This window comes from Bos indicus, chromosome 4, assembly GCF_029378745.1.
Source record: "Bos indicus isolate NIAB-ARS_2022 breed Sahiwal x Tharparkar chromosome 4, NIAB-ARS_B.indTharparkar_mat_pri_1.0, whole genome shotgun sequence".
In the NCBI taxonomy this organism is placed as follows: Eukaryota; Metazoa; Chordata; class Mammalia; order Artiodactyla; family Bovidae; genus Bos; species Bos indicus.
This window is the reverse complement of record NC_091763.1, coordinates 98,660,172-98,721,119: the sequence shown is the minus strand read 5'-3', so window position 1 is coordinate 98,721,119 and position 60,948 is coordinate 98,660,172. Positions and strand designations below refer to the sequence as shown.

At 42.0% G+C, this 60,948-nt stretch overlaps 1 protein-coding gene across 2 annotated transcripts; it reads right to left on the bottom strand.

Annotated features, from left to right (window-relative positions):
* Positions 1-759: 759 nt before the first annotated feature.
* BPGM (bisphosphoglycerate mutase) lies at positions 760-34,042 on the bottom strand. Of its 2 annotated transcripts, none has more exons than XM_019959111.2 (3): positions 33,904-34,042; positions 20,445-21,094; positions 760-3,240 (listed from the first exon to the last, which is right to left on the bottom strand). In XM_019959111.2, the coding sequence occupies exons 2-3, from the start codon at positions 21,043-21,045 to the stop codon at positions 3,062-3,064; spliced, it is 780 nt and encodes a 259-aa protein (XP_019814670.1). In that variant the 5' UTR covers positions 21,046-21,094; positions 33,904-34,042; the 3' UTR covers positions 760-3,061. The 2 variants fall into 2 exon arrangements, with proteins under 2 accessions (XP_019814670.1, XP_070644286.1); XM_070788185.1 differs by lacking the exon at positions 33,904-34,042 and adding an exon at positions 33,582-33,599.
* Between the last annotated feature and the right edge of the window lie 26,906 nt (positions 34,043-60,948).

Genomic DNA, 60,948 nt, shown 5'->3' with positions numbered 1-60,948 from the left:
TTTTGGCAACAAAGCTACAGAGCCTCTGGGGAGGCTTCCCAGGCTAGAAGACAAATAACCACTGCCATTAATGTGCACACAAAGGGCTGCATTTTAATAAAAGTGGTCATGACCCAAGATGAGAAATAGTCTGCAAATTTGGGGCAAAAGAATCTGGTTAAGCATGGAAATAGCCAGATTATGTTAAGAAATTTTCCTTGCACATCTTTATCAAGGAAATATACATGATGTAACATATCCTAACTGAGGATGCTTTGTTAATTCAGTGCTCAAATTTGTACTGGATGATTTTAAGAACCTTTTTTCCTGAGGCAGAATTTTTGTTTTTGTTTTTGTTTTTTTTTTTTAAGAAAAACAAAGTCTCAATGTACTGGGATACAGGATTCATTTGAGATATTTAAAAATGAAAATTCATAGCATCTTGCTATGGCTATTATCTTACCACACTGGACCTGCATATAACAAGCATTACAGCCTGGGTAGAAAAAACTTGTCTAGGTGGTTCCAAGGCAAGCCAAACCTGGCCTGCCAAGGACCAAATTTCTAGATAAGCTATCATTTTTTAGATTTAAAAAACTCCCCCTTTTTATGGTCCCAGCTTGACATAGTACAGAGGATACCAAGGATCCAGGTTAGGCATACTTCGAGGTACCTACATCAAAAATCCTGAATACTTTGTAAACCGTGCAAAGAAAACAGGTTCATTAGGTGGTCTCGAGGTTGACGTGCTAAAGTTGTTAAAGATAATTGTACATCAAGTTTTCATAAATATCTCTTTTATTTCAGCCAAGATCTCAAAAACAATAAAACCAAAATTGTACCAGAATGTGTCAGCAACAATTATCCCTCTCTGAGGAAGTCTGTGAGATTCCAAAGTGACTAAGTGTGAGCACAGCTTTGTGCAAGGGAGCAATCATGCTGCTGGGGGTCCTCTGGAGGTGGACGTCTAGAGGTGGGGTGAGGGAAGAATCCAAATCTGGGATCTTGAGCTGCTTTAAGACATGGTCACCACTTGGGCTGGAAAATTCAGATGCCAGTTCCAGAGATAAAGCTGTTCAAAAATGGTCTGAGTTGAAGTTTAGCCATAGGTTTGGAATTCTAGGAAGACGGTAGTTGTGTCTGTGACCCTGATCTCTGAATTATCATAAAGAGTGCTATTTGGTTGGGCAACAGGACTGAAAAGAAGGACGGCAGCAGAAAAGACAGTAGTCGGTCAGGAATGTCAAGCAGCCACACTCCACGTCCTTACGCATTGCAGATGTGGCCAGCTGTGAGCAAACCACGTTCTTTTCAGCCATCTTTATCAGCTGATGCTCTAAGTCTTCTTTATTTTTTATCTTTTGGCTGCGCTACACAGCACGTGGGGTCTTAGTTCCCTGACCAGGGATGGAACCCGTGTCCCCTACATTGGAAGTTCAGAGTCATAACCACTGGACTGCCAGGAAAGTCCCTCTAAATCTTGATTTAAGGATCAGTGGAGACCAAGCAGAGGCAAGGGTTTTATAGTTAGTTTCCTTCTAATGCCAATTTTACCACAAAATGGATACAAATAAACTAACCCACCAATGGAAAACCATGAAAAACTCGTGATACCTGTAATAGCTATTATAGTTGTAAACTGTTAAGATGACTCTATCATTGAAACGTATGTCACTTGCTTCGATATAAGGCAGTAGCTTAACGGAGAAGGCAATGGCAACCCACTCCAGTACTCTTGCCTGGAAAATCCCATGGATGGAGGAGCCTGGTAGGCTTCAGTCCATGGGGTCGCTGAGTCGGACATGACTGAGTGACTTCACTTTCACATTTCACTTTCATGCATTGGAGAAGGAAATGGCAACCCACTCCAGTGTTCTTGCCTGGAAAATCCCAGGGACAGAGGAGCCTGGTAGGCTGCTGTCTATGGGGTCGCACAGAGTCAGACACGACTGAAGTGGCTTAGCAGCAGCAGTAGCTTAAAGAAATGATGACATACCTGTCTACAGCATCTAAAGACATCCTGTATCATTAAGATTGATGAGCAATCAATCAATCAGTCTGTGGTCTACCCTGAGTACTGTAGACTATGTACCATAATGTTTTGCCCTCAGCAGATAAAGAACAAATGTCCACTGACAAGTGCCAGTATACCATTTCCCCTGTTCAAGTGAATGAAATTACACCCACTATATTCTAACTGCACCCTGACCCAAACTTCAATTTATAGAGAATTAAGCATGTCTGTGTGTTGAAACAAGTACAACTCTTTGTGTTACAGGAAGATGAAAGCAGAGACTAATTCAGTAGCCTGTACTTAATACTTAGGAATCATATGGAAATACTTTGGAGGTACCATTTTCAGACACAGAACTTATTTTTAAATCAATTTTAAGGAGCCCAAGATTAATGTTTAAAAACAAAAGAGAACATGAACAGCTATGGCTGTCTATATGCTGCTAATTCCAGCACTAGAGAGGAATTCCACCAGATGTCAAACAGGATGTCTCTGGACTTGAGACGAGCAAAAGGCCTTGCTGTTTGTAGCTGGCTGCTTTGGAAGAATCCATCTGTGACTCTCCCATTTAATGGGCCTCTGGTCTTACCTATCAGAGTACAAAAGACTAGTAATAAATACTTAAGTAGAGCATATTATCTAATATCCTTTATTATCATCCCAGAAATTTTCTATAAATACAAACGTCTTATTGAAGTGAAGGTCTGTCAATAGTGACTCAATACTGATTTACTGAATGAGGACGACCTTGAACTTAAGCTTCACTTGTTGCTTTTCCATCTCAGAAACTTAGGACATTGATTAAGCCCCACTGGTGATTAACTTAGTGACTAATTAAAAGGAGGCTGGCAGGGGTTAGCACATAAGGCTATGGGCATCCTAAAGCCTTTAACTGGGCCAACGTTAAGACCTAATTACCTCTACAAACTCTACCCCACAGCCTAGATCTGGAAAAATCAGGTGGGAAGACAGAAAAAAAAAGGGGGGGGGGTGTGGGAGATGAGCACTCATAACACACCGCATGCCATTCCTTCTGCAGCTATTCCTAGCCAGCACGTGGGAAAAACTTTATTTGTCAGCTCGTTTCACTTTTCCTTGATCGTCAACTTTCTTAATGGCTGCTTGGATAGCCTCTTGGTCGCCCAGGAACTGGTGAGGCCCAACAGTACGCAGGTTCTCGTCCAGTTCCAGGAGAATGGGGACCCCAGTAGGAAGAGTAATGTTGATAATTTCTTCATCCGAGATACCTGGAGATCAAGAGGGGAAGAAACAAGGTGTTAAAGACAACCCAGGAGGAAGCTCTGGTTACGTATTTATGTGCACACTTACTTAGTCCCACATTAACTGTGTGTTTGGAACCATGCCAGATACTCAAGGATTCCAGCTATGGTCACTGGAAGCCAAGGACATTCCAGAAGATTTAAAAAAAAAAAAAGAAAGAAAGAAAGATGAGACAGAAATTTACATTACATCAAATCTTAGGAAAACATGTTTTGGGGCAACCTGTTGCTGGTTGTTTCCTAACTAAATGATTGACAGGTCTCGTCCTCTTGCCCTTTAACATTCCAACTGCTGGGAGAGCAAGATGTGTGTGGGATCTGAGTTTGCAGACCAGGGATTAAACCCACAGCCTTGGCAATGAAAGCATGGAGTCCTTAGCCACTGGACTACCAGGGAATTCCATCAGATCTTTTTTAAGTAACCTGAATCATAGGTTGTTCAACTTTGACCAGAAGAGCAGGAGTTGTAGCAAGGGTAGTAGCAGCCGTGGTGGTTATAGGTTTTTTGGTTTTTTTTTAATGAGTGCTTTAAACGATAAATAGCTAATGTACATTTCACATGCCACATACTTTTCGAAGTACTTTATGTGTGTTAACTTGTTTAATCAGATATGCACTATTATTTTTCCATGTAACAATTTTGACACAGAGAGCTTAAGCAAACAATTCAAGATCACACAGGCTGTAAACAAAGCCTGGATTTAAACCTAGCTGAGGAGAGCGAAAAAGTTGGCTTAAAGGTCAACATTCAGAAAACTTAGCTCATGGTGTCCGGTCCCATCACTTCATGGCAAATAGATGGGGAAACAGTGGAAACAGTGGCTGACTTTATTTTTCTGGGCTCCAAAATCACTGCAGATGGTGATTGCAGCCATGAAATTAAAAGACACTTACTCCTTGAAAGGAAAGTTACAACCAACCTAGACAGCATATTGAAAAGCAGAGACATTATTTTGTCAACAAAGGTCCGTCTAGTCAAGGCTATGGTTTTTCCAGTGGTCATGTACGGATATGAGAGTTGGACTCTGAAGAAAGCTGAGCACCGAAGAATTGATGTTTTTGAACTGTGGTGTTGGAGAAGACTCTTGAGAGTCCCTTGGCCTGGGAGGAGATCCAACCAGTCCATCCTAAAGGAGATCGGTCCTGGGTGTTCATTGGAAGGACTAATGTTGAAGCTGAAACTCCAATACTTTAGCCACCTGATGCGAAGAGCAGACTCATTTGAAAAGACCCTGATGCTGGGAGGGATTGAGGGCAGGAGGAGAAAGGGACAACAGAGGATGAGATGGTTGGATGGCATCACTGACTCAATGGACATGGGTGTGGGTGAACTCCGGGAGCTGGTGATGGACAGGGAGGCCTGGTGTGCTGCGGTTCATGGGGTCGCAAAGAATCAGACACAACTGAGCGACTAAACTGAACTGAAACCTGCTACTGCTGCTGCTGCTAAGTTGCTTCAGTCGTGTCCGACTCTGTGCGACCCCGTAGACGGCAGCCCATCAGGCTCCCCCGTCCCTGGGATTTTCCAGGCAAGAACACTGGAGTGGGTGAACTGAAACCTAAGTGTCTGTAATTAGTATACAATGTTTTTCAAGTTTTTCTGATTCAAAATGGACAAAGAGAGGAGACCTGAAGAAATGGAGTTAAGCTAATTAAAAGGTAACCGAAAGTGTTCAAATTATCTGCTTTAAAAACAGACATTTATTATATAGACTTCTAAACTCTAACCATATGCTTCTGTGCTATATTAACAGAAAGGACCTAGGGAGAGCAAGTTCTGAGGCAAGTTCAAGGGTCCTCCTTTACTTGGAAGGTGAGAATGGTAGAATAAGTTAGTGGCAGTTAGTTATCAATGCACTCTGTTGTTTTTATTAACTAATGGTCATAATTCGGAGGCCCTCTCTGGGCCTCCACTGCCTCTGTCTAATTAAAAAAAGAAACACACTCTTCTCTACCACCATTACACAAGGTGTGAGGTAGAAGGAACGGACTTAAAAAGAGAAACATGACAAAGGACAGCATGAAAAGTATTTCTTCTTTCTCCACTAGGAATTCTCTTCTAGGTTGAAGATTTAAAGAGTAGGCTACTAACACATTACTTTGTCCTGCGAAGCTCCCACCCTCACACTGCAACCCTACCTATGATTACCACTCCTAACTAAAGCTGGCAAGAACAAATAAATTCAGACCAGACAGCCAGCTGTTTAGCTGGGAGATGACTGCCTTGGATTTTAAGAGCCCTCGGGCTCTGTCAGGTCAGATCTGTCAGCTGGACGCACAGCAGCTGCCGCATGTAACCCCTGGAGACAGTCAGAGCAGAATGCAACAGCACGTGGTTTAGAGCCAGCTGACCGCTAAGGATATAGAGAAACTGAAATCCTAATACATTGTAAATTAAGAGTATAAGATCCTGTGGAATCTTTGGGAAACAGTCTGGCAATTCTTCAAACAGGTAAACACAGAATTACCAGGGGACCCAGCAATTTTACTCCTAGGTACACACCCAAGAGAAATGCAAACATATGTCCACACAAAAACCCATACCCAAACCCTCAGAGCAGCATCATTCATAACAGATAAAAGATGGAAACAGCCTAAAAGTCCACCAACTGATGAATGGATGAATTAAATGTGGTAGATCCAGACAATGGATTATTATTTGGCAATAAAAAGGAATGAAGTGCTGCTGCTGCTGCTAAGTCACTCCAGTCATGTCCGACTCTGTGCGACCCCACAGACGGCAGCCCACCAGGCTCCCCTGTCCCTGGGATTCTCCAGGCAAGAACACTGGAGTGGGTTGCCATTTCCTTCTCCAGTGCGTGAAAGTGAAAAGTGAAAGTGAAGTCGCTCAGTCATGTCCAACTTGTAGAGACCCCATGGACTGCAGCCTGCCAGGCTCCTCCGTCCATGGGATTTTCCAGGCAAGAGTACTGGAGTGGGGTGCCATTGTCTTCTCCGGAATGAAGTGCTGATACATGCTAAACATTGATGACCCCTGGAAACAGTAGGGTAAGTGAAAGAAGCCCGTCACAAAGGAGTATATACTGCATGGTTCCATTTATACCAAATGGTGCCTTCCCAAGATGGTTCAGCAGGCAAAGAATCCGCCTTCCAATGCAGGAGACACAGGAGACGTGGGTTTGATCCCTGGGTCAAAAAGATCCTCTGGAAGAGGCCATGGCAACCCACTCCAGTATCCTTGCCTGGAGAATCCCATAGGCAGAGCAGCCAGGTAGGCTACAATCCAAATGATCACAGAGAGTCGGACACGGCTGAACAACTAAGCACGCATGAGGGCCAGAACTGGCAAATCTAACAGTGACGTAAATAGGTGTGTGGTTGCTTAGGGCCAGAGGGGATGGGAGGACTGCGCAGTGACAGCCAGGTACGGGGTGTTGTTTTTTTTTTTGAGGGTAATGAAAATGTTCTGAAATTGACTGTGCTAATAGATGGACAACTCTGTGAATAAACAACTCTGTGAAAAGCCACTGAATTATATACTTTAAATGGATGAACTGTATGGCATGTGAATTATATCTCTAGAAAGATGTTTGAAAAACTACTGAACAGATCCAGAGAAGTTTATGGTTCAAATCACAAGACAGTTAAGGTAGTAAAATTGGACTTTAAAAAAAAATTCCAACTTCCAGGACTTCAGCTCTGGTCATCTGACTCGTCGATGGCTATTTCCACCTCAGTACTAGGAGAGAGGAGAATGTTTATGTCCGTGTTCTGCCCTTGTGAAGGGCTGGGTGCTAACTGGACTCCTGAACCTAGAGGTCTCATGTTTTCAAGACTAGTACAGGGATGAATGGGCTTCGCCTGCGGCTCAGCAGTAAAGCATCCACCTGCAGTGCAGTAGACCAGGGCTCGATCCCTGGGTTGGGAAGATCCCCTGGAGAAGGAAATGGTAATCACTCTAGTATTCTTGCCTGGGAAATCCCATGGACAGAGGAGCCTGGCACGCTACAGTCCATGGGGTCGCAAAAGAGTAGGACATAACTTGGTGACTAAACAACAACAAGAGGGATGAACTGACTTGTCCGATCCCCTTGAAATAGCTAACACACGGGGATTATCATGGGCCAGGGTTAGGGGTTATGATGTGACCTCAGAGAAAAGTGCTAGGTCTTTGGCAAGGGTCAAGGGGCACACGTGGAACTCATCTGACCATGGCCTCAGATCTAACCAGGTGTAACAAGTGTTATTTTTAAGAGCGTTACTCTCAAGCTCATGCTTATGGCTTAGATAACAACCCGGCTTTGTGTGGGACCAAATGAAAGAGCAAACTAAACAAAGGCCACGAGAACTATAATATTTCACCTATAAAGAAAGGAGAGTTCAACAAAAATAGAAATATTTCCAATAAATAAAGTTGACATTCCACTTTAATGACTACTCAAGCCATTCACAGAGCAGACTAATTACTTACAAATATTTAAAATACTTAGACCACTTAATAATCAGTCAACAGACTTAGTGACTGACATTTTAAAAAAGCAAATTAGGAAAAACCACAATGAAGCCATTACTTACTCCTCAATTTTGGCATAAGTCACATTCTTTGTCCTAAGAGAGTTAAGCAAGCAGAACTCCTAAGGCTAAAAAATGCATCTGCATTGGATTAAATCAAACCAAATCAATACTATATTATGCAATATCATATTACAAATGCATTAACGGGAACATCATATGAAAGTTATAATGAGTGGCCAGATATCACATCCTCCATCTGATAATGGGTTTAGATTGTTTTAAACGACATCTAAGAATGTTCTGAAGGGAAATATCTAATCCCGAATCAACCCCTTCTCCAACTCCCAACTGTTGTCTTTCATTCTTGAATCTTCCACGTAGGAGCATCTGAAAGTTAACTGCAATCCATTTTAATGACTGGGATATTTCAACTAAGAAATAATGAAAGTTTGATGGTAAGTCAAAGGAGTAACTCAAAGCCAATATGGGAAGAAATCTTAACAGCTTAATTCTCTGCACACAGGACCGACTTCAAAAAATCAAGACTGTATCTACAGTGATTCCCCTGACCACTGAGCAGGAACAGGAACCATGGACAGTCATGAAGATCCCCACACAGATATACAGCACTACCCCTCTGCATTCTATCAGCGGTGGCTGAGCAAATACTCACTTCTCCCACCAGGATTGTAAGGCAATGTTTTAGCCACTCTTGTGATGCTCATGCTTTTGAATGGGGCCTTATGCAAGGATTTAGTAATGTTTGTTCAACTGTAAGGAATTTTATCATGTGTTGGCTGCTGGAATCCAGAAATTTTTTTAGCTTAATGATCCGATATTACAACTATATGAATTAAGTAAAGGCTGTTAGGAATAGAATGTTAACAAAAACTCTAAGACATATAGTCTGTACATATAGTCCTCAGAGGACTATGTCGGAGGTACAGTACCGGCCAAATTTCAGGAGATCGAAACAGAGACTCACAGTGTGCCTCAGAAGTACAGACTTTGCATGTCCAGGTCCAGGTGCTGCATCCTTGCACCAAGAATATATGGCACCTGACTTAATGGACCCTTGGCACATGGCCGAAATGAATGAACCTGAACTCTCTAAGCTTTCAAATTAAATCTAGTCCCTTACTGTTGAAGCTTTCACTAAAGATTGTGATTCCTTTATTACCTTTTTAAGGAAAAAAAAGAGAGACGGTCAAAAAGGCTGAAGAAAAAGTCATTTGTATTTAGTGCACAAACAGACAAATTAAATTTGTCTACTATATATTTTCTTTGGTTTTCTCCAAAGTGTTTGCCCAAAATCTTTGAATATCAGGAAACAAGAGAAAAGATGTTTGGGGAGACAGATCTATACAGGACAACGTGCGCGTGCGTGCTCAGCTGCTTCAGTCGTGTCCGACTCTTTGTGACCTCGTGGACTGTAGCCTGCCAGGCTCCTCTGTCCATGAGATTTTCCAGGCAAGAATACTGAAGTGAGTTGCCATGTCCCCCTCTAGGAGATCTTCCTGACCCAGAGATCGAACCCATGTCTCTTGTGTCTCCTGTATTGGCAAGTGGGTTCTTTACCATAAGCACAACCTGGGAAGCCCTGGGAAACCCCAATTACATGATGCATATTTTTGGGAATTAGAGAAAGAGGGCAAAACTCCGATCAAATTATACAAATGGGAGGTACCAGCCGCGCCCCCCTTCCTTTTCCCAATCACATCAGTCACAATTAAAACCCCACTGACGGGGACTTGTGATGAGAGTTCTGTATTCTTCTGTTGCCAAAATAAGAGCTGACACAAGATTCTGAATTTCATATATGTTCCACCTACTTTTAATTTTATTTCTTTTAGGTTTGAATGCTATCCATGTACAACTTAAAAGACTGGCCAGGGGAGAATTAGAAATTGGTTATTTGAGTAGTGTAACATGATGATAACATAACAGCCTCTGATTTAGAATAAGGCAGAGAGTAGAATCCATCCTACATCTAATTTTATAGTTAAATGCTTTACAATTTTAAAAAAGGAAGGTTTCTATAAATCAATAAGAGAAAGTGTAACCATACCGCTAGATAAGCATTTGCTTCACAGAAGAGAGGCCTGACTTTGCTACTTCTGAAAATATCCCACAAAATGCCAAAGGTGACTGGTCAGTCAGTCCCTGTCCCCACAGCAAGTCCCAGCTGACCTTTCCTCCTTAAGTCTCTAATTTCACTTCATCATTCTTTGCCTTGTTACGTGTGCAGCTGCACACAGTTCTTCAGTGGGGCAAGCCCATCTTGCATGCCACTTTTACTCCAAACTTGAAACTGCCTAGTCCTTTCTTGAACCCAGACTAAACAATCCACTTCCGCTGGCAACAGGCAGACTACATCCAATGCTTCAGTTCAGTACCTCGCTTCTCCTCCAATGCGGGCCTTCAGGAAACAAACAGGAAGTGGCTCTGCCAACCACAGAGAAAGAAACACACACCCGTCTGGAATGCGAAGAACAGGGAGCTATTAGATACTAAGCCTGGGCTAGGAGTCATCATGGTAGTAGCTGGTGAGAGGTGGGCCCTGCTGTAACCTCAACTTAGTACAGCATGGGTGGTTGTTTATGCTGTTAAAAATCAATAAAGCAGTCCTTCATGTAGAGGTTTTCTTACTATATAGTATTTCATATATTTAAGTCTTTCTTCTGAAGGAATTAAGAACTACTATAAAGTTCAAAGTAAAGCAGTCCATGTCACTATACCAAACAGAAAGCCTTTGCACAGAGAAGGAAACTATCAACAAACCAAAGGCCAGCATTCTGAATGGGGAAAGATACCTGCAAAGTGATACATCCGATAAGGGGTTCATATCCAAAGTAGACAAGGAATTCAAACAATTCAGCATTAAAAAAAAAAAAGCAACCTGGGCAGAGGACCTGAATAGATGTTTCCCAAAGGAGAAATGCAGATGGCCGACAGACACATAAAAAGACGCTCAGCTGTACTAAACATCAGGGAAATGCAAATTAGAACCACAGTGAGATACCATTTCATTCCTCTCAGAGTGGCTATCATCAGAAAGACAACAAATAACCACTTCTGGCAAAGGTGGAGAAAAGGGGACCCTGTGCACTGTTGGCAGGACTGTAAATTGGTGCAGCCATTATAGAAAGCAATATGCAGGTTTTTCAAAACATTAAAAATAGAGCCACTATGCTGCTGCTGCTGCTTCACTTCATTCATATCCGACTCTGTGCGACCCCATAGACGGCAGCCCACCCGGCTGCCCTGTCCCTGGGATTCTCCAGGCAAGAACACTGGAGTGGGTTGCTCTAATAATTTCACTTCTGGGTATTTATCCAAAGAAAACAAAAACACTAATTCAAAAAAAAAAAAAAAAAATACACACAAACCAATGTTCACTGGAACATTATTTATAATAGTCAAGAAATGGAAGGAACCTAACTATTCATTGATAAATTAATGGATAAACAAGATGTGGTGCATATACACAATGACACATTACTTAGTAATAAAAAAGATAGCTTGCCATTTGTGACAATATGGATGGATCTACAGGGTATTACACTAAGTGAAATCAGGCAGAGAAAGACAAATACCATGTGATCTCACATGTGAAACCTAAAAAACCAACCAAACAAAACAAATGAAAACAATCAATGATTGTTCAAATGAAAATTTAAAAACATGACTTACAGGCTTCCCTGGTGGCTCAGTGGTAAAGAGTCCACCTGCCAATGCAGGAGACATGGGTTCAATCCCTGGTCTGGGAAGATCCCACATGCAGTGGAAAAACTAACCCCATGCATCACAACTGAGCCCACGTGCTGCAACTCCTGAAGCCCACGCACCCTTGGGCCTGTGTTCCACAACAGGAGACGCAGTGCAATGAGAAACCCACACACTGCAAGGGGAGCAGCCCCCTCTCGCACAACTAAAGAAAAGCCCATGTAGCAGCAAAGACCCCGCACAGCCAAAAATACATTTTAAAAATTAAAAAAACATGATTTGGCTATACTAAATAGCAGAGTAAGACATAGAAACAAAGCAAAACAAAATACCGAACCACAGTTTTCCAGTAAGTTCAAACACTTGTTCTAATTCCTACCAGAAACATGTATGCAAAATGCCCAGAACTGTGTTTAGCGCACAGCATGTGCTCAAAAAAGGGCCATCTCATATAGCTGTACCAGGGAGTGTCATTCACAAACCACAATGTAAAACCATAATAATATAAGACTCAATTAGTTGCATGAAATTACCTTTTTATACTTTACTTGCCAAAGATACTCAAGTCAGCTTCTCATAACAGTATTCCAAACAGAAAGATCAAGGGAAGGGCTACTTTTCAGGAAAAAAATTAAAACAGCTCAGGTGGTAAGTATCCTGTGGACAGAGGAGCCTGGTGGGCTGCCGTCTACGAGGTTGTACAGAGTCGGACACGACTGAGGCGACTTAGCAGCAGCAGCAGGTAGTAAGAGGAGACTCACTGAACTGGGTTTGGGCTTTGTTCACTTATCATGGTCACGGCTAAGCCCTGAGGTCTGTCTGGGTTTTACTTTAATTCAACAGCATCTGCCTTCTTTCCCACAGGCAGGATTTGACTGACTTTAGGACAGAATCAGGAGAAGAAATTGGCAACCCACTCCAGTATTCTTGCCTAGAGAATCCCGTGGACAGAGGAGCCTAGAGGGCTGCTGTCCATAGGGTCGCACAGAGTCGGACACGACTGAGCGACTTCACTTTCACTTTTCACTTTCATGCATTGGAGAAGGAAATGGCAACCCACTCCAGTGTTCTTGTCTGGAGAATCCCAGGAATGGGGGAGCCTGGTGGGCTTCCGTCTATGGGGTCACACAGAGTTGGACACGACTGAAGCGACTTAGCACCAAATATTTGAGAAACAAAATAACATCTTAGGAACTTTCTCCATTATCAGGGTACGTACAATCTAGAGTAGATGAGTAACACGTGTACACTCTTAGCCAAAAGATCTTAAGGCCCTTGGAGACTTCAGGGCAGACCAATTTCCCAATTAGTTCCGTGACTGGCTTATCCTTCTTTCCAATCCAAAGTTACAATAAGGTATTTGTATAAGACAGTATGCTGTCATTGATTCTCTCAGTTATCGTACTCTGCCCAACAGAAGGCAAGATGCTTTAAGTGTGTCAAACAATTTAAGAACAGTATGGGGGAAAACTGCCCACTTCCTTGAAAGATCCTGTTTGAAGGGGAGAATTTTACAGAAACATATCTAGAAAACAGGACTAGGAATCAGATCAGTCTACAACAACATTCATTGTTACCTTTGTGACCAATGCAAAGAATTTAGCAACTTTTGTACTTACAGGGAATAGGCAATCGGGTCACACCCATTTCAAAGATTCATTCTTAATACAGGTGAATAACCTTTATAATAAATGACCATATAATTTATCATTCAAGCTGGGGCACTTCAGAAAGTGAAAGGAGATGCTGTGAATAACTGTACTAGGGTAATAGACATTAGTCAAAAACAGGGGGATGTATAGAAATATAAATTCACAGAAAAAATAAATTAGCAATTAAGATGGTAAATTTTATGGTTTTTCAAAAAAATATCTTCACTGTTGCGTGAGGGCTTTCTCTAGTTGCAGCAAGTGGGACCTACCCTGTAGTTCTGGTGCACACACTTCTCATTGTGGTGGCTTCTCTTGTTGCAGAGCACAGGCTCTAGGCACATGGGCTCAGCAGTTGTGGTGCATGGGCTTAATTGCCCCCACCACATGCGGAATCTTCCTGGGCCAGGGATTGAACCCATGTCCCCTGCACTGGCAGGCAGATTCTTAACCACTGGACCACCAGGGAAGTCCTTTACATTTTTTTAACACAATAAACACATATAAACACAAATAAATTGGCCAGTCATCTTTTTCTATTAGAAAAATCTTGTATTTTCCCCTTAAAGTAAGGGGGTGTGTGCCTCTTGCTCAGTCATGCCTGACTCTCTGCAATCCCATGCACTGTAGACCACCAGACTCCTCTGCCTATGGAGTTTTCCAGGCAAGAATACTGGAGCAGGTTTGCCACTTTCTACTCTAGGGGATCTTCCTGACTCACAGATTGAACCCTCGTCTCCTATATCTCCTGCATTGGCAGGCGAATTCTTTACCATTGTGCCCCTTGGGAAGCCCTTTAAATAAGCGAGATTCAGTTAATTTTTGGAATCTTGGAAAGTCAGTATCTGAATTCAATTTGTTGTTGCTCAGGGGCTCAGTTGTGTCCGCCTCTGTGACCCCACAGGCTGCAGCACGCCAGGCTTCCCCGTCCTGCACCACCTCCGGGAGCTTGCACAAACTCATGTCCACTGAGTTGGTGATGCCATCGAACCACCTCGTCCTCTGTCATCCCCTTCTCCTGCCTTCTATCTTTCCCAAATCAAGATATTTTCCAAATTCAATAGAATGTTTTTTTTTTTTTTTTTAGATTGAGAATTTATCAAGTACCACATGAAAATTAGGTTTCCTAACCTTCCAAGAAGATCCACCAGCAAAGCAGGAGACCCTGGTTAGATCTCTGGGTTGGGAAGAACCCTTGGAGAAAACAATGTCTACCCACTCCAGTATTCTTGCCTGGAGAATTCCATGGACAGAAGAGCCTGGAAAACTATAGTCCATGGGGCCACAAAGAGTTGGACATGACTGAAGCGACTAACACGACACATGTAGCCTTCATACATGAACTCATGAAGGTTAATGACATATAAAATAACTAATGTTGGTATTCCTATTTGTGAGCATATACATCTACAATAAATTTTTTAAAGGGCTATGATCTCACTAAATTATCAGAAATGACATGGAAGAAATAAACACTTTCTTCTGATCTTTAAAAAGTGACTTATGCTTAATTCTTGGAGCTGTGGCATAGAATACTTGGATCTTCTTTTTCAACATACACTGTAAGAGAAATTTTAGTAGAGGGAATTAGCGTTTAGAGGATTCCTAAAACAAGAGATAACAAGTATTTATGATGTGACCCTAAAGCCTAGTCCAGTCTATTTCCAGCACGTGAAGTCCTTTTCTTCCACGTTAGGCATGGACGTTACTACAGGGAATCTTAGCAACAGCAAAGAACCTTGATGAATCTTAACAACAGTACCACCAGGGGGTACTATAGACCAAAAGGGAACAAAGCTGTTCTCCTCCCAAGGATCGGGGAGCCAAGATCACAAACCACTCTTAAGACTTCCTCTGATTCATGTCAATGTATGGCAAAAACCACCATAACAATGTAAAGTAATTAGACTCCAATTAAAATAAATAATTAAATTAAATTTAAAAAAAAAAAGACTTCCTATGGACAAACTGCAATCTTCACTCATTTGCTTCCCCAGCTATTGGCTTGTGCCTAATGATATATTCTGGTTTTTCTGCCAATTTTTTCCCCCTGAATGTCTGCCATACTTCCTGGTTACCAATCCCACCATTTCTACCTTCCCTATCTCCCTTCCATATACCTCCCTTGTCTTCTCCTGCAGACAACAGCCAGCCTTATACCTTTCTCTACACGTACCTTCTATTCTTTGTATAACTGACCTCTTCGAGCATGAACACTGCTGTTTTAAATCAGTTATTCCCCAAATGAAAACATTTTTTATACAGCTTGTTTACAGTGATAGGGATAGGAGTTATAATTTAAAGTTGCTCCTACTTCATTAATCTCTGAAAGGTAAGTTCAGTTCAATTCAGTAGCTCAGTCGTGTCCAACTCTTTGCGACCCCATGAATCGAAGCACGCCAGGCCTCCCTGTCCATCACCATCTCCCAGAGTTCACTCAAACTCACATCCATCGAGTTGGTGATGCCATCCAGCCCTCTCATCCTCTGTTATCCCCTTCTCCACCTGCCCCCAATCCCTCCCAGCATAAGAGTCTTTTCCAATGAGTCAACTCTTCACATGAGGTGGCCAAAGTACTGCAGTTTCAGCTTTAGCATCATTCCTTTCAAAGAACAGCCAGGGCTGATCTCCTCTAGAATGGACTGGTTGGATTTCCTTGCAGTCCAAGGGACCCTCAAGAGTCTTCTCCAACACAGTTCAAAAGCATCAATTCTTTGGTGCTCAGCTTTCTTCATAGTCCAACTCTCACATCCATACATGACCACTGGAAAAACCATAGCCTTGACTAGACTGACCTTTGTTGGCAAAGTAATGTCTCCACTTTTCAATATGCTATCTAGGTTGGTCATAACTTTTCTTCCAAGGAGTAAGCGTCTTTTAATTTCATGGCTGCAGTCACCATCTGCAGTGATTTTGGAGCCCCCAAAAATAAAGTCTGACACTGTTTCCACTGAAAGGTAAGTTAGTTCCATACAATCCATATTAAAGGAAGAAAGACCTTCACAAGAAAAGTTAATTGAAGCCTAAGAACAAATGCCCACTAATTTCTCACTCAGTCGTGTCTGGACTCTTTGTGACCCCATGGACTGTCGCCCACCAGGCTCCTCTGTCCATGGGGATTCTGCAGGTAAGAATACTGGAATGGGTTGCCATTCCCTTCTCCAGGGGATCTTCCCAACCCAGGGACTGAACCCAGGTCTCTTGCATTGCAGGTGGATTCTTTACCATCTGAGACACCAGGGAAGCCTCAGTAATGCCTATAAATCCATTTCTGCCCCAATGGTCAAAGCTGCGTTTTAATTTTTGTATTTATTCTATACTCCACATCCATGCACTTCTCCTTTGTTACCTGTCACTTCCATGTATTTGCCCCAAACTACTGCTTTCCAGGGCTATATCAAATCCTCTCATTTTTAAATCTCATTGATTATTTTGTAGCTTTAGTAATTCACATACAACTGACCCATACAACTGACCCATTGAACGTACACAATGGCTTTTAGCATATTCAGAGTTGTGCAAACATCACCACAATCAGTTTTAGAATATTTTCACCACCCCAAAAAGAAACCCTGCATGTATAAGCAGTCACTCTTCACTCCACCCTCTTCCCCTCCAACTCAGTCCCAGGAGACAAACAATCTATTTTATTGTCTATATAGATTTGCTTATCCTGGAGATTTTATACCAGTACAATCCTACAATATGTGATCCTTTTTGATTGGGGTCTTTCATGTAATAATGATATCGAAGCTCATCCACATTATAGAATGTTCACTAGCTATTTTTTAATGCCGAATAATATTTAATTGTATGGACATACTACATATTTCATCTGTCCAGTCATCCACTGATGGGCATTTGGGTTGCTTCTACATTTTGTCTTTTATGAATAATGCTGCTTTGAAAGTTTGTGTACAAGTTTTTGTTTGGACATATGTTTTCATTTCTCTTAGGTATTGTTATGCACTTAACTGTATTTCCCCCAAAAAACGTATGTTGAAGGTAACCTCCAGCACCTCAGAATGTGATCTCACTTAGAAATGAGTTTTTATAGAGGTAATCATGTTAAAATGAGGTCACTGGGTTAGGCTCCAGTCCAATATTTTGGGTATCCTTATAAACAGGAAAATTTGGACAAGATGCAGAGACACACAGGCAGAACCCCAAGTGAAGATGGAGGGTTGCACTGATCCTGGTTTGCATCTACAAACCAGGAATGTTACGGATTTCTGGCAAACACCAGAAAATGCAAGAGGCAAGACAAGATTCTCTCCTACAGCCATTAGGGGGAGCAGGACCCTGCCAATACTTGATTTAGGACTTCCAGCTCCCAGGACTGTGAGACAATTATTATCTGTTTTTCTAAGCCACCCAGTTACCGGCCCTTTGTTACAGTCACCCTAGGAAATGAATACAGGAATGTATCTAGGGGTAGAACTGTTGGATCACTGTTTCACCATAAAGGAACTGCCAGATTGTTTTCTCAAAAAGCTGTATCATTTGGTTGTTTTCAATAAATTATTAGTGATTTCAAAACCTCCCTCAAATACAGTCAGCTCTTCTGTGTGTTACCTTGTCCTTGACGAGTAATTCTCTCTCCAACCCCACCAAGATGGCAATCCTCCTAACCACCATTTATTAAGCCTTCCCATATTTTTCAAAAAAGAATAATAACATGGTTAAATTACCAATGCACTAATAGAAGGGGGTATTAGAGTAAACTATAGTTGGGGCTGTAGAATAATCTAAGCACTCTAAACGTTAAGACAGGCAAAGAGTAAGTAGTACCAGACAGCAGGAAATTGTCTTTAAAAGGAGGATTTCCAAGCTGAGATGGGGAAGAGAAGAGGATCCATAAGGAGATGATAGCAGTTCCTTGAACGAAGGGAATCTGGCCACAGAAAGATCTAAATTCCATCTCTGGAAAAAAGGAATTAGTCTGGGGAGAAGAGAATATATCTTCTGGAAGAAACTTTGAAATTCTGAATTTTGGTTTGTTGTTCTCCTGAAAGGAGCCTCAACTCTTCTTCAAACAATAAAGTACTATAATAAACCCAGTAATGATGAAGTTATATATACATATTTAATCAAATATCTGACTATTCTGAACAAGGAAGAATAAAACTCTTTATACAGTTGAGTAAATAAGATACACATACATACCCACACATAAACAGATCAAGCACCATGCCTGGCCAATAAAGTTTTTAACAGCTAATAAAGTCTATAGATTTCAGATCTCTGCACAAGGAATGGATGTCAGGTATACGAGTTATGACTTGGCTCTTGGCCATGTTATAAAAATTAGAGGGGAAAAAAACACATGCTAAAGGTTTACATTAAAATCTCATAAAGATCACTTCATTTTGTTAACAATAACCTATTTTCATTTATTTCATGTGCAATGTCAACCTTTTCATTTTTCACAACCTCGAATAGAAAAGCAAAGCAGAATGAAAAGGGAATGTTGGAGAAATACATTCTAATGCCAGTGAGCTAACTGCTGACAGTGACAAGAGACAGGAGAACACCAGACAGAGCCCATCACACAAAATGCACAACCATCAGGATTATTTGGGAAACGAGCGCATCAAGGCTGTATATTGTCACCCTGCTTATTTAACTTACACGCAGAGCACATCATGCAAAAAATGCTGGGCTGCATGAAGCACAAGCTGGAATCAAGAACGCAGGGAGAAATATTAATAACCTCAGATATGCAGATGACTCCACCCTTACGGCAGAAAGCAAAGATGAACTAAAGGGCCTCTTGATGACGGTGAAAGAGGAGAGTGAAAAAGCTGGCTTAAAACTCAACATTCAAACAACGAAGATCATGGTATCTGGTCCCATCACTTCATGGCAAATACATGGGGAAACAATGGAAACAGTGACAGACTTTATTTTCTTGGGCTCCAAAATCACTGCAGATGGTGACTGCAGCCATGAAATTAAAAGACACTTGCTCCTTGGAAGAAAAGCTATGACCAACCTAGACAGTGTATTAAAAAGCAGAGACATTGCCAACAAAGGTTCATATAGTCAAAGCTATGGTTTGTTCAGTAGTCATGTATGGATGTGAGAGTTGGACCATACAGAAGGCTAAGCACCAAAGAATTGATGCTTTTGAACTGTGGTGTTGGAGAAGACTCTTGAGAGTCCCTTGGACTGCAAGGAGATCAAACCAGCCAATCCTAAAGGAAATCAGTCCTGGAAGGATTGATGCTGAAGCTCCAATTCTTTGGTCACCTGATGTGAAAGCTAACTCATTAGAAAAGACCCTGATGCTGGGAAAAATTGAAGGCAGGAGGAGAAGGGGACGACAGAGGACAAGATGGTTGGATGGCATCACCAACTCGATGGACGTGAGTTTAAGCAAGGTCCAGGAGATGGTGAAAGATAGGGAAGCCTGGAGTGCTGCAGTCCATGGGGTCACAAAAAGAGTCGGACTCGACTGAACAACAACCGGGATTGTTGAGTGAAGGGAGAAAGGAGAGAGAAAACCCCTGAAGATGTTACAGTGCAATCACGGTGCCCCAAACTGGTGAGCTCGAGTCCTTCAAAGAGTTCATGTTACTTAAGAGATAGGTAACAACAGTACTTTCTAGAACACAACATCAAGGAATTAAAATTAAAGCTACTGATTATCTCTAATAAGCCATCATTTTCTTTTCCTTCTCCTGAACTTTCTCCCAGTCGATGACTAAATCTGGTCTGGAAAGAGAAGACTGGAACAAAACAATTATCCAGGAAACCTACGTCTGAAAATACAGCAATGGTTGTTTAAAGCTGGAAGAACATGAGCAAGACTAAAATCTATATAATTTTACTTATCGTGAAACACTAAACAACCAACAACAAAAAAAATGTACCTTGCATACCATTTCTACAGAAACCTCTTCCCTCCCCAGCCTCCTCTTACCTGGTTACTACAAAAGACACATAATCTTTTAAATCAGTGCTTCTCAAGCACTTGGAGAAGCCCAAGCAGCAGTATCAGCATCACCTGAAAATTCTTTGGAAAAGCAAATTATGGAGCCACACCCCGGGCCTACAGGCTCCAAGAGTGGGGCCAGAAACCAGGGGTGGTCCAAATGCTCCCTCCCTTTAGGTGATTCTGAGGCTTCCTGAAGTTAGAGCAAATAATACAAACGTAAAATACCCAGGATTTCTGATAGAACAAAACAATCCTTAAACGGCTGAAGTGACAGAAGGTGCTAGGGAAGGAAAGTCTATAATGTAAACTGTGCATTATTAGTTTAGAAACCATGTTCTTTCTAGACTAAGACCTGGTTAGTAATAGCATGAAGATGGTACCTTCCAGATATTTCAGGAGTGCCCGGCAGCTATTTCCATGAGCAGATATCAGAACGGTTTTACCACGCAATACTTCAGGAGCAATCCTCTCATTCCAATAGGGAAGGAGTCTCTCCAGAACATCCTTTAAGCTCTCGGATCGTGGCAGCTGATCCAAAGGCACATCACACACTTTATATTTCCGGTCGTTGTAGATTTCATGGTAGTAAGGATGGGATTCCTCGATGGGAGGAGGGGTCACGTTGTAGCTCCTTCTCCACAGCCTCACCTGCTCCTCGCCATGATTCAATGCCATCTGCTCCCTGTTGAGACTGATCAAGGCTCCGTAGTGACGCTCGTTGAGACGCCAGGAGCTCTCCACAGGAACCCACTCCTGCCCCAGCTCTTCCAGGATCAGCCAGGCTGTGTGGATAGACCGGTTCAGGATGGATGTGAACACGAGATCAAACTCAAAGTTTAGTGCTTTGAGTTGCTTCCCACAGTTCCGCGCTTCCTGCAGTCCATCACTGTTGAGTTTCTGATCCACCCAGCTACAAAAGCGGTTCTCTTTATTCCAGGCACCCTCTCCATGTCTTAACATAATCAGTTTGTACTTGGACATATTGTTGGCTGAGCTTCTCTAGGGCCAGTGTTCAGTGACAACAATATATCTAGATGGAGAAGAAACAAGAAGTATGAAAGTTATATGTTTTATTCAAATGACTACCTGGGAGTGGAAGCACAACTTTCCAACAGCAAGTTTCTAAAATACACTGGAATGATTCCTTGAACTGTTTTGACATCAAGCATCCAGCAACTCATACACACTATGGCACATACGGGCAGAGTCTACAGATAATTACATGGAACCTAGTTAGCTGACATAAATTTTCTGATGATTAGATAGTATACGTTAATTGGATGACATAAAACAACAGAACACTTCATTCTAATGGCATGCTACATTTCCATCAGATAAAAAGGCAGTTCCTGCTTACAGAAGAGACGATTTAATAGAATGAGTTGTACATGTCTAAAATGATGACTTTAGAACTGGGAACTCCCAGCTTTGAGAAGCTGATTCAAGATGGAAGGAACACCCTTCTCATTCTGTTTTCCCTCTGGTGAAGAAAGAAATATTTACAGTCTTATCTTATTATAGAAGTTATTAAACATGCTAATTCAATAAACCACATTCAGCTGGTATGTAAATCACCGAGTGGAGAAAACTGGCTCTTCAATGCCATAGTCTACACCACACACACAAGAAAATCTAAGTTTCAACATTTAAACAATACTAAGATGATTCTGAAAGAGATGGAAATATCACACCACCTGATCTGCCTCTTGAGAAATTTGTATGCAGGTCAGGAAGCTACAGTTAGAACTGGACATGGAACAACAGACTGGTTCCAAATAGGAAAAGGAGTTCGTCAAGGCTGTACATTGTCACCCTGCTTATTTAACTTCTATGCAGAGTACATCATGAGAAACTCTGGGCTGGAAGAAACACAAGCTGGAATCAAGATTGCCGGGAGAAATATCAATCACCTCAGATATGCAGATGACACCACCCTTATGGCAAAAAGTGAAGAGGAACTCAAAAGCCTCTTGATGAAAGTGAAAGTGGAGAGTGAAAAAGTTGGCTTAAAGCTCAACATTCAGAAAACGAAGATCATGGCATCTGGTCCCATCACTTCATGGGAAATAGATGGGGAAACAGTGGAAACAGTGTCAGACTTTATTTTTTGGGGCTCCAAAATCATTGCAGATGGTGACTGCAGCCATGAAATTAAAAGACCCTTACTCCTTGGAAAGAAAGTTATGACCGACCTAGATCAGATCAAATCAGATCAGTTGCTCAGTCGTGTCCAACCCTTTGCGACCCCATGAATCGCAGCACGCCAGGCCTCCTTGTCCATCACCAACTCCCGGAGTTCACTGAGACCCACGTCCATCGAGTCAGTGATGCCATCCAGCCATCTCATCCTCTGTCGTCCCCTTCTCCTCTTGCCCCCAATCCCTCCCAGCATCAGAGTCTTTTCCAATGAGTCAACTCTTCGCATGAGGTGGCCAAAGTACTGCAGTTTCAGCTTTAGCATCATTCCTTCCAAAGAACACCCAGGGCTGATTTCCTCTAGAATGGACTGGTTGGATCTCCTTGCAGTCCAAGGGACTCTCAAGAGTTTTCTCCAACACCACAGTTCAAAAGCATCAATTCTCCAGCGCTCAGCCTTCTTCACAGTCCAACTCTCACATCCATTCATGACCACAGGAAAAAAACCATAGCCTTGACTAGACGGACCTTTGTTGGCAAAGTAATGTCTCTGCTTTTGAATATGCTATCTAGGTTGGTCTAAATTTCCTTCCAAGGAGTAAGCGTCTTTTAATTTCATGGCTGCAGTCACCATCTCTAGTGATTTTGGAGTCCCCAAAAATAAAGTGTGACACTGTTTCCACTGTTTCCCCATCTATTTCCCATGAAGTGATGGGACCAGATGCCATGATCTTCGTTTTCTCAATGTTGAGCTTGAGGCCAACTTTTTCACTCTCCACTTTCACTTTCATCAAGAGGTTTTTTTAGTTCCTCTTCACTTTTTGTCATAAGGGTGGTGTCATCTGCATATCTGAGGTTATTGATATTTCTCCCAGCAATTTTGATTCCAACCTAGATAGCATATTCAAAAGCAGAGACATTACTTTGAGCAACTGAACTGAACTGAAGATGATTTCAACCAACCTTAGCATTCAATATGGTAGTCACTTAAATAATCTCTCACCTGACTCAAGATGACAGTTTTTGGCAGAAATAAATCTGGATACAAAACAAGCTATCAAATCAAGCAGCTGAGAGATGCTGCCTGTAGGAACAGATTACCAGAAGCAGGTCTGCAGGAGTGAGAGGAGCACCCAGATAGGGAGGCCACAGCTCCTCCTCGCAACCCTTCAGCTGTCCTATCCATGCCAGCCACATCGCAGAGGAAGACTCTAGTAAGGTGGGACAGGCAACCCTAGAGTGTTCCTGAACCCCCTAACTGAAGCTGCTAGCCCAGAAATCTGGACCCACTCAGTCCCCTGGAGAAAATCTGCAGCCTGGCTGCACCAGCCTGCCTCACTGGCCTTTCACCGGACACATCCACACTGACAAATGCTACTCGGTTTGTGCACCCAGCACTTTCCACACCAGGGGGCACAGATTATACAAACATCAGGGCCTGGTATTCTGCCATTCTTGGCAACTTCCATGAACTGGAGATACTCTGTCCCACTTAAACTGTGATTCGACCACAGTTATATAATAATCAGTGATGAAGTTAATTGGAATCTGGACCTAATTTCTTCTTTAGTTAATTCCGAGAGATTCTGAAGTCGGAGGAAAGTCTTTACAACAAAGCTTTCAATTTCAGAGGGTCAAGAGCGGACCTGAGGGAAGAAGCAGATGGAGATGATCTGCAAGTGGTTGAAAAGTGACAGCAGTTAGGTTTATGACCTTCCCTTCTCATCGGGCGTCAGTGAAGTCTGACCTTCATTTAGTGCATTGCAAAGGGAAGCATCAGGTTATCGGAAGAGCCTGGGCTCAGGACGCAGGTGAAGGTACCTTGCAGAGCCGAGACTTTCCAGAGGGAGAACGATGCCTCTCCCCTCAACCCAGATGGTCATCAAGGGGCAGAAAACTCAAAATGGGATGAAAGGCAGCTAGGCAGTGTTTGGCTAGGTGATTACTGGTACCTGGAAGTGGAGTATCCATGAAACGAATGAAGCTCAAGCTTTAGGGCCCCTCACTTGAACAAGCTACTTCTAAGGTGCTGGGAGAGACCAATTAATGAATTCACATGGATGAGAACATGTATGTGTGTTTAATCAGCAAAACAAAGACACTTGGGTATTGTTTTTTTGAACAGCCCACCCCAATCCACTAAGTGCTAGAAGCTTCTGGCCCATCAAAAACTGGATTCATGCCCATGCAACATTTTATTTACTGCCCTGTTTTTGGTGGTGGTGCTGGAGGGGGATGGAGAAAAGAGAAGCTGTCAATGGTTCTCTACCTCAGCCCTTACTGTGTCTTGTCAAGCAAGAAGCTCCTTATAGCAAAGAAGTTATTTTTCACTTCAAATGAAGAGTGTGATGCACAAATATTGTAGGCAGATGCACCTCTTCAACGTCTTTTGATGATGAACTATTCTGAGGGGGAAAAAAGTGTAGCAATATCATAAACACTCAGGCACCTATCACAAAGCTTTACAGTATTTTAATCAGCTCTATTTGTTTACTTTAAGAAATAAGGCACTTTCTGTTTCTTCCCTCTCAAAATATATACACTGGAGCAGAGAAATAGTGCTACAGCCACAAAGACTCTACAAATACACCAGCCCCTTATTATGGTGCACAGAGGGCAAACACAGGGTAAGATACTGAACTGGAGCATCTACTTCAGGTCAATAAAGTCCCTTCCCTCTCTCCTCCTTGCTATCAACTAACCTTTGCCATTTAATTAATGGCTGAATATTTACAAAGGAACTGTTGAGGTTTACAGCTTGCAATCTTTATGATTCAATCTCTGTGGGAGCTGGTAAGCCAAGTGTTTACCAACAAATACAACACTGCAGTTTCATTTAAAGTTTCAGGCAGGGGCTGCAGATCTGTGCGGGGCTGCAGGGGTAGTGGGAACATTGCTGAACTGCAGAGAACATATGCGCTTCTCTGATGGATGCAACTCATGCACATTGACACATGGATGGAGCATCTGTATAATCTAGTCTTGCTGAGCTAAGGGTACCATTCTAGAACTTTTCTGGAGAACACAGAGAAGCTGAGGGCTGCTGGAAACAGAAGACTGGAGAGAATGCAAGACTCAGACCAGAAAAAACTTGTGGATTCTGTTTTGAAGAATAAATAATTTTTTTTTTTTTTGGTAACATGATCATTTCAGCTTAGAAGCTCATAGGAAAAATGAAAGGGGTAACTACTACTTAGCTCCAGCCCATTTCTCTGTGAGACTGAGGAACTGAGGTCTTCAATTTTCCAATTTTCAAAAGAACTGGAAATGTAATTTCATGTGATATCTGATACAAATACTAGCAACTAACTAGAATACATTTTAAAAAACATGAGCTAAACAAGACCTGTCTGAGGGTAGCTTGAGTCTGCTAGTGTATGACCTGTGACTTAAAGGGGAAGTTCCTCCAGGTCACAGGTGAATGGGAAGCCCCACCCCCACCTCCTGGAGCTGGTCAGAGCCCAGGCCTCCAGGCTCTAATCTGGGCCCTTTCTCTGTGGTTGTCCAGTGCACTTTTTCAAAGGACAGACCTGCTAATCCCCACATATGCCAGGCTCCCTTGTTCCCGACCCTCCTTTCACCAAACCTTTGCCAGTGCCTTGCAGAGTCCCAGCTCTGTAATCAAACTCCTACTCAACTTTGGACTCTTCTGGAATGTTTCCTCCAGCTCTCAACATTGACCAAACTGAAAATGAACTGAGCACAAAACTATTCGCAGGTGTCTGCTTTTCCCTTTAGCAGGGTTATTTGTGCCTCATATCCTGGGGTGGAGGCAGCTGATGGTCAGGGTCCTGCTCCCTCCCTCTTGATGGTACCGCCTGACCAAATGCCTCCACCCCCACCATCTTCTGGGCAGGAGCAGGGAGCTTTGATTCTGAGAGTCGTGCAATATTCAGCCATAGTTATCTTACCCTCATGTATTAGCTACAAACTTCCTGAAAATTGAGTACCCTGTTTAAAACCCTCAAATTACTTCCTGTTGATCTTAGGACAAAACTCAAAATCCTTAATGTGACCAGTAAGGCTTTGGTTTTATTTCCTTAACATACCATGTTCTTTCTGGCCTCAGGAACTCTGCATACTCTGTATTCTACACAGAACCCTTACCCATCACCACCTCCCCTCTGACTGCCACTTCAATCCCACTCTGGTTTTTGGACCCACTAGTCAACAGCTGTGTCCAATCAAAATGTAATTCAAGCCACATATAATCGGCTTTTTAAAATTGGTCATTTTAAACTTTCTAAAAGTCATATTAAGCAGAAAAAAGTAGGTGAAAGTTTAATAATTCATTTTATTTAACCCTTTAGTTTCAAAGGATTATCATTCTAACATATGATCTATATAAAATAATTAATGAGGTATTTTTTTTTCTTAGTAAGTCTTTGAAACCTGATCTGCATTTTATACTTAAAGCACAACTCACTTTGAACTAGCCAAGTTTCAAGGGCTCCATAGCCACCCATGACCAGTGGTTACTATATTGAATGGTGTGACTATAGCGCTTAGTTTAAATGTTATTTCCTCTAGGCTGGTGGTTTCTCAAACTTTAATGTGCATTGGAATCACCAAGAGAACTGTTTCAGATTACTGGGCCCCATTTCCACAGCCTGAATGAGTAGGTCTGGGGTGGGTATAACAAGATTCCAGGTGATGCTGATGCTGCCGGTTTAAGGATGATGCTTTCAGACTTCTGTGTATGCCCTTCTTTCTCACCCATTGAAAGTGGTGAGGTGCCTTCCCAAGGCCCCCTGCTTTATGACATTGGGTACAGTTGTGATGGGTCACTGTGACGGATCGCTTGTTCCCCGTCCGTGTGCCCTGTAACCTGCATTAGAGCTGATGACTCACTGCCTATCTCTGGAACCCAGCATGACTCTTGACACATACTAGGTACTTAGTAGGTGTGTTGACTGAATCAAAGACAAGCAAAAATGATTAGACTGTGTAATAAGGCTAAGCGTGGTGCAACGAGTATTCAGAATCGTGTCCAATTCTTTGGGACCCCATGGACTGCTGGATGCCAGGCTCCTCGGCCCATGGAATTTTCCTGGTAAGAATATTGGAGGGGGTTGCCATTTCCTACTCCAGGGGATCTTCCCAGCCACATCTCTGACATCTCCTGCATTGGCAGACAGATTCTTTATCACTATGCCAGCTGGGAAGTCCAGTAGTTTTTGTAGTAACTGCCAAAGCATAGTACAGTCAGTGGGGAACATCTCTGGCAATCCAGTGGTTAAGACTCCACTCTTCTACTGCAGGCAGTGTGGGTTCCATCCCTGGTTGGAACTGAGATCTCACATGTCACATGGTATGGCCAAAAAAACATATCAACAGTCAGTTGGCAGGTCCAAGATGTTAGGAAGATTTAACTCAAGAATTCCAATGTATTTTATGGCAAAGGCAGAGCCAAGAACAATCATCCATCATATTTTTGTATCTGTTACAGTTTAGCATGTTCCTAAATGGCCTTAACAATATGCACAGAGAAAAGAGATTGATTTGTTCAAACACACAGAGGCACTAAATGAGACTGGAGCTGTCATCCAGGCCCTGTGCCTCTGACACCCATGCTGTCTCTACCTCATCATGGAAGACTTGCGAGTCTGGGTGTGAGCATCTAGGCTCACTTGGCTTCACTTCACAGGAGCATCTCCAGTCACAGCTTGTCTCTCCAACCCAGGCAGACATTTCATGAGATGCTCACAAACAAGGTGAGTATAAAGGAGGGCTCGGCGTGTAACTGCTCATGTGAACCTCAAGGCACAATGTCAAATCAGGCACCAGACACCCCCAACTTAGAAAGAGGGGCCATGCTAAGAATTAAAAACTATTCTTTTTAAAGGTGCTCATTTATCCTCTCAACAAGGGTTATTGGCACTTGAATTAAGCGCTGATTTTCGTCAACGATTTACTTCATACCCCCAAGGGGCCACACAGGTCACTGAGTGACCACACTTCAGGGTGCCTTCCTTTTTAAAATATGATGTGGCTCAAAGGAAAAAAATACTAAGCAAACATATCTTTTACATGACTCTGCATCTCCTCTTCCTGCCCCTTCCTCTTGGCTGTTTTTCCCTTCCTTCTGGCCATTATTTTTTTAGTCGTCTGACACCTCCCTTGTACCTTGCCCACTCTACTGAAACAGTCTCTCAAAAGACTGCTGATTAGTCACTTCTTAGTAAGTGGAGACCATCTTCACTCAGGACTCCCACTGCTTTGACCCCTCTGAAGCTAAGCACTTCCATCAAGGGAAGAAAAATTCTTCTAAGACTTCAGGGCTGCATTTCTCCCACCTCTTCTACTGTTACGTCCTGGTGCTGCCCACCTGTTGGCAACAGTACTAGGATGGTGAAGCATGTATCATCAGGTACCTTCCCTACCCAGGGATTGAACCTGGGTCTCCTGCACTGCAGGCAGATTCTTTACCATCTGAGCCACCAGGGAAGCCGGTATGACGCCATGGCCGCTACCTTTCTTGGAGTGCTCATCGTGTGCTTGGGACGATTTGAATTCTCAACCACCATTCTATGGACAGGTTACTACAATTACTCCTATTTTATAGATGCAGAAACTCAGGAGAGGCTAACTTGCCCAAGAGGACAAAGACTGTAAGTGGCAGAGCAGGAGTTCAATATCAGGCCAGCCTGGGCCGCAGTGCCTATACATACGCCCTGACCCACTCTGCTTTACTACCATATTGGCGCCCAAGGCTCTGTCTTCCTACCCTGGAAACCCAACTTTTCTCATGACTTTAATTACATTAAAATGGATGATGCATCCATTGACAGCCCCAGATACTCATCAGTCTGCCCAGTCTGGTCAAACAACTCATTCTTCAAACATATGCTGCAAATCTCATTTGAACATGGCATAAAGCTAGGCCTGGGGGGAACAGAGAATCGAACTTGAATGATGCCTCCAAGGGACTAATGGGGGAAAAGTGACGTGTGTGTATCACGACAGCAGAAAGTAATCCACAGCATGAGAAAGCACTTGATGTATAAGGGAGACGGAAAAGGAGTTTTTTTGTTTTTTTTTTTTGTTTTTTTTGAATAATGCTTTGTGGACATGGCATTATTTAAGCTGGATTTGAAAGGATGTTTAAGATTTATAGAAAAAAGAAAAGGAATTCTGGTCTAAGGGAACAGTGAATAGAGGTAAGGGAATGGGTATTTATGGAGAACCATTCAAACTGGTTTGCCTAGAACAGTCTTGCTTTAGACCTGTTTCCCCAACATAATTATTATAGGGCCCCTTTCACACTTGAAAGTCCCATCTAGAAAATTATATGATCACCCTATACTAAGTATAGGGTATAATAAGGAAGTAGGAGGACACTACTCTAGAAAGATAAGGCTGAACAGTGGCCCTGAAAGGACATTGTGCCAAAAAACATAGGTTATTCTGCAAGTACTGGGACATCATTAAAGCTTTAATAATGTGTATTTTAGGAGGATCAGGCAGCATTTACAAGTAAGGGAAATGTATGTGAATACTTATGAATCTTTTGCAACTATTCTGGCAACATTTAATGAAGACCTGGGGCAGCATAATTGCTGTTGAAATGGGATGAAGGTAATGATGTGAGAGACACTCCAGCTTAGCTGGAGGCAAAAAAAAGGGGGGGGGGGCAACTTTTTCTGTAAAAGGTCCAAGAGTAAAATTTTTAGGCTTTGTGGGTGATATGGTTGCTGTTAAAATCACTCAATTCTGCCACTGTAGCTGAAAGCAGTCATAACCAATGCATATATGAACAAATAAGGTTATGTTCCAATAAACATATTGGAACTTTTTGTCTTTTACATATGGATAAAGAAATGAGAATTTCATATAATTTCCATGCATATGAAATATTGTTATTCTTTGACTTATTTCAACCATTAAAAAAATGTAAAAGCCATTCATAGCTTGTGGGCTGGAAAGATAGTAAGCCAGAAGGTCTTAGCTTCCTAAACCCTGGTCTAGCTGAGATTACTGGATCTACTAATCACATCAGCATTTTGAACATTTAAGCATCCTGTCATAGGATAATCCCAACATTATTAAAATCACCTTATTTTATTCTTGGCCAGCACTGCAAGTACTGTGAATAATGGAATCCCATTCATAACTGTTTTTAATCCTTCACATAAGACAATACTGAGCACATTTACATCAGTCTGAGTAGTTTATTTTGCTTCATCAAATTACTTAATAATGGGTTCAAGACAGAATAAGGAAAAAAATTATTCATCTTGTTAACCAACTTCAAAAATATGTCACTTTGACATGCTTTACTTTTATTAGACATCTTTATAAATTGTCACAGTGCTTCACACTTCAAGTGAACTTGAACTGGCAACTCATGAACAGGTGGGGAAAATTATAGGATAAAGTCCAGTCTCAGCTTGTTTTCTGTTTCCAAAAATTGAGTAAGAAACGTGATCAATGATAGAATATTGAAGCAATATAAAATAAGGAATACAGAGCCAGAGTTGCTTTGATCCAAAGCCTTCTCTTCAATAATAAATATTCAAATGCTCCCCTAGACCATTTGGAGGTCTGAATCCTCACTTGCAGCTTTGAATGACTCTCAACCCCACTGCATTAGGGAGCTAGCTCTACAGAAGACAGACTGGCTAGACTTGAGGACAGGAAAAAGAGAGGTTAATCAAGTTTCTAATAAATTAAAAAGGAACAGTTCTTAAGGAAAATGAAATCTGGAGCTCAGTTCCTAAGATTCTCCGAGCCCAGCTCAATATGAAAAGTTCAAAGATGCCTGTATCCAAAAGTACCTCCTGTTCCTCATTTATTACTTTTCCAAAAGCTTGATGGTAATTTTTCCATTTGTATTTGCATTATAAGAACAACTATTTTACCAGGAGCAAACTCTATTACTTATAGGTGTTTTCCAGACACTATTACCCTGTCATTCTCCAACTCTATACCTTCTAACAGCCCTGACTGACCCCATGTTACAGAGGTAACAAACCATAGCAGGTAGACCCTTATTCACAGGGAAATGTCCAGCAACGAGATGTGTGTGCATGGGGCATGTGGCCTGTTCCAGCTGGCATGGCATCACTCATGTGCGGAATACCCATTCAAGACTTCTCCTTCCTATCTCTGGTTACTTATTCCCCTACAGTAGTAGCATTTGTGTCAAAACAAACCATTTCCACCAAATCCCAAAAGTGTGAAGTCAAGAAACCTAGACTTTAGTCCCAGCTCTGCTACTTAATGACAGTGTCATCTTGACTAAGTTATCTGCTGCACCTCAGGTTCCTTGTCCATAAAGATGAGGATAATGAAATTACTGTTTCTCAAGGGGCTATGAGGAATACTAAATGAGATGATGGTGAAGCACCCTACCAAAGAATGCAAGGTATTCTGGGTTGAATGGCGCAGACTTTGACTAACACATGAAGACTGATACAGACCTCAGGCCCTTGAAAGTGATCCTACCTTGCTGATGGTTTGAGCAGAAACAAAAGCTGGGGATAAAATAAAATGAGGGTGGGGGTAAGGAGAAAAGGTTAAATTAGATAGGGGAAGGAGGAATGCAATCAAATGTTGTATGTGTTTCAGGGCAGGGGTGTTGATGGTAACATACAGTCCTAGAAGCATACCAAATACTAAGTGATATTCTATAATTCACATGTTTTGGTAAAGTGGCTAACATTTATTTTACATTTTATAAACTATGTTTTTTTTTTTCATATTTGTGGCCATGTTTCAGTTAAAGAGTTTTGTTATTCAGTGATACTTTTAGTCCTATTTTCCCATACAAATATCCCTTCACACCAGATTTCATTCCAAGGATGTTCAAGTGACCCATCATCAGTTCAGACACTGGCGTGTCCTCTGTGCTGTAGGCACAAGACAAAGATGAAGGTGTGGCTGAATTTAGATGTCATTACTTAATATAAATTTAAAATGAAATGTGCCACTTAATTTCAACCAACCATAGAAGGCAAAAGAGGAAGAGAGACTGAAAGATCTACCCAGACACCAACAGCAGCTGTCTCTGAGTAGTGGAATAAAGGATGACATTTTCTGTTTTACTTCTGTACAATGTTCATTCTGGACAACGACCAAATTTTCTACAATGACCCACTTGGTTTGGTTTAAATGTGGACACAAAAGAACCAGGTACGACCCTTGTAGCTGGGAGCTTTTGTTTGCTAACAGACTGGTTAGGAATTTACTGTAATGAGATTTTGCAGATGTACTTGTGGTGGAAAATGTTTAAGAATCTTTAGTTTAAAACAGACTTTGAACACAGGCATAAACCTCAGAAATAGTCTAATGCAACATACACTTTTTAAAGAGGCAGAAGTTAAGAGTCAGAGAATTGAAAGATTACACCTGGTAGCTCAGTTGGTAAAGAATCTGCCTGCAATGCAAGAGAATCTGGTTTGATTCCTGGGTCAGGAAGATCCCCTGGAGAAGGGATAGGCTACCCACTCCAGTATTCTTGGGCTTCCCTTGTGGCTTAGCCGGTAAAGAATCCGCCTGCAATGTGGGAGACCTGGGTTTGATCCTTGGGTTGGGAAGATGCCCTGGAGAAGGGAAAGGTTACCCACTCCAGTATTCTGGCATGAAGAATTCCATGGACTGTCTAGTCCACGGGGTTGCAAGAGTTGGACATGACTGAGTGACTTTCACTTCACTAAGATCACACAACTTCAAGACTAAACCCAGGTGTCTTGACTGCCAACTCAGAGCTCCTTCCACAACACCATTTGACTGAATTATGCCTCTCTAAACCCCACCACAATTGAGTAGCATCTGTGGTATGTGAGGTGCATAGGAATACAAGGATGGAACAAACCTAGTCCCTTGGCCTCAGGGGAGGCAGTTTTAAAACACAAAATGACATGTGTTCTGCTTTCATTATAGAAACCCCTAGAAACTACTGGTGAAAGATTGCATCGGATTTTTTCCCCCCCAAAGTGGGCAGTTAACATTCTGATACCACTTATAAGCCATTAAGCCTCCATAATTTGGGAGGCGGTAAGGTAATGAGAGTTATAGTAAGTTAGCCAACAACCAATTATTCCTCAAAACTCAACTGTGAATTTCACTTCCATTTGGCATTCCTACTCTTTCTCCAGTAACATGGAGCTCATCCCTTGGCAAGAAGAAGAAATACACTTACTTTTTCATTTGTAGTGGTTCAAAGAACCTGTGATTTAGTTCCAGATTTGAACCCTCCATGAAACCACTGCAGATATTTACCTTTCTCCTTTCATGACGTTCAGGTTTTTTCTATCTACAGAGCCTTCAAGGGCCAAGTCTGCCATCGCCCTCAATATAGCGCCAAGGCCCTGAAAACACACCGAAGCGCCCTTTCAGGGGGAGTCCTACGATGAACGGGGCTGACTGACACCCGGTACCTGAGACGTCCAGAGGAGTAGAGTTATCACTCCCTTCGACTCTCTGTTTATTCTTGCCGTCAAGACACCACTACCAACGCGGGGTCCTCCTTTCCTTTGGCAGACTAGACAGGCTTATTCTGAGAAAGGGACAGCTGAACGGGACCTGCGGGATAAGTGAGGGTCGGAGCTTGAGGGGTGGGCGTGCGAGTGCCAGACTCCCACCACAGACTGAACCTGGGGAGGAAAGAAACTGGCCCTCCAGCGCGCTGAAATAAACCACCACATCATTGACAAATGGAAAACCTTCGCAACAGCACTATTAACAACAGCAACCACTCACCTGCAAAAAGGCCACCAGTAGCAGCCGCTCCTCGGAAAACCGAACAGCCAGCGTCTCCCAGGGCTCATCACTGCGGCCCGGCATCGACTCTCTTTTCTAGCCCCGGAGCCAGAAGGGGCAGGTCCTAGAGCTCTGACTATTGGAGAGTCGAGTTGTCAATCATTCACACCCCCGCCCTACTCCCAGGAACAGGTCAAGGTCTTTTCCGTTTTTCAAATCCCCTGAGTAGAAAATGAGGCTCTGATTGGCTCTTTGAGGAGACGAGCACACTTCCGGACCAGTGAGGAGCTAGCTCTGACGCTAGTGGGCGGGCTTGTTCCGGCGGGGAAGTAGAAAAACAAAACCCGGCGCGTCGCCTGGGCAATGGGTAAACCTCAGGAACTCTTAGGCTGAGGTGCTTGAAATCTCTTAGGTTGAGGTGCTTGAAAGCGCTTACGCGTCGAAAAGGAACTATCTGCCAACCTAGTGAAGTGTCGACGGAATCTTGCAGTGATGAGGTGATGCCTCCCTTTACTCATGTGAAACTGCAGCTTGGGGATGAAGGTGGGCACTCCTCGCGGAGGAAAGCTCCTGCTTTCCTGGTGTTTTAAATCCTAAACGGTGATTAAAGTAAAAGCCTTTAAAGTGCCCGACATATGGGCAGTAACTGGCCCTCACTCTCTCCTAATACTTTTGTAGATTCCCCGTAGGCACTCAGGGACTTCCCTTGTGGCTCAGCTGGTAAAGAAGCCGCCCGCAATGCAGGAGACCTGGGTTCCATCCCTGGGCTGGGACAGTACCCTGGAGACGGGAATGGCAACCCATTCCAGTATTCTGGCCTGGAGAATTCCATGGACAGTCCATGGGGTCGCAAAGAGTCGGGACACGACTGAGCGACTATCGCTTTCACTTAGGCAGTCCTCTTACACTGTTTTGGTTGGAGGTAGAAAAATGTTTCGTGGAAGGCACTTGAGAGCTTAGAGGACAGATGAAGGGAGCATGGAGTGAAATGACAGTTATAAATTTGGAGGCCACAATTACTGAACAAGAAGAACCTATGAAAATACCCGAAGCTTAGCATGCTACTGCTAAATCGCTTCAGTCGTGTCCGACTCTGTGCGACCCCATAGAGGGCAGCCCACCAGGCTCCCCCGTCCCTGGGATTCTCCAGGCAAGAATACTGGAGTGGGTTGCCATTTCCTTCTCCAATGCATGAAAGTGAAAAGTCAAAGTGAAGTCGCTCAGTCGTGTCCGACTCTTAGCGACCTCATGGACTGCAGCCTACCAGGCTCCTCGGTCCATGGGATTTTCCAGGCAAGAGTACTGGAGTGGGGTGCCATTGCCTTCTCCAGAAGCTTAGCATAGGGCCCTGTAAACTTCTAAGTAAGCTTGAACCACCACACAAGCCTTTGAAGCATAACTGTCAGAGCTTTTAGGTGGGCAAGAAAGATAGTAAGGATTGGTGTGTTTGCCTGACCACATGGGAAATTTCCCTTCCTGTATTTCTGAAAGCTGTCCTTCCTAGTGTTCAGTGTCTTCTTTTTGAGTTTTTCCTATTTCATCCTCATAACAAGTCCAGTAGATATCTGACAGGCAACCAGATCCTCAGAATAATTAAACATACATTTGAAAAGGTAATTTCCACATTTTAAACTCTGTGATCCACTATATTGAATTAAGACCTTAGCATTTGTAGTTAGTTCTATTATCTCATTTATCCTTAGAGCATAACAGTTTCTCCTAGGATCTCAAAGAACAGATCCTTCTGGGAGAGCACAAATCCAAGGCTTGACAAATCTCAGCAAGGGGTTGATAACATCCAGGGATAGTTGAATTCAGCTTGTATTTGTCATTAACTAGAGGTCAGATCTAAGCAACTGGAGGAGGTGACTTCCAGTCTGGACTCCCAAGAATGTAGCTTCCAAATCCTATACTCTTACCCACTTCCTCTTCCTTTTCTCCACACCAGGTGGGGACAAAGTGAGGGGAAACTTTCCTACAGGTTGACATCAAAGCTCTCTAGAGTGCCCACCAATGGAGAATAAAGACAGCCATTCACAAATGTCTGTCTTATAGCATTTGACATTTAGGGATACTTACTCTGGACTTAAAGTCTATTTACTGTTGTTATGGATACCTGTGGAATGCTAGCTTGTCACACAGAATATTAACAACACCAAACATCACCTGCCTTTTAGAATCTCATTGTACAGGTGAGTAATCTGAAGATTAAGAGATTTATTCAGAATTACTTAGCTAGGTGAGGGCAGAACCTAGACAAGGATCTGCACGTGCATGCTCAGTCCAACACGACTTTTCTCAACTCCATGGACTATAGCCCGCCAGGCTCCTCTGTCCAGGGGATTTTCTGGGCAAGAATACTGGAGTGACAAGGATCCAAGGTTGCTAATTCATGATTCTGGGAAAATGCTTCCTCTTCTGTTGCCTCTCCCCTTCTCCTAACACACACACACACACACACACACACAAAGCAATTAAAAAAAAAAAAAGTCAAGATTACTAAGTTGAAAATTTGCCAAGATCACTAATTTGAAAATTTGGGGCTTCCCTGGTTACTCAGTGGTAAAGAACCCACTTGCCAATGCAGAAAATGTGAGTTCGATCCCTGGGTCAGGAAGATCTCCTAGAAAAGGAAATGGCAACCTACTTCAGTATTCTTCCTGGGAAATCCCATGGACCAAGGAGCCTGGTAGGCTACAGTCCATGAGGTTGCAAAACAGTTGGACACAGCTTAGCAACTAAACAACAAAAATTTTGAAAATTTACTTCCATTAAGACCAGTCATGAGCATTTATTTCTGATATAATAAATAGTATAATGCTCAAAATTCTCCAAGCCAGGCTTCAGCAATATGTGAACCATGAACTTCCTGATGTTCAAGCTGGTTTTAGAAAAGGCAGAGGAACCAGAGATCAAATTGCCAACATCCACTGGATCATGGAAAAAGCAAGAGAGTTCCAGAAAAACATCTATTTCTGCTTTATTGACTATGCCAAAGCCTTTGACTGTGTGGATCACAATAAACTGTGGAAAATTCTGAAAGAGATGGGAATACCAGACCACCTGATCTGCCTCTTGAGAAATCTGTATGCAGGTCAGGAAGCAACAGTTAGAACTGGACATGGAACAACAGACTGGTTCCAAATAGGAAAAGGAATACGTCAAGGCTGTATCTTATCACCCTGCTTATTTAACTTCTATGCAGAGTACATCATGAGAAACGCTGGACTGGAAGAAACACAAGCTGGAATCAAGATTGCCGGGAGAAATATCAATAACCTCAGATATACAGATGACACCACCCTTATGGCAGAAAGTGAAGAGGAACTCAAAAGCCTCTTGATGAAAGTAAAAGTGGAGAGTGAAAAAGTTGGCTTAAAGCTCAACATTCAGAAAACGAAGATCATGGCATCCGGTCCCATCACTTCATGGGAAATAAATGGGGAAACGGTAGAAACAGTGTCAAACTTTATTTTTCTGGGCTCCAAAAATCACTGCAGATGGTGACTGCAGCCATGAAATTAAAAGATGCTTACTCCTTGGAAGGAAAGTTATGACCAACCTAGATAGCATATTCAAAAGCAGAGACATTACTTTGCCAACAAAGGTCCGTCTAGTCAAGGCTATGGTTTTTCCAGTGGTCATGTATGGATGTGAGAGTTGAACTGTGAAGAAAGCTGAGCACCGAAGAATTGATGCTTTTGAACTGTGGTGTTGGAGAAGACTCTTGAGAGTCCCTTGGACTGCAAGGAGATCCAACCAGTCCATCCTAAAGGAGATCGGTCCTGGGTGTTCATTGGAAGGACTGATGTTGAAGCTGAAACTCCAATACTTTGGCCTCCTCATGCAACGAGCTGACTCATTGGAAAAGACTCTTATGCTGGGAGGGATTGGGGGCAAGAGGAGAAGGGGACGACAGAGGATGAGATGGCTGGATGGCATCACTGACTCGATGGATGTGAGTCTGAGTGAACTCCGGGAGTTGGTGATGGACAGGGAGGCCTGGCGTACTGCGATTCATGGGGTCGCAAAGAGTCGGACACGACTGAGCGACTGATCTGATCTGATCTGATAGATAGTATGCAAATAACTCAATGTACCAGTTCACTACTTCAAACAACGTTTGGTGTTGTCTCAAATAAGAAATGAAAATGCAGTAAATTATTATAGCCATGTTGTCTTTCTTTCTGTTATGTGAGTATATCAAAAAGTCAATATTAGCACATATAGTACTTTAAGAATTAGTAGCAGAGTGTCTTATTCAGGACCTGAATAAAATACAATTTTATAGTAACCTACACACTGGGCCAAAATTATTTCACCACTATGTGAATGGAGCCACTACCTTTTACAGGTAGGGTTGAGCTGGTGCACCAATCATCAAATTCATTCAAGAACCTAGGCTCTTCTGCCTTAGCTCTCTCCTTTCTTCCAGAAGCTCCAAAGTATCTGGTCCTATATCCTCTGTACAGGTTTATCTTCTTAGCAATCTTACCACCATGATCTGGTTGTTTGCTGGTCTCCTGCCACACCCTGCCTTCTTCAAGATCAGATTACAAGCTGCTTCTCATCATCTGGGGTAACATACCCAAAATGTTTGGCTTCACCATTTTCCCAATCAGTACACAACTCCTCTACTGAAGCCAAAAACTGGAAATGGCCTTTTGGATTAATCACAATTCTTATTTCCTTCTAATTTTTCCGCTATAAACCAATTATTTTAAAGTGGGGAATCTATAGTATATATACTGTTTCATGGCAATATTTACTTAATTCATTATGAACATCTCCCCATGTCATGAAGAACCTCAGAAAGGCCTTTGAAGCCATCTGTCCCTTCATTTCTCAAGTTAAATCATAGAATGCTCATCTCACAGAGTAGTGCAAAGAATGATGGAGGCCATTTTGAAACAGTTTTGCAATCTCCAAAGCACCTTACGTCTGCCACTTCCTCGCACTGGGAACTTAGGCACATTGTCTGACCTCTTTATCTGTGTCTTTATCTGTGAAATAGGGATAATACCTAATGGGCCATCATGAAAATTAGATGACGCAGGAGGCATCCAGCACAAACGAAGTGTTCAGTAAATGGTAGTTATTCTTAACAGCTATGCTGCTGCTGCTAAGTCGCTTCAGTCGTGTCCGACTCTGCGACCCCATAGACAGCAGCCCACTAGGCTCCTCTGTCCCTGGGATTCTCCAGGCAAGAATACTGGAGTGGGTTGCCATTTCCTTCTCCAATGCATGAAAGTGAAAAGTGAAAGTGAAGTCACTCAGTCGTGTCTGACTCTTAACGACCTCATGGACTGCAGCCTACCAGGCTCCTCCGTCCATGGGATTTTCCAGGCAAGAGTACTGGAGTGGGGTGCCATTGCCTTAGCAGTGATAAAATATATTTTAACTACTCACGCTGTATTCCTATTATACAAACTCAAGAAAGTCTGGGCCATATGCTTTCTTCCCCTTTCACACTGTCTACTCAAGTGGAGATCTGGCCTCCTGCAGAGGCTATAGGACAGGAATTTTCTTTGTTAATCTTGCTGCTAACCAGAGAGGTAACTGTCAAGATGTGAATGCTGAAGAGGGTACAAACCCATTGTGTGGCCAGGAGCCTGTGGTATTAGGAAGTCTGAATTATATGTCTCAACTGGAGCATCATAGGGTGAACAAAGTGGTCATAATTTCTCCCTGTAGAGTTGTTTTTCAAATTCCATATCAGATTTACATATAATATTGTATGTTAAAAATATTATGTTCATTGTACAAGGCTTATAAAGGAAAAAATTTTGAACATCCATATTCCTACCACTTAGAATTTGTTAAAATTCTTTAAATTTAACATGTTAAATTGTTAACAATTCTTATTTCCTTCTGATTTTTCCACTATAAACCAATTATTTTAAAGTGGGGAATCTATAGTATATATACTGTTTCATGGCAATATTAATTCATTATGAACATCTCCCCATGTCATTTAATAGTCTCTAATTACAATTCCATCATGTGACTACCTTTGGGTATTCCGTCTCACAGTTCAACCAGTCTCCTACTCTTGTGCGTTGAGGTTGTTTCAGTTACTTTCAAAGTTTCAGGGACTTAAACGGGCTGCTACTTTCCTTAAATAACAGGGTGCTCTGGGAATGTCTGTTGAAAAGAAGCTGATAAAGTTGCCAGGCATTTTTCTCTCTGTGCCCTGGCACTGCAGAGCTAAGAAAGCTGAAGCCAGGGAAGCCTGAAGGTTCCTGGAGGGTTGCCCCTTCAGCCCTGCCTCCCTCCCCTAAGTTTCCTATTCTTTAACCTGAAGAAAAGGTGTTGAGATGAGAGAAACTGGGGGAGTGATTGACTTGGGCTCCACTAATAAAACCTTACACAACTCCTGGCATATGTGTTTTCATTTTACAGATGGGGAAAGTAGGGCACAGAGAGAATCTATGCAAATCTGCTAATTAGAGCATCTGAGTTTGATTCCTGCACTTGGTTCTGAAATTTGAACTCTTCCCCACCAAGCTCCTACTTCTTCTAAAAACTGATGGCTATAACTTTATTCTTTTTTTTTTTTTCCTGTGAGAAATGTGTTGTCAGTCTCCTAAGATTTATTGGTTATCTGCTCCCTTAAAAAAAAATATTCCCTCCTGACTGTCCAAGAATTTCTTCTGCCTCTGAGTTTCCCAAGTTGGCTCCTTCTTTGCCTAAAGAATGTATCCTCCTTCTTTGATGAAGAATCAGACAACTTAGCTTTTTCCCACCCATATATTTGCTTGTTTTCTTACTGAAGCATTCTCACTATATATGTTGGGAAGTCAGACTCATAAAGGGAAGTTCTTTCAAGCTGCATCAGTTTAACAATATTGCATAGTTCCCTTAGCTTTGGGGAGTTATGAAGTATGACTGTATAGAGAGTAATAAGTCTTTTTCTTTGGTTTGGTTATAAACTGGTTCTGAAGGAAGTTCTAAAAGAGGCTTTACAAAATTGTTTAGAGCCATGCAGCATCATTAAAATGGGTGTATCACCTCCCAATATGACACTTTGAAGGCAGTAACACATATTTGGAAGTGTAATTTCTGGAATGTTTTGTTAAAGGCTGTATACGTCATCAAATCACAGTTTTAACCAGGAAGACAACTTTTGGGGGACTTCCCTGGTGGTCCACTGGGTAGTACTCTGTGCTCCCAATGCAGAGGGCCCAGGTTCAGCCCCTCAGGGAACTTGATCCTGCATGCCTCAACTAAGAGTTCAAATGCTGCACTAAAGATCCTGCAAGCTGTCCCCATGCAGCTGAATAAATACTTAAAAAAAAAAAAAAAGATAGCTTTTTGCGTCCCCCACCCCCACCCCGCCACACGCATTATAGCAGTACCCTAACCCAAGCCACCATCGCCTCATGGCTGGATTTTATCAGTAACAAATCTCCCAGAATCCACTTTTGCTCCTTTTTAGCTAGACAGGGTGAGCTTTGTCATTGTGGTACAGCTAATCCCCTCCTTCCCCCAGCTTGAAACACCACAGCAGCTTCCCACTGTTCCTAATACTGGCCTTTCTTCTCCCCTATGGCCATTAGACCTTTGCACGAGCATTTTCCCAACCTAGAATGCTCTTCCTTTACAGGTAGTTAAAGCGCAGAAGACGAATCCAAGTTTCATAATTCCCAGGCTGAATCTCTAACGTAAGTGTGTTCCTGGGGATTTGTTGTTATCCAGCTGGGGGAAAATATGATTTGGAGGTTCAAAGGAAATTCAGTAGCACAGTAGGTAAGAGTGTGGGCTTTAGGGTCAGTCTGCCTGGATTCCAGTCCTGGTTCTATCCTGTACTAACCACATGATATTGGGCAAATTTTTTTTTTTCAACACCCTTGCTTTATTTCTTCTGTTATATAATGGGCCACTATAAGGGTATCTTGGAGGAGGGCATAGCAACCCACTCCTGTATTCTTCCCTGGAGAATCCCATGGACAGAGGAGCCTGGCTGGCTACAGTCCATGGGGTCACAAAGAGTCAGACACAACTGAAGCAACTTATCACGCACGTACAAGGGTATCTACCTCATAAAGTTATACGATTTAAATAAGTTAATACATGGAAAGAACTCAGTAAATTTTTTAAAGTCTCAACAATAAATGAAGGGCCCAATATAATTCCTTATGTGGAAGGTAAAATCAACATTGCTAATTTTCTCTTGTTTTCTTCTGGAGAAAAACAGATACAGCAAGCAACTGGGAGGCCTTCCCAGGGCAGCCAAAGGCTGGTCCTAGCAGATAAGGCTTCAGGGGCTGCACTATGTAGGGAAAGACATGTGATGACTTAGTCAAAACAGGTGCCAGGCCACAGATACCAGTGAACTGAGATAATATGAAGAAGCCTAAAAGGGGTTAAGAAATACACAAGGAAAAAAAAGAAATTAAAAAAATCACAACAGCATGCAAAAAGATAATATATTTACAGATGAAATCAGTTTCAGCTTCTCAACTAAGCCCCATCATGTAAAATATCTTCTACTTACGTGATAAACATTTTGGAGGCTATCTGAGGTCCCAGAACTTCTTACCAGAATGTTCTCTGGCAGCTTTAAGATCCATCATTTCTAGTTACTTCTAGGTACTATTTTGTATCTACAGGAGAGAAGCTACTCTCCTGTTTATTACTCTCCTATTTCTCTCTACTTACTGTGGATCTGAGACTTCAACTTGAGTGAGACAAAGCTCTTTGTATCCCCCATTTAATGACTCACAAAGTCTTTATTAATTAAATTTAGAAAATAGTTTGACTGGCTTCACTTACTAGTGAGTTTTCAAGTAAAGAATAATGAGAATACAGAATTTGTTATGAGTTTGGTAACCATGAGTGAGTTCCAGCCACTTGTTGACCTCCTTCTGCCCATTGAATCTCCTGACTAGTCTCTGCCACCATCTCTCTGTGAGGTCAGATAAGAAGAGGGAATAGGTAAATCACCTGTTGTAGGCCACAGGATGTAAAAATTAGCAAGAAAAGCTATCCTCGTATGTGGTGTTCCGTAGACTATTATCAGACTTATGAGTTATGGCAAAGGCTCTACCACTTGATGGTTCTTGGAGAGATGATGTGCTGAAACTCAGGTGGTTGTGAGCCATGGTCACTCAGTGACAGCTGAGGTGAACTATAATGCCAAATGACCTAGTTTCTTCACCTTTGAAATGTTAAGCAAGTGTATAAAGGCCAGGCGTCTATAGCTTGCTAAAACTTCCCTTGAAAATTATTTTTAGGACCAGTAGGAAAAAAAAGCAAGAGATTTCCAGAAAAATATCTATTTTTGCTTTATTGACTTTGCCAAAGCCTTTGACTGTGTGGATCACAATAAACTGTGGAAAATTCTGAAAGAGATAGGAATACCAGACCACCTGACCTGCCTCTTGAAAAATCTGTATGCAGGTCAGGAAGCAACAGTTAGAACTGGACATGGAACAACAGACTGGTTCCAAATAGGAAAAGGAGATCGTCAAGGCTGTATATTGTCACCCTGCTTATTTAACTTCTATGCAGAGTACATCATGAGAAACTCTGGGCTGAAAGAAGCACAAGCTGGAATCAGGATTGCCGGGAGAAATATCAATAACCTCAGATATGCAGATGACACCACCCTTATGGCAGAAAGTGAAGAGGAACTAAAAAGCCTCTTGATGAAAGTGAAAGAGGAGAGTAAAAAAGTTGGCTTAAGGCTCAACATGCAAAAAACTAAGATCATGGCATCTGGTCCCATTGCTTCATGGGAAATAGATGGGGAAATAGTGTCAGACTTTATTTTTTGAGGCCCCAAAATCACTGCAGATAGTGATTGCAGCCATGGAATTAAAAGATGCTTACTCCTTGGAAGGAAAGTTATGACCAACCTAGATAGCATACTGAAAAGCAGAGATATTACTTTGCCAACAAAGGTCTGTCTAGTCAAGGCTATGGTTTTTCCAGTGGTAATGTATGGATGTGAGAGTTGGACTGTGAAGAAAGCTGAGCACCGAAGAACTGATGCATTTGAACTGTGGTGTTGGAGAAGACTCTTGAGAGTCCCATGGACTGCAAGGAGATCCAACCAGTCCATCCTAAAGGAGATTGTCCTGGGTGTTCATTGGAAGGAATGATGCTGAATCTGAAACTCCAATACTTTGGCCACCTCATGCGAAGAGTTGACTCATTGGGAAAGACCCTGATGCTGGGAGGGATTGGGGGCAGGAGGAGAAGGGGACAACAGAGGATGAAATGGCTGGATGGCATCACCGACTCAATGGACATGAGTTTGGGTAAACTCCAGGAGTTGGTGATGGACAGGGAAGCCTGGCATGCTATGATTTATGGGGTCGCAAGGAGTCGGACATGACTGAGTGACTGAACTAAACTGAGGGAAAAAAAAACCTGTGTTCTCAGATCCAACCATATTAGGCAGGATATTAATAACAGGCCAACTTTTAACAAAATATTATGGTAGATGATTCATTTTTTTATCCAAAAATCATAAGTGTGTGTGTATGTATATATATTCCTCTTTGCCTAAAAACATTTAATTTCTTTATGCTTTGTTTTTCTGCCTTCTCTAAAATGGGTGAGAAAGAAGAACAAAAATAGGAAAGGAAGGAGAAAACAAGTGAAACCATCAGAAATACACAGGATCTGGTCTTAAACAGCAAATCAAACTAAAAAGTAACCAATTAGTCATTGAATGTCACCTAGTGTTTAAGAGATTGTATTAAGACATTGTTGAATTGAAGTGAAGTGCAAGTCGCTCAGTCGTGTCCTACTCTTTGCAACCCCATGGACCATACAGTCCACGGAATTCTCCAGACCAGAATACTGGAGTGGGTAGCCTATCCCTTCTCCAGGGGATCTTACCAACCCAGAGATTGAACCCAGGTTTCCTGCATTGCAGGCAGATTCTTTACCAGCTGAGCTACCAGGGAAACCCAAGAAGTTCTTAAACTTCCTAATTTTGAAGTTTTGAAGAAAGAGAACTAACAGTATTTTTAGTACTGACCATAACCTGCACCAGGAGCAAGAGAAATAAAGTGAAACATAGTCCTTGTCCTCAAGGAGCATGGCCCAGTAAGACAGAACTCATGAACTATGAATTACAGTCCAACAAATGCAAGTGCAATTATTGACGACTCAAGGTGTTTTGGTGGGTGGGGGAGGGGGGGTTCTTAAATGTATGAGGGGAGGGGTTAGGGGTGAGAAGAGTTGATGGGATGTGAGAAATTTAAATACACAGGGGAAGAGGTAAAGTGAGCAGTGTTAAAAAAAATTGAGTAGACTTCTAGCCAGAATCCAAAACTGGATTGTGGAGATAGTTTCACAATTGTATTAAACTCACTGAAACTCATTTGGATTATATGCTAAAAATGGCTGAATTTTATGATATATATTTTTTTTTCTTAAGAACATTGGCTTTAGAAACAGATACCTGTGGACAGATTCCTGGCTCTGTAATTTACTAGCTGTGTGATCTTGGTCAAGTTAGTTAACCTCAATGTGAAGGAGGAATGATGATCTACTCTCTCTAGCTCAGGGTTGTTGCAAAGATTACATGGGATGGAGTATGTAAAGCTCCTGCTACATATTTATGCTCAGTATGAAATATTCCCTCTCACTGGGATGCTTAATGAAAGTTCGTATGTGCTGTCTACTAAACACCTCTCTTTGCTCTATTTTTAAAATGGTTTGGCAGCAGCTATAGCTTCTTTTGACTTCCTTTCAGTAGAATTTGAATATGAAACCCCATCCTGAAACAGGAGAGAAGGGGACAGAGCACAATCTTTTAAAAAAAAAAACGCCATAGGGACTTCCTTGTGGTTCAGTGGTTAAGACTCTGTGCTGCCAATGCAGGGGGCATGGATTCAATCCTTAGTCAAGGAACTAAGATTTCACATGCCCCAGTTCAGTTCAGTTCAGTCGCTCAGTCGTGTCCAACTCTTTGCAACCCCATGAATCGCAGCACACCAGGCCTCCCTGTCCATCACAAACTCCCGGAGTTCACTCAGACTCACGTCCATCGAGTCAGTGATGCCATCCAGCCATCTCATCCTCTGCCATCCCCTTCTCCTCCTGCCCCCAATCCCTCCCAGCATCAGAGTCTTTTCCAATGAGTCAACTCTTCGCATGAGGTGGCCAAAATACTGGAGTTTCAGCTTCAGCATCATTCCTTCCAAAGAAATCCCAGGGCTGATCTCCTTCAGAATGGACTGGTGGGATCTCCTTGCAGTCCAAGGGACTCTCAAGAGTCTTCTCCAACACCACAGGTCAAAGGCATCAATTCTCCGGCGATCAGCCTTCTTCACAGTCCAACTCTCACATCCATACATGACCACAGGAAAAACCATAGCCTTGACTAGACGGACCTTTGTTGGCAAAGTAATGTCTCTGCTTTTGAATATGCTATCTGGGTTGGTCATAACTTTCCTTCCAAGGAGTAAGCGTCTTTTAATTTCATGGCTGCAGTCACCATCTGCAGTGATTTTGGAGTCCCCCAAAATAAAGTGTGACACTGTTTCCACTGTTTCCCCATCTATTTCCCATGAAGTGATGGGACCGGATGCCATGATCTTCATTTTCTGAATGTTGAGCTTTAAGCCAACTTTTTCACTCTCCTCTTTCACTTTCATCAAGAGGCTTTTGAGTTCCTCTTCACTTTCTGCCATAAGGGTGGTGTCATCTGCACATCTGAGGTTATTGATATTTCCCCCGGCAATCTTGATTCCATCTTGTGTTTCTTCCAGTCCAGCGTTTCTCATGATGTACTCTGCATGTAAGTTAAATAAGCAGGGTGATAAGATACAGCCTTGACGTCCTCCTTTTCCTATTTGGAACCAGTCTGTTGTTCCATGTCCAGTTCTAACTGTTGCTTCCTGACCTGCATACAGATTTCTCAAGAGGCAGATCAGGTGGTCTGGTATTCCCATCTCTTTCAGAATTTTCCACAGTTTACTGTGATCCACACAGTCAAAGGCTTTGGCATAGTCAATAAAGCAGAAATAGATGTTTTTCTGGAACTCTCTTGCTTTTTCCATGATCCAGTGGATGTTGGCAATTTGATCTCTGGTTCCTCTGCCTTTTCTAAAACCAGCTTGAACATCAGGAAGTTCACAGTTCACATATTGCTGAAGCCTGGCTTGGAGAATTTTGAGCATTACTTTACTAGCATGTGAGATGAATGCCATTGTGCGGTAGTTTGAGCATTCTTTGGCATTGCTTTTCTTTGGGATCGGAATGAAAACTGACCTTTTCCAGTCCTGTGGCCACTGCTGACTTTTCCAAATTTGCTGGCATATTGAGTGCAGCACTTTCACAGCATCATCTTTCAGGATTTGAAATAGCTCAACTGGAATTCCATCACATCCACTAGGTTTGTTCGTAGTGATGCTTTCTAAGACCCACTTGACTTCACATTCCAGGATGTCTGGCTCTAGGTCAGTGATCACACCATCGTGATTAGTTACCAATTTTACAAATTTGGACTAGTGAAGAACCGTCTTAAAAACTTTTTATGTTGAACTAAATTTAGACTGATGGAAAACGTGCCAGATTAGTACAGTTTCATGTATCCTTCACCCAGCTTCCCCCAGTGTTAACATCTGACATAAGCATACTATAATCATTAGAACCAGGAAATTAGCATACGTACAGCACTACTAGCTAAACTGAAGAGCTTATTAAAATTTTGCCACGAGTCTCCCACTAATGTCCTTTTTCTATTCCAGGATTTTATCTAGGATCTCACACTGCATTTCATTGTTAATTGTCCTTGGTTCCCTGAGGTCTGTAATAGCGCCTCAGTCTTTCCTTGTCCTTCATGACCATGATATTCTTGAAGAGTGTAGGTGATTTTGCCAAATGTCTATGAGTTTGAGTTGGCCTGATGTTTTTTCATGATTGGACTGAGGTTCTCTGGTAATGTGAGAATACCATGAAATACTATTATCCTCAGTGCATCATATATCACAGGGTTCATGATGTTGATATGTCTTCTTATTGGTGGTGTTAACCCAGTTGGTTAATATGGTTTCTGCCAAGTTTCTCCACCATAAAGTCATGTCTTTCCCTTTGCAATTAAAAAGTATGTTGGGGGAGATTTTTTGTAATCATGCAGACTTTACTTCTCCTCAAACTTTTACCCACCAATTTTATCATCTATTGATGCAACTTGTCTTCAAGTTATTTTTGTGGTATTGCATGGTGATTTTATTTTTTTCTTTCCTTTTATATTAATTCAAATTATATCATAAAGAAGAGTTGTCCTATTTCTGCCATTTATTTATTTGATTATTTTATCAGTATTGGCTCATTTATTATACTTATGAATTATAATCTAACTCTATAATTATTTATTTTACTGCTCAAATTGTTCCAGCTCTGGCACTTAGGAGCTACTTTGGATTGGCCCCTGTATTTTGTTTTGCTTTTGGAGCATGTTATTACCATCTGGGAAAAGATATTCTAAGCTCATCTTTATATTACCTGCCTTGACCCTGGAATCAACCATTTCTCCAAGAAACTCTGGTTCGTTTTATTAGAGAGCAGAGTTTAGAATCCAACATATGAGCACAAGGTGTGAAATTGGCTAAAATTTCTGACAGTTTCAAGTTGATGAAAATAAGGGCTAATCGAAATTCATAGGCTTATGGGAACTGGTGCAAGCAGTCTGGAAAACAATTTTTCATTAGCCACTAAAGCATAGGTAGGTACATTCCATGAGTCAGTAATTTCACTGGAGGAACTCTTGCACGTGTACAAGAGTTGTATGCAGTTTTGTTTAGACTAGCACATAATGGGAAACAACCCAAACGCCCATCAGTAGGAGAACAGATGAATAAAGTGTGGTATATTCATACAATGGAGAATTCTAAAGCAGTGAAAATGAGCTACAGCTGTACATATCAACAGGAATAAATCTCAGATGTATAATATTAGCCAAAAAGAATACAGACTGTATGATTCCATTTATAGAAAGTTCATCAATAGGCAGAATAAAGCAATATAGATATTGTAGGGATGCATAAGTGATAAGATGATCGAACTAGAAAGAAAAGGCAACCATTATGGCAAAATTCAGGAGCGTGATTACAGTTAGGGGTGGAATGTGTGGAGCTTCACAAGTATTGGTTGTACCATATTCCTTAAGCTGGATGGTGGATTAATGGGCATTCATTTTGTTTAGATCAGACATATGTATGTGTGAAATACTGCATAATGAAGAAGAAAAGGGGAGGAGCTGGAGGGAAGGAAGGAAGAGAAAAGAAGGGAAAAAAGAAGGGAGGGAAGGAAACAGGGATGGACGGAGGTAGGGAAAGAAAGAAACAAAAGAGCATCCCTGAACACAGTATCTTAGGATCTGGGTGGTTCAGATTCTGACACCAAATACCTCTTTGACTTTGAGTGAGTCACTAAACTTTTCAGAGCCTCCGTTTTCATACCAGTTAAATAGGTAAAATTTGTTCTTTGCCCTGTATGCCTCACAGTGTTCTTTTGAGGGAGAAAATGAAACTACGTGTAGAATAGTACTTCAAAGAAGTAATAAAGTATTCTGAAATATAAAGGAAAAAGAAAGTTAATACCTCAAATCACCTTGCTTCCCAATGCCAGAAACCTAGTGTACCTTGATGTTTATATATAATTTTTTATTCAGCCACTATTTAACTTCTATCCTGCACACTCCTTGCTGAACTAACATATCAAGAGGAAAGCAGGTATTTGTTTATGCCTTTCCAGAAGGTTGGTTTGCTCTTCTGAGCGACTTACCCAGAGCATTTATGAGGTCTCAGACTGGAGAACTAAGGTGTTTCTCACCTGGAAAGGGCAACTTCAGTGTGCTCCCTGGTGGTCAGAGGAGAAAGCACACGAGAAAGGTTGGCCATCAGCCTCAGTTTCAACAAATGCAACGATACTGTATAAGGTAAGGGCTACTATGCCTTACTACATGCCAGACTTTGTTCTAACTTCTTCATTTTCATGATCGCATTTAATGCTCATAACAGCCCTGAGAGATATGTCATATTATCCCCACTTTACAGATGAGAATATAGACTCTTGGACAGTTGAAGTAAATGACCCAAGGTCACCAAATGAGTGACAAGGGCCAATTTCCTCCTCAGGGCCATCTGCAGCCAAAGCCCATATGTATTATCTAACCCAATTGTCTGTTGCTCAACTGAGTTCTCCTGAGAGATCTTTACTTCTCACAGGTATAATCTCTGGGCTGATATGACTTCTCATCACCAGCCAACTTCACAAATAAAGCTGTGATTTTATTAGATACTACTAATTTTGTTTTTAAATTCCAGCTTTACTGGTAACACACCAGTGGGAGCCTCATGGGGAATACTAAAGAGCTTGAATTATTTGTGCTTAGGGAGGATCTTCCTGCGTTCCAGGTAGTTCAGTGGTAAAGAATCTGCCTGTCAGTGCAGGAAACGCAAGAGAGTCAGTTCGATTCCTGGGTGGGGAAGACTCCCTGGAGTAGGAATTGGCAACCCACTCCAGTATTCTTGCTTGGAAAATCCCATGGACAGAGGAGCCTGGTGGGCTACAGTCCACGGAGTCTCAAAGAGTTGGATGCGACTGAGCACACAACGCGATGGACCTTCCTATTGTAGTTGAAGGACCCTTCAGAAAAAAACAAAACAAAACAGGAAAGATCACCAAATTTCTAATTTACAGACTCAACCTATTTTTTTCAGTTGACTCACTGTCCCTCTTCTTTGCTTAGAATAATCCTCTTTACCTATCTTGACTGGAGCCCACACTGGCTTCTTCAGCCTCTGATTTATGCTATAATGACTGGCTCTTGGCCTTCTGCTTTTTAAATCTTTTATTCTATTAATAAATACATATTCTAGTATTTAAATAACTTTTCATATCTGAAATAAAGCATATTTGGGCACAATATAGTTTACAAATATGGCATTACAACCAGTTGTTATATTTTATTATTTATGTATTTTAAGAGGTTGGTCTACAGTTTTGAATGATTCTTGGTGAGATATTGGTCCCCAGGTTATTCTAACCTTGTAAGATGAATTGGGAAAATTCCTTCTTTTCTGATTTTGGAAAAATGTGAATATCATACATATTACCTTCATTCTGAATATTTGATAGAATCCTTTTGGTTAATCATCCTAGCTTGAGAGATAGGAGTGAAGTGGTAAAAAGCATGTAAAGATGCCTATCCTCAGTCCCACTTCTCACCCCTGGTACAAACCAGTCTACTCAAGTTTTCTTTTTCTTAGGTCAGTATCAGTAATTCATGTTTCCTATGTAACATTCATTTCATCTAGATTTTCAAGTTTGTGGCACCAAAATTTTATGTAAAGTTTTCTTAGAACATTCAAATGTCTTTTTGACTGTACTTATAACCCTTTTGTTATTTAAGTTGGTATCATTTTACTTTGGCTGAAGTTACCGATGGCTCAGATGGTAAAGAATCCGCCTGCAATGCAGAAGGCCCGGGTTCAATCCCTGGGTCAGGAAGATCCCCTGGAGAAGGAAGTGACTACCCACTCCAGTATTCTTGCCTGGAGAATTCCATGGACAGAGGAGCCTGGTGGGCTACAGTAGATGGGGTTGCAGCTCCTGACTGACAGTCTCCCATACCCACTCTAACCACCTTCTCTCTCCATGTATCTACCGCATCTATTATCATTCCCTGCTGTATCCATCAATGGCCCAAAGGGACTATTTAAGTAACAAAACAGGTATAGTCCCTTTCTAGGTGATCTGTGAGCTATGGACAGCCTTTCTTGGCCATGGAGAGTTGTCATTATGTTGCTTACATCTTTTGCTCTCCTCACCTATATATACATACACCTGTCTTTCATGGGTCCCTGCTCTGTTAAGCCCAGCTGTGTCTATCCTATACATCCTCCCTACCCTGCCCCCATAGTTCACCTCTGTTATGGGGAAGAAAATTAAGATACCCTGTATATATCATCTTGAATTCCTAACATTACATAAAACAACTGAGCAGTTAGTGGTCAATTGGAAGTTTATAGTGCTACAGGCAAACCCTCAACTGTGTGGCAGCCTGTTACTAAATAAATCACTATAGAAACTCCAATCCAATTCTACTCAGCCTCACCCTAAAGGGAGGTGGAAAAGTAGACAAAGACAGTACACATTTAGTCTTCCCTTCATCAAAACCTCCCCCAAATCAGCTAAGCATATCCATCTTTCAGGATTTTAGGTCCCAACTTGACCCACCTCACACATGTACAGCTCTTTCTTTCCCTCTTCACTTCTTTGCTAGTTACACCTCTGTCTGATACACCTTGATTCTTATGCACAGGTCAGATCTTTCCTGATCTCTAACTAAAGCTGTAGTTCTTGCTTATTCCTGGGTATATCCTTAACCACTGAGATTAGGAGTTGAACTATTACCCCAGAAAAATTGCCCTTATGATATAAATTATTTTTAAAAAATATAATAGAGGATTTATATTCATAGAAAATAATCCTTCTTTAATAGTGCTCCTTTTAGCACTACTTAGCACTGTGTGAACCGTGAACTTCCTGATGTTCAAGCTGGTTTTAGAAAAGGCAGAGGAACCAGAGATCAAATTGCCAATATCTGCTGGATCATGGAAAAAGCAAGAGAGTTCCAGAAAAACATCTATTTCTGCTTTATTGACTATGGCAAAGCCTTTGATTGTGTGGATCACAATAAACTGTGGAAAATTCTGAAAGAGATGGGAATACCAGACCATCTGATCTGCCTCTTGAGAAATTTGTATGCAGGTCAGGAAGCAACAGTTAGAACTGGATATGGAACAACAGACTGGTTCCAAATAGGAAAAGGAATACGTCAAGGCTGTATATTGTCACCCTGCTTATTTAACTTCTATGCAGAGTACATCATGAGAAACGCTGGACTGGAAGAAACACAAGCTGGAATCAAGATTGCCGGGAGAAATATCAATAACCTCAGATATGCAGATGACACCACCCTTATGGCAGAAAGGGAAGAGGAACTCAAAAGCTTCTTGATGAAAGAGAAAGTGGAGAGTGAAAAAGTTGGCTCAAAGCTCAACATTCAGAAAATGAAGATCATGGCATCCGGTCCCATCACTTCATGGGAAATAGATGGGGAAACAGTGGAAACAGTGTCACACTTTATTTTGGGGGGCTCCAAAATCACTACATATGGTGACTGCAGCCATGAAATTAAAAGATGCTTACTCCTTGGAAGGAAAGTTATGACCAACCTAGATAGCATATTCAAAAGCAGAGACATTACTTTGCCAACAAAGGTCTGTCTAATCAAGGCTATGGTTGTTCCTGTGGTCATGTATGGATGTGAGAGTTGGACTGTGAAGAAGGCTGATCGCCGGAGAATTGATGCTTTTGAACTGTGGTGTTGGAGAAGACTCTTGAGAGTCCCTTGGACTGCAAGGAGATCCAACCAGTCCATTCTGAAGGAGATCAGCCCTGGAATTTCTTTGGAAGGAATGATGCTAAAGCTGAAACTGCAGTACTTTGGCCACCTCATGCGAAGAGTTGACTCATTGGAAAAGACGCTGCTGCTGGGAGGGATTGGGAGCAGGAGGAGAAGGAGACGGCAGAGGATGAGATGGCTGGATGGCATCACTGACTTGATGGACATGAGTCTGAGTGAACTCCGGGAGTTGGTGATGGACAGGGAGGCCTGGCGTGCTGCAATTCATGGGGTGGCAAAGAGTCGGGCACAACTGAGCGACTGAACTGAAATGAACTGAGCACTAGCACCAATAATAGTGCTTCTTTCAGCAAACAAGGTTATGTATGAAGTCATTAGTTCTGTAAAAGAAAAAGAAGAAAAACAATTCATTCAAAGAGAATTTTCTCCCTTTTCTCTGGAATGCAAAGCCACCCACTTGAACAATTCACATTGACCCAATTCAGCGGTACAGTGTTGTATAATGCACAAACATGGCCTGGAGTCAGGAGACTTTGGGTCTACTCCCCAGTCTGTTATAGTAGCTGTGCATTGTTGTTGTTCAGTTACTAAAGTTGTGTCTGACTCTTTGTGACCCCATGAACTGCAGCACACCATGTTTCCCTCTCCTTCACTATTTTCCAGAGTTTGCTCAAACTCATGTGACCTCAGGATAAATTGCATAAAACTGTTATCTAATTTATTTGTCTGTAAATTTAAGATATTAAACTATATAACCTTCAAAGATCTTTTAAACACAGCAGTTTCAAATCCCCAAAAGTATATGAGTACTTATCTTATGTTGGGGGCCCTGAGTAGTATGGGAAAAATATAGTCTTTATTCTCAAGAAACGTATCATTTCATGAAAATGTGACTTTATTTTAAGTAGTCAGATATAAGATGACAGTTTTCTTTTTCAATCTTTAGGGTGAACTTGGTTCAAATCATTTTAGCCCCATTTATAGCTATTATTTCTTCATCGTTTCAAACTGTTCATGTGGTTCTCAAGGCAAGAATACTGAAGTGGTTTGCATTACCTTCTCCAGTGGACCACATTTTGTCAGAACTCTCCACCATGACCCATCCATCTTGAGTAGCTCTACATGCAGGATGGCTCATAGTTTCATTGAGTTAAACAAGGCTGTGGTCCATGTGGTCAGACTGGTTAGTTTTCTGTGATTGTGATTTTCATTCTGTCTGCCCTCTGATGGAGAACAATAAGAGGCTTATGGAAGCTTCCTGATGGGAGAGACTGACTGAGGGGAAAACTGGGTCTTGTTCTGATGGGCGGGGCCATGCTCAGTAAATCTTTAATCCAATTTTCTGTTGATGGGAGGGGCTCTATTCCCTTCCTGTTATATGACCTGAGGCCAAACTATGGTGGAGGTAATGAAGATAATGGCGACCTCCTTCAGAAGGTCCCATGAATGCACTGCTGCACTCAGTGCCCCCAACCCTGCAGCAGGCCACTGCCAACCCACGCCTCCACCAGAGACTCCTGGACACTCAGGGGCAAGTCTGGGTCAGTCTCTTGTGGGGTCACTGCTCCTTTCTCCTGGGTCCTAGTGCACACAAGGTTTTGTTTATGCCCTCCAAGAGCCTGTTTCCCAAGTCCTGTGTAAGTTCTGGCAGCTCTATGGTGGGGTTAGTGGCGACCTCCTCGAAGAGGGCTTATACCATACCCAAGTCTGCTTCACCCAGAGCCTGTGTCCCTGCAGCAGTCCACTGCTGACCTGTACCTCCATAAGAGACACTCAAACACAGTTCTGGCTCAGTCTCTGTGGGGTCTCTGGGTCCTGGTGTGCACATTTGTTTGAGCTCTCTGAGCATCTCTGGTGGGTATGGGGTTTGATTCTAAATGTGATTTTGCCCCTCCTACCATCTTGCTGGGGCTGCTCCTTTGCCCTCCCCCCCCCCACCTTTTTAATACTTTTTAAATTTTTATTTTTTAATTTATTTTATTTTTATTATTTATTTCTTTTTAATTAAATGGATCCTTTGCCCTTGGATGTGGGGTATCTGCTCCAGTGCCATGCAGCTGCCAAACAGTATGAAAAGGCAAAAAGATAAGACACTGAAAGGTGAACTCCCCAGGGGGGTAGGTGCCCAACATGCTACTGACCAGTGGAGAAATAACTCCAGAAGGAAAGAAGAGACAGAGCCAAAGCAAAACAACACCCAGTTATGGATGTGACTGGTGATGGAAGTAAAGGCTGATGCTGTAGAGTGCAATACTGAATAGGAACCTGGAACGATAAGTCCATGAATCAAGGCAAACTGGAAGTGGTCAAACAAGAGATGGCAAGCGTGAACATCAACATTCTAGGAATCAATGAACTAAAATGGACTGCAGTGGGTGAATTTAACTCAGCTGACCATTATATCTACTACTGTGGGCAAGAATCCTTTAGAAGAAATGGAGTAGCCATCATAGTCAACAAAAGAGTTCTAAATACAGTACTAGGATGCAATCTCAAAAATGACAGAATGATCACTATTCATTTCCAAGGCAAACCATTCAATATCACAATAATCCAAGCTATGCCCTGACCAGTAATGCTGAAGAAGCTGAAGTTGAATGGTTCTATGAAGATGTACAAGACCTTCTAGAACTAACATCCCCCAAAAGATGTCCTTTTAATTATATTGAACTGCAATGCAAAAGTAGGAAGTCAAGAAATATCTGGAGTAACAGGCAAATTTGGCTTTGGAGTACAGAATGAAGCAGGGCAAGGGCTAATAGAGTTTTGCCAAGAGAATGCGCTGGTCATAGCAAACACCCTATTCCAACAACACAAGAGAAGACTCTACACATGGACATCACCAGATGGCCAATACTGAAATCAGATTGATTATATTCCTTGCAGCCAAAGATGGAGAAGCTCTATACAGTCAGCAAAAACAAGACCAGGAGCTGACTGTGGCTCAGATCATGAACTCCTTATTGCCAAATTCAGACTTAAATTGAAGAAAGTAGGGAAAACCAGTAGCATTCAGGTATGACCTAAATCAAATCCCTTACAATTATACAGTGGAAGTGACAAATAGATTCAAGGGATTAGATCTGATAGACAGAGTGCCTGAAGAACTATGGACAGAGGTTCATGACATTATACAGGAGGCAGGGGTCAAGACCATCCCAAAGGAAAAGAAATGCAAAAAGGCAAAATGGTTGTCTGAGGAGGCCTTACAAATAGCTGTGAAAAGAAAGAGAAGTGAAAGGCAAAAGAGAAAAGGAACGATATATCCATTTGAATGCAGAGTTTCAAAGAATAGCAAGAAGATATATAAAAGCCTTCCTCAGTGATCAGTGTAAAGAAATAGAGGAAAACAATAGAATAAGAAAGACTAGAGATCTCTTCAAGAAAATTAGAGATACCAAGGGAACATTTACATGCAAAGATGGGCTCAATAACGGACAGAAATGGTATGGACCTAACAGAAGCAGAACATATTAAGAAGAGGTGGCAACAATACACAGAAGAACTATACAGAAAAGACTTTAATGACCGAGATAACCACGAAGGTGCGATCACTCACCTAGAGCCAGACATCCTGGAATGCTAAGTAAAGTGGGCCTTAGGAAGCATCACTATGAAAAAAACTAGTGGAGGTGATGCAATTCCAGTTGAGCTATTTCAAGTCCTAAAAGATGATGGAGTAAAAGTGCTGCACTCAATATGCTGGCAAATTTGAAAAACTCAGCAGTGGCCTTGGGACTTGAAAAGGTCAGTTTTCATTCCAATCTCTAAGAAATGCAAAGCCAAAGAATGTTTAAACTACCACACAATTGCACTCATCTCACACACTAACAAAGTAATGCTCAAAATTCTTCAAGCCAGGCTTCAACAATATGTGAACTGAGAACTTTCAGATGTTCAAGCTGGATTTAGAAAAGACAGGGGAACTAGAGATCAAATTGCCAACATCCACTGGATCATCGACAAATCAAGAGAGTTCCAGAAAACTCTATTTTATTGACTATGCCAAAGCCTTTGGCTGTGTGGATCACAACAAACTGTGGAAAATTCTTAAAGAGATGAGAATACCAGACCACCTGACCTGCCTCCTGAGAAATCTGTATGCAGGTCAAGAAGCAACAGTTAGAACTAGACATGGAACAACAGACTGGTTCCAAATTGGGAAAGGAGTACATCAAGGCTGTATACTGTTGCCCTGCTTATTTAACTTATATGCAGAGTACATCATGAGAAATGCTGAATGAAGCACAAGCTGGAATCAAGATTGCCGGGAGAAATATCAATAACCTCAGATATGTAGATGACACCACCCTTATGGCAGAAAGCGAAGAAGAACTAAAGAGCCTCTTGATGAAAGTGAAAGAGGAGAGTGAAAAAGTTGGCTTAAAACTCAACATTCAGAAAACTAAGATCATAGCATCTGGTCCCTTCACTTCATGGCAAATAGATGGGGAAACAATGGAAACAGTGACAGACTTTATTTTTGGGGGGCTCCAAAATCACTGCAGATGGTGACTGCAGGCATGAAATTAAAAGATGCTTGCTCCTTGGAAGAAAAGTTATGACCAACCTAGACAGCATATTAAAAAGCAGACATTACTTTGCCACCAAAGGTCCATCTAGTCAAAGCTATGGTTTTTCCATTAGTCATGTATGGATGTGAGGGTTGGAGTATAAAGAAAGCTGAGCACTGAAGAATTGATGCTTTTGAACTGTGGTGTTGGAGAAGACTCTTGAGAGTCCTTTGGACAGCAAGGAGATCCAACCAGTCCATCCTAAAGAAAATCAATCCTGAATATTCATTGGAAGGACTGATGCTGAAGCTGAAACTCCAATACTTTGGCCACCTGATGTGAAGAACTGACTCATTTGAAAAGACCCTGGTGCTGGGAAAGATTGAAGGTGGGTGGTGAAGGGGACGACAGAGGATGAGATGGTTGGATGGCATCACGTACTCAATGGACGTGAGTTTGAGTAAGTTCCCAGAGTTGATGATGGACAGGGAAGCCTGGCATGCTGCAGTCCATGGGGTCACAAAGAGTTGGACACGACTGAACACCTGAACTGAACTTTCTTCATCTATTCTAATATCTCTCATTCTTGTTGTTGTTCAGTCATTAAGTCATGTCTGACTGTTTGCTACCCAGTGTACTGCAGCACGCCAGGCTTCCCTGTCCTTCAGTATCTCCCAGAGGTTGCTCAAACTCATGTCCATTGAGTCGGTAATGCTATCTAACCATCTCATCCTCTGCCGCCCCATCTCCTTTGGCCTTCAGTCTTTCCCAGTATGAGGATATTTCCCAGTGAGTCAGCTCTTCATATCAAGTGGTCAAAATATTGGACCTTCAGCTTCAGCGTTAGTCCTGCCAATTAATATGTAGGCTTGATTTCCTTTAGGATTGACTGATTTGATCTCCTTGCAGTCCAAGGGACTCTCAAGAGTCTTCTCCAGCACCAAAATTCAAAAGCATCAGTTCTTTGGCACTCAGCCTTCTTTATGGTCCAACTCTCACATCTGTGTATGACTACTGGAAAGTTGGTAAAGTGATGTCTCTGCTTTTATGCTGTCTAGGTTTGCCATAGCTTTCCTTCCAAGCAGCAAGCATCTTTTAATTTCATGGCTGTAGTCATCACCTGAAGAGATTTTGGAGCCCAAGAAGATAAAGTCTGTCACTGTTTCCTTTTTTACCCTCCTATTTGCCATGAAATGATGGGACTGGATGCCATGATCTTAATGTTTTGAATACTGACCTTTAAGCCAGCTTTTTCACTCTCCTCTTTCATCCTCATCAAGAGTTTTTTTAGTTCCTCTTCCCTTTCTGCCATTAGAGTGGTATCGTGTGCATATGTTTGTTAATATTTCTCCTGGAAGTCTTGATTCCATCTTGTGATTCATCTAGCCCAGCATTTTGCATGTTGTACACTGCATATAAGTTAAATAAACAGCTTGACAATATACAGCTTTGTCTTACTCCTTCCCCAATTTTGAACCAGTCATTTGTTCCATGTCCAGTTCTAACTGTTGTTTCTTAACCTGCATACAAGTTTCTCAGGAGACAGGTAAGGTAGTCTTGGTGTTCCCACCTCTTTAGGAATTTTCCACAGTTTGTTGTGATCCACCCAGTCATAGGCTTTAGCATAGTCAATGAAACAGAAGTAGACGTTTTCTTGGAATTCCCTTGCTTTCTCTATGATGCAACTGATGTTACCAATTTGATCTCTGGTTCCTCTGCCTTTTCTAAACTCAGCTTGTACATCTGGAAGTTCTCAGTTCACATATTGCTGAAGCCTAGCTTGAAGGATTTTGAGCATAACTTTACTAGCATGTGAAATGATTGCAATTGTATGGTAGTTTGAACATTCTTTGGTATTGCCCTTCTTTGGGATTAGAATGAAAACTGACCTTTTCCAGTCCCTCTTTCTAGCCCCCAGAAAAAGACACAGGATATAATCATGGCCCAAGAAGTAAATCCTGTTATGTAACACATCTACATGGCTTATTATTTATTTCACACTTCTTTTTTCTTCCAAAGTTAATAATGTTCAATTATATAGAACAAATAGAATAGAATAGAAATATTAGAATATAGACTTAAAATATTTCTCACACTTTCACAGCCAGGACTATGATGGACTAGATAGATGACTAAAAATTGAATAAATTTCAAATATAGTTTTTAATACATTATAACCTCAGATATGCAGAATGACACCACCCATATGGCAGAAAGTGAAAAGGAACTAAAGTGCCTTGTGATGAAAGTGAAAGAGGAGAGTGAAAAATTTGGCTTAAAGCTCAACATTCAGAAAACGAAGATCATGGCATCTGGTCCCATCACTTCATGGGAAATAGATGGGGAAACAGTGGAAACAATGTCAGAATTTATTTTGGGGGGCTCCAAAATCACTGCAGATGGTGATTGCAGCCAGGAAATTAAAAGACGCTTACTCCTTGGAAGGAAAGTTATGACCAACCTAGATAGCATATTCAAAAGCAGAGACATTACTTTGCCAACAAAGGTCCGTCTAGTCAAGGCTATGTTTTTTTCCAGTGGTCATGTATGGATGTGAGAGTTGGACTGTGAAGAAAGCTGAGCACCGAAGAATTGATGCTTTTGAACTGTGGTGTTGGAGAAGACTCTTGAGAGTCCCTCGGACTGCAAAGAGATCCAACCAGTCCATCCTAAAGGAGATCAGCCCTCGGTGTTCATTGGAAGGACTGATGCTGAAGCAGAAAATCCAATACTTTGGCCACCTCATGTGAAGAGTTGACTCATTGGAAAAGACCCTGATGCTGGGAGGGATTGGGGGCAGGAGAAAGGGACGACAGAGGGTGAGATGGCTGGATGGCATCACCGACTCGATGGATGTGAGTTTGGATGAACTCCGGGAGTTGGTGATGGACAGGGAGGCCTGGTGTGCTGCGATTCATGGGGTCACAAAGAGTCAGACACAACTGAGCAACTGAACTGAACTGAACATACAAAGTGATATCCCTACATGTCAAAAATGGAAAATGAAAACAACTAAATCTCAATGAAGAGCAGTTTAAACAAATGAAAAGGCTAGGACTGCCTTGAGGGAAAATGTCAATACCAGCATTGAGATTAGAAAATTAAACCTTTGGCTTTCACCAAAATGGAAAG

Excerpts from the sequence above, each read along its gene's own strand:
- BPGM (XM_019959111.2), bottom strand. The coding sequence starts at position 21,045 with ATGTCCAAGTACAAACTGATTATGTTAAGACATGGAGAGGGTGCCTGG. Across the intron at positions 3,241-20,444 it reads ACTCCTGAAATATCTGGAAG|GTATCTCGGATGAAGAAATT; the intron begins GTACCATCTTCA and ends CTTGATCTCCAG.